Source organism: Helianthus annuus, chromosome 15, assembly GCF_002127325.2.
Source record: "Helianthus annuus cultivar XRQ/B chromosome 15, HanXRQr2.0-SUNRISE, whole genome shotgun sequence".
In the NCBI taxonomy this organism is placed as follows: domain Eukaryota; kingdom Viridiplantae; phylum Streptophyta; class Magnoliopsida; order Asterales; family Asteraceae; genus Helianthus; species Helianthus annuus.
In genome coordinates, this window is record NC_035447.2 from 42,497,986 (window position 1) to 42,570,074 (window position 72,089).

Sequence of the window (72,089 nt, forward strand, 5' to 3'; positions counted from 1 at the left end):
TTGCATTCCCTCTTGAAATGACCTTTCTCCCTACATCGAAAACAAGTAACTTTAGATTTATCAAACCCAAAGTAGAAACATGTGCATCCAGAAAATCATTTCTTCCTATAATCATTTTGAACTTTTCAGCTCTTCTCAAGACACTAGCTAGACACCATTTGATGTCTATGAGCTCCATCTCTTCAGCATCTATCTGATCGTAATCCTCTTTTGTCAACATAGGATTTCCAATCCTCCCTGCGACCAAACCTTCATAGGATTGTAGCACAGTTGCAAGTAATGCCATGTTATCTTTTGCAATTTCTTCAGAAAAACTTTGACCATCTGGAAGATTCAATGCAATGTTGCACTGTATCACACAACCATTTCCACTTTTTGAACTTTGAGAATGAAAACTCGAAGTTGAACTCTTTGGATTGACACTTGGGTATGATGAAAAACCACTGCTGCTATTTGGACTTTGTTCAACAGTTCTAGATGACTTTCCAGCACTAAACGCAGTTTGAATCTTCGGACTCCTTTCAGCCTCTTGAACATTTCCTTTATAATACATTTTCACATCTTGTTGACCACTCAGATTATTCATCCTTGCAATCTTTTGTTGTTCAAGATCTTGACCTTCAATCTTTTCAATGAACTGGGAAATTGTCAACCCATCATATTCTCTGGTGTTCTTTAAGATCATCAAAAATGTACCCCATTCTTTTTGAGGTAAAGCATCAGCAAGTTTGTCGACCCATTCCTCTTGATCTTTGGTTATGCTTAACAATGACATAGAACGCACTAAATGGCAATATCTTTCAATCAATTTCTTTGTATCTTCCCCTGGCAAACTTGTGAAAAGATCAAATTCTTTCTTGAGCAGTGCCTTTTTACTCTTAATCATCTTCTCACTTCCCTCAAATTTGGTTTTAAGAGAATCCAAAATTGATTTTGAAGTTTTGTCATGTTGAAGCAGTACAAAGATGTCTTCTTTAATAGCTTGCTGGAGTAGACTAATCATCATCTTTTCAGCTTTGTACATGTCACGTTCTTTGTCATTGAATTCAAAGATTGTCTTTTCAACTCGCATTTCAGTACGTGGTAGTACATACTTTTTCAAAATACACTCCCAAGATCTCAAGTGATTAGCTTGAACCCAGTTTTCAAACCGATCTTTCCAACCGTAATACTCCTCAATACTCATTAGCTTTGGGGGTTTTTGTGTAGTTCCAGTCTCATTTTCCAAATTCATGTTTTGAGCAATGGTAGCCGGAGTAGTCGGGGATGTTGCAAATGCGTTGTAAAATTCTTCACTCATGATTCGGTAACACGTTTATCAAGACAGACAATTTCAAACGAAATTAATGCTTCAAACGGAAACACTCTTCAAGCGAGATTATCTGCACAAACAAACTTCAAACGGAATTAAGAATTCAAGCAATATTACTTAATTTCGTTTGAACGGTTCAAATGGAATTTAATTTCGAGCGGAATTAGGAATCAAGTTTAAGCGAAATTAAATTTTGGAATGAAATTATTAATTCCGTGCGGAATTAGTAATATTTTCAAACGATATTATCCAAAAGTGTTAATTCCGTGCGAAACTAAATTTTAATTCCACGCGGAATTAAGATGATGTCAGCATTTTAGTTTTGATGTTCAAATGGAATTACAGATTTTAGCAGTTTTAGATTGAATTATGGTCCAATTCTCTCAAGGCTTTGTTAAAACACTGTTTTGAATGATATATGTGAAATTCAGATCATTTTAACCGTTCAAACTTGTTCAATTGATAAAAGAAAGTGTAGAAGTAATAAAACAAGATGAAATCAAGCTAAAATCTGCAGAACTCCTCCTCCTGTGCTCTGATACCACTTGTAGGATCGTTGTCGGACCTGAACGAGTCGATAAGAGGCGTTCTACTCAGAATGAAAGGCGGAAACAAACATAATGAGTTGAATTCAGCTAGATATCACTAATAACTGTCTTTTATATTGATTCTGAAGCAATTACAGATCTGAAGACACTTCGACAGAGCTTCGCCGTCGGAAAACAATCACCTAATTTCGTACCAACTGACACGAGATCACAACTATATTTAGAGTCACTAATTCCGCACGAAACAAACTTCACGCGGAATCAGATACACACGAAATTACATTTCACACGATATTACAGACTAATTCCGTATGGAATTACTGAATGACTTCTTCATGCAAAATTAACCATTCATGCGAAATTAACTTTGGACTTCATATTTTGAACTCCGTGCCATGAGCTATGCAAGACTCGAAACAAGACGAAGTCGACAGATGTATGCACCAACACTGTAGGTCTTTTGTTTCAACTTCTTTGCTGCATTGAAACCATCAACGGCTTTTTAACTGAAAATATAATCTTTTTCATCAACCGTGTCTTACCAGCAACAAAAACCTCACACAACTTTTCTTTTGGCTTGACATTCTTCTTAGCCATTTTCTTTTCAAAACCAACCCCTTTGTTTTTGAAATTGTTACCTTTTCTTTTGTTATTACCACCATTGCCCACCCACTCTTTCTTTCCCAGAGTTGTTTGATTGTGGTTTCACAAAAGACTTTTTAGGTTTTGAAAGAAACTCGTTGTTGTTAACCTCAGAAATGTCAATCTCCACAAGCTTAAACACTTTTTCCACATTTTGTATGTTCGCGTTCTGGATTGGATACTCAAAATCAGAATAGAGTTTGTCAATTCCGGTCATGGTGTAAACCACAATGATCGAATCATCATTCGCAACTTTATCTGATTTTAGAGTTTTCAAAATGAGTTTTCACAGTATCAAACTCCGAGTTATCACTTTCTTCATCTAACACTTGGTCAACAACAGTTTTGATCACCTGTGACTCATTATTAGTGTCGGGTGGAGAAAATGTAACATCAATATTCTCAGGCAACTCATTCTCCATGGTTCTCAATTTGAGATTCAAAGCAGTTTCCACCCCATCTGGATACTTTTGAGTGTAATGATTCCACATTGGAGGTGGAACACTTTTGAAGACAGGTTTCGCATCAGGTTGTTTCGGAACAATTTGATCAATAACATATGATGAAGCAGTATAACTCATCAGTTTCTTATCAACTCTCTCAGTTTCAATTTTCATTAACTCAAGTTCTTTTTTCAAAGAAGCAATTGTGTCCAGATGGATGTTAATCTCCATTTGTTTATCCATGACAGTAGATTTTAGCAAATTCGTGGCTTTATCATTTTCAAGACTTTCTTGTTTAATCATTTTGATTGATCGTGCCAAAGTGTCATATGCTTCTTTTATCTCACTGAGATCGTATTTTACTTCATCAGTAAATTTCTTCAATTCTTGAAATTGGTTGTCTTTTTCAAGACAGACCATGCAGGGTTTTGAACAATTTTTGCATGGAATTTCATGAATTGAATCAACCTTCTCAGAAACCTTTTCTTTTTGGTCAATTTTAATATCAGTTTTACCAAACCCATCAGACTCTGACTCAGACTCTTCTCCTGATTTTATCTCCTCAATTTCTGATTTCTCGTCAGACTCCTTTTGAACTGCACTCTGTTTCGACAGACACATTTTCAACTGACTCGATGTCGACAGACTCCGTTTTGATAGATTCTGTTTCTACCTCTTTCAGCATTCCCATCAATGCTTTGTCAGCAATCTCTTTTAGAGTCTCTTCATTCATTTCTTTGGAGACGTCTATTATCTCTTCAACAGGAGCTTTCTCAATGTCGTATTGTGGGCAGAATCCGGTAGTTGGCTCGCTAAAGAAACCTGCAAAAGAATCAAACATATTAGGAGGCATTATTGATTTAAACGAACTAGCAATAATCGCCTGTTCAGATTGATAGTAGTAAACTTCTGCAGCTGCTTCTTCTAGTTTTGCCAAACTTTCTTCAGACATGACTTCACTGACTTCTTCTGTTTCAACAACGCATTCCGGTTCTTCCACAATTTCTGCCATCATGGCCATTCCCTCACTACCAGGGATATACTTATCCCAACTAAAACCTTCAGCAACCTTCACATCATCCTGATTGACTAAAAGAGCCTTTTCAGGCTTGTTTTTTATCTGAGGTCTTTGTGTGAATGGTTGTTGACTTGTCTTGTGATAAATTGCCTGTATGTAGTAGTTGTTCGTGAACGGGTTTTGATGATCGTTAACCTCCCTGTTTGGACATTCCCGCTTGAAATGTCCTTTCTCTTTACATTTGAAACACGTGACTTTTGATTTACCAAACCCAAGCTTTTGATCCGGTCCTGAAAGACTGTTTCGACCAGTTTTCTCCATAAATCTTTGAGCTCTCCTCACCAAGCTTACCAATCCCCATTTGATATCGATCAACTCCAGCTCCTCTGGATCAATCTGATCATAATCTTCCTTTGTCATATCAGGGTTCCCAATTCTACCTGCAACCAAACTCTCATAAGATTCAAGCACCGAAGCAAGTAGTCCTATGTGTTGTTTCGCGAATTATTCAGTAAAGTCTTGAGCATTCTTTATGTTCACCGCTATGTTGCACAGAATTCCTGGACCTTGACTTTGACTGTTTGAACCTGACGAACTTTGGGTATATGATTGATTTGGTGAGTTTTGAACCTTTGGAGTTGGTTCAAAACTTGCAAATGGTGAATTATTGCTGCTTGATGTGCCAGGTGAAACTCCGGATGTCGAATCAGCACTAAAAGTTGTCTGGATCTTTGGACTTAGATTCGATATTGCTAACGAGCCTCCTTTGTAATACAACGAAACATCTTGTTGCACATTTGAAGACTTCATTTTTCTAATCTTCATCAGCTCAAGTTCATGTGATTCAATCTTCTCAATGAATGAGCTAAGGTTGAATCCGACATATTCCAAATTGTTTTTCAACACCAACAGATAAGTACCCCATTCATCGTACGGTAATGCATCCGCTAGTTTATCAACCCATTCTTCATCAGTTTTCTCAATGCCCAACCGCTTCATCTCAACAACCAGGTGACAATATCTTTCAATCAACTGTTTTGTTGTCTCACCCTTTATACCCGTAAAGATATCAAACTCTTTCTTCAGCAAAGCAGTTTTGCTTTTAATCATAGACACGCTTCCAAGAAATTTTACTTTCAATGCATTCCAACAGATTGTGAATTATCCTGATGTTGCAGTAACACTAAGATATCCTCTTTGATTGCTTGTTGTAGAATACTCATCACCTTCTTTTCTGCCTTGAAATCATCTTGTTCAAGTGGAGTCAAACTACCAATTGATTTCTCAATTCCTGAACCATTCTTTGGAGGAACGTATTTCGACTTGATTTTCATCCAACACTCGAAATGGTTTGCTTGTACCCACGTCTTAAACCTTCCTGACCACCCAGCATACTCATCAATGTTCATCAACTTCGGCGGTTTCTGCATCGTACCGAGTTCATTTTCCATGTTCACATTTTGCACGATACTGGCTGGGTTTTGAACTGCCGTCATTCCCCCACCGGCAAACAAGTTGTAAAACTCTTGGTTATCCATTTTACGAAAACAGTTTCGGAAAAAATTTTCAAGTTTTTGAAAACAGTCACTTTCAAGCGAAATCAACTTCTACACACGAAATGGACTTTCATACTAAATCACAGAAACGAAATGGACTCTCACACGAAATCAGATTTCGTGCGAAATTAGATTCTCAAACGAAAACAACTTTTTTAAACGAAATCAATCTTTTCAAACAAAATCAACTTTTCATGCGAAATGAAAAGTCATTTCGTACGAAATCAACCTAAAACTTGTTTTCGTGCGAAATAGCCAAACGGAAAGACAGTTTCAAACGAAATTAGTCATTTCGTGCGAAATGACCTCAACTTTTCAAATGAAATACCGGCTCGTTCAAACGAAATCAAGTTTTTGGCCCATTTTTGTCACTTTTAGTCTGAATTTAGGTCTGATTCTTTCAAGGGTTTGTTAAAACTGTATTTTACACGTTATATCAAAAGATCAGTCCATTTTGTCCGTTAATTTGTCCAGAAGTCCAAGAATGAGTAGAAAAAAGCACTGATTCAAGTGAATTGACTCATCCTGAGCTCTGATACCACTTGTAGGATCGTTTTGCGACCTATATGAGTCGTTCAGAGTCAACACAAAGCTGTTTGAAAGGCGGAAACAGTCAAACAACCTAGAATCAGTGATAGAAAGGTGTAGAAACAGAGTATGATACTTAAAACAAGCTTCTCATTGATATTTGACTTGATTACACGGTGAAAATTGGGCAGCACTTCGTTACACCACAACTGATTTCGTACCAAATGAGAAACTACACATGCCTATATATAGGCAGTTGATTTCGCACGAAATGACCATGTGTCATTTCGTACGAAATAGCACACTTTGATTTCGTACGAAATAGCCACATGCTATTTCGTGCGAAATCACTTCAAAACACATAAAATTACATTTTTGACCCTGATAACCCTACTACAAGCTACCGACATGACCTAGACTGTAGACATAGGCTATAGACATTATGCACCAACATGCAAGTTGCTGAAATAAACTGAAATATAAATAAACTGATTTTATCAAACTTAAATGAGTTTTTCAACATTCAAACATAAATAATAGTTATACAATACTGAAATAATATTCATAAATAGACAATAATCGGTTTTTCAGGCACATCAGTGAACACGAATTCTTCTTCAGCCTAGTAAAGTAAAATACGGGTCATTTTCGACATTGTATGAGATCAAAAAGCATACAATTTCAAACACCTCTTGAATACAAAACCTTACCTTTGTAACCCTAAGAACGGTGGTGTTAATGGGCTGACTACCACACGCAGCGGACTCTAATTTCCCGTCATGATAAATCGATGATAATGGCATATCTTTGTCGTTTGAATCAAGAAGCCCGACAGCCACAAAAACCAATTTTGTCGGCGACGGTGGAGGTAGGGGATGTCGGCAACAGTGGAAGTAGGGGATGTCGGCGACGGTGGAGGTAGGAGGGTTGTCGGCGGCGGTGGAGGTAGGGGGTTGCCGGCGATGGCTGTGGGGTGGGGGAGTTGTTGGCTGCACTGTGGAGGTGAGGGAGAAGTGGAGGTGGCGGCTGGGAGGAGGAAGGGGTGGAGGAGAAGAAGGTGCTAGGGTTTGTGTGGAGGGTCTGTGTTTAGAAGAGAAGGAAAATAGGTTAGAAGACTTGAATCCACATATGTCCCAAAAAAGGGCGGGCAAACATTTTTTAGTGAAATCACTTCAAGAAAATAAATACACTGCAGATTCAAACGTCTGCGCGTGGTCTGCATGGGGCAGGCATAAGAGGTCAAGAAAAGCTTTTCACAAAAAAACGAACACCCCCTTAAAATCTACAAGCTATAAATTCAAAAGTGAAAACCTAAAATCTCATATCGTAGAGTTCGATGAGACGGTTCTAATACTGCTTGAATGAGATCTATCGGATTATCTTTGATACCCTTTTTACGACTACTTCTTGTTTCTAGGAGATTTTGTATTTGATATATCCCATTAATGAAATCTACTTTTGGTTCATCAACGACATACACGACACGAACCTACACGAAGTTAACAGGTATCGTGTATGGCCTTAACAGGTATCGTGTACCAAACAGGTAGACACGAGATTACCTGTTAATTTTCGTGTATTAACAGGTTAAATACCTGTTTACCTGTTAATACCCGTTAGTACACGATAAGAAATTAAATTAAATAAAACTCATCAGCCATGTGCGTGTGGGTTTCTTAATTCCTTTCTATTTCATTACTCATTCAATTAAAAAATAAATAAAACCCTAAACTCCCTCTGTAACTATCAGATAGCATGTCGTATTCGTGTTTTTGTTCGTCTTAACAGGTATTAACAGGTAATTTTCGTGTATAACAGTCGAATAGTCGTGTTAACAGGTATTAACAGGTAATTTTCGTGTAATCGTGTCGTGTTCGTGTTCGTGTTTGAAAAAAAGGACACGATAAGTTATCGTGTCGTGTTCGTGTATGTGATCTCGTGTATCGTGTCTTATCGTGTCGTGTCTTATCGTGTACGGGTATACACGATATGCCAGCCCTAGGTTAGAAGACTTGAGTCCACATATGTCCTGAAAAAGGGCGGGCAAACATTTTTTAATGAAATCACTTCAAGAAAATAAATACACTGCAGATTCTAACGTCTGCGCGTGGTCTGCATGGGGCAGGCATAAGAGGTCAAGAAAAGCTTTTCACAAAAAAACAAACACCCCCTTAAAATCTACAAGCTATAAATTCAAAAGTGAAAACCTAAAATCTCATATCGTAGAGTTCGATGAAACGCTTCTAATACTGCTTGAATGAGATCTATCGGATTATCTTTGATATCCTTTTTACGACTACTAGGAGATTTTGTATTTGATATATCCCATTAATGAAATCTACTTTTGGTTCATCAACGACAAATATATTAATTAGTATTACTGTATTAATGTATCACCGATTATTGTAATTTTATGATATGGCCATTTTAATAATCGCAAAGACAAACAAAGAAATTTGAATTCAAAGGTTTTTTGTCAAAGATTTGCCTTGTCGGTAATTTACACTTTTTTCTCTGTCGGCAGGGCGTATGACTATCGTCCGATTCCCATGTCCTCCCTTCAAAATTATGCCCATAACATTGTTTTAATGATTACTATTTTTTTTGGTTGTAAACGTAACTCGAAGTTGACTAGTTTAATTTAAAATATCGTGTGTGATTGAGCTCAACTTGTTTAAGATTTTAGTTCGTCCTATGCCCCATTCATTTATTATCAAATGGATGTTTAAGTGTTTTATTTTATACATATAAATTAATATATAATTGTAATGTAATCTTATACATAAAGAAAATATATATTTTTTAGTTACATTTGTGATAATTTATAAATAATAATAATATATATTATTTCATGGGCTAATTTAGGCTTATAAAGCTTAGTCGAGTTCGGTATATAAACTCGAGTTCAAGCTCGATTTAATACAATTTCTTAACAAGTCAATTTCAGATAACTAATAATCAATCTTTTACGCCCTTACTAATTCATCCCTCAATTTGGGTCACACTCTTATTGAGTATTCAGATAAAAAAAAAAATGAAAGAATGACATCATTTGGGTTATTGTTAGAACATAACTCTTTACCTAATTCGATCATTTTAATGTACTGTTATCTATTTAATATTATATATATCCATTGAAGATGATGTTGTATAAATTTTTATTTTTCTTTTGAACGGCAAATTTGGATCATTGGAGTATCATCATGTTATCAGTAAAATCATCCGATCATATACATCTTTACTAGGCCTAATGCCTATACACCAATTCAGGAAGAAACCTAATAAATATTAGGAACCTGGACCACAACGAGTAGTTTTACGTGCAATAATCCCACTTTGTTATTTAAAAGTTAAAAGGGAGTTACGTTGTTAATGTTATAAATGCTATCGAACTTTTCATTATGCATTGAAATAGCTAGAACGGTATCAATGGTTGTTAATATTACAAATACTATCAGACTTTTCATTAATAAATGCATGTATTGAAGCCAATAAGGTAGTGGTGGAGTGGTTGGAGAAAGATTTAGTGTTCATTGTGATAAAGGTTCGACTCCCACTCTTCTCATTATTTTCCACGGCATCCAGGTGAAGGTCGAATACGGGTGGCGACAGTTCGTCTTGGATGGGAGGATCGCAATATATAGGAGAAAGATCCGTTAGGAACCACCCTTTATTGCGAGAACCAATGTGAACACAACCAAAAATACCTAAAAAACACACAATATTTTTAATATATTTTAATTAAAAATTGTTGTATTTCATTATTAATTTTTTTTCCTACTAAAAGTAGCGATTTTTACATAAAAAATATATAAAAAAAAAAATTGTGTGTTTTTTAGATTTTTTTTTTTAGGTTTTTTTGGGGTTTAGTTTTTAGCATTTAGCTTGGGGGGGGGGGGGGGGTTAGGTTTTTTTTTTTATGTTTTTTAGGTTATTTTGTTGTGTTTACATTGGTTTTCGCGATTCTCGCAATAAAGTTGGTTCTCGCATGAACCCTACTCTATATATATAAAGACGTACATTTTGTTAACATATTCACGCATTTGCAAATAACGGTCTACTTATTTATGATGCCATCAAAGAATGCACTACTTATATCTACACCATTGTTCACAACGGGATTATATCCCCACTCACTTGGGAATGAAAATATTTACTATGGACAACAATTTTTTACATGACATGACCCAACCACGATACGAAAAAACAAGTTTTGGGTTGGCAAACACGACCTATTTTAAAGAACTAGTCGTGTTCCTGTTTTAAAAACAAGTTGGGTTCCGGTTGATCTATTTAACCCAATCCTATCCGACCCGCTACGGACCGAAAAAAATTATTATATAGCTAGGGACACCATCTAGTGTAGCAATGCTAGAGACGGTAATCCAACAACGTAGTGCAACAACAAAGAGTAACCGGAGTTGCATTGTAGGAGTGAGCTAGATCATAGAGAACATGAGCGATAAAAGTGGGGACTATGCTCACTACTCCTGTATAGAAATAGAAGGATGAATAGCCTGCACTGGTGCACTAAGTTGAGTACTCGGGGTATTTTATCTCAATTATGTTCACTTTTGTTGTTTTCTCATAAAAGAATCTAAATGATTGCACCATGTGAGATTGTCACATAAGCTTTTGAGAAACATAGATATGTTAATATTCGTATGTTTCCATTGGATAAAGAATTATTGGGGAAATGATTTTGATATATTGTGTGCATTTGTTGGTTGGTATATGTGTTATTCTATGAAAATCGAATCAAAATCAATGACATATATCCTGCAAAATAGATCATATTAATAAAATATTTATATTCATTCCACACGAAAAAGGGCAATTACAAAGCAACGACAGGTAGTCGAGCAACAAGTTGTTAATGCCATTTCATTTATAATTTCGTTGTAAATAAATCACGATATTTGTTAATGCTCATAACTAAGATTAAAGGGAGTTTTGGCCATAAAACATAGATTATCACCTTTTTTTCTCAAAATACAACAAAATAACTTTGTACAAAAAAATCCAATACAAAATTTCACAACACATAAAATCCAATGCCAAAGATCCATCACACACAAAAAAAATCTAGCATAAAAAAATAGTAAAATTCATCACAAAAATATTACATGACATAAAAATGCAACACAATTTTCGCATTTTTGAGTTCTATTTTTATATAGAATATGGTATTCAAATTAAATATTAAAAAATCTCGATTCTATGGTTCATTTTTTTGAAAATATTATTTCATATAAAAAGCTACAAACATTTAAAAATATAGAATTATTCACTCTATAAATAAGCAACATCTTTAAGCTTAGGGTAGTTGTACCCTAGGCTTTGGGTGGTTTTCAAAATAAAAATGAGAATTTTACTTTTCAACCCAATTCTTTCTATTTGTTGCAAATTTAACTTACAAAATTCATTTTGTTCACCTTAAAGCCATAACTTTTCTTCTTTTACAATTTAACCTCACATTTTTTTTCTACTTTTCATCTTTCGCAAATTTTTGATTTACGTTTCGTACTAAATTTTACGAGTAGCCACGGAGCAACGTGCTTGCGTGGTTCCACGTTTTTACGTTTTGTTCATAATTTTGCGAGTTAACACGGCACAACGTCCATGTGTAGTTCATGGTTTTTACGTATATTGTTTTTCATCTTACAGGTTCGTCACAACGTGTGGGTCATTGATCAACTTAGTTATTAAAACACTATAAAGAAACAAGATATTTATTCATATATGTGTTGTAATATTGGCTTTGGGGGGTTTTCAAAGAAAAATGGTTATGTATATGGTTGTTGTAACCTTTGGGGGTTTTACAAAAAAAATTGATTTTTTTACTTTTAACCCAAAACTTCATATCTTTGCAATCTATCCTCACAACATTTTTTACTTTCATGTTTGGTCCTTTATAGTTTTCATTTTCCGCCAATTTTTTCACTTTATGCTTCGTTCTAAATGTTGTGACTTAACACATCGCAACGTGCGCATTTGGTTTAACGTTTTTACGTTTCGTTCTAGATTTTACGAGTTAACACGACTCGGCGTGTGTGTGTGGGTGAACGTTTTTACATCGTCTATTTTTTCTCCGTTTGACAGGTTCAACATAAGGTGCGAGTTCTAAATCGACTTAGTTATAACTAAAGAATCCCTGCGGCATTGCGGCGGGTCGTAATTCTAGTTAAAAAAAAAAAAGTCAACAAAATAGTTATTCCGTTCATTCCTTCTTTTAATCTTAACTTTGATTAGAAATTTTGAAGGCAAATATCAGTTCTTAGATTACTTATCAAAATAAATTTTATATTATATTATATTATATATATGGACAAAAAATCAAACACAAATAAGCGTATCGTACAAAATGTACGAATAGGATGAAAAACTAAAAAAAAAAAAAATACGGTGGCATTTTTCGTAATTATTTATTCGTAGAGTAATTATGTTAATGAACTAGTAGAGTAATTATGATACACTTGAGTAATTTTGAATTTTATGTTATTTGATGAACTTGTAAAGTAAATATGTCTATAGGGTAATTGTGATACACTTGTAGAGTAATAATGATGAACTGGTAGACTAATTATGATACACTTGTAGAGTAATTTTGAATTGTATGTTGTTTGATGAACGTGCAAAGTAATTGTGTATGTTATGTTATTTTAATGAACTAGTAGAGTAATTATGATACACTCGTAGAGTAATTCTGAATTTTATGTTGTTTGATGCACTCGTAGAGTAATTTTGATAATTACAAAAACGTCATCGTATTTTTTTACCTTTCCACCGTATTCGTACGTTTTGTACGATTAGCTTATTTGTACAGGATCTTTACTCTATATATATATATATATATATATATATATATATATATATATATATATATATATATATATATATATATATATATATATAGGGCTGCTAGAATGAAAACCACCTCGAGTTGTAAGAACCGCGAGAACTACACCCCACGGGTGGGCGTTCACCACGATTTTTTTTTTACAACTAGATGTGTAAATTATAAACACAGCCGTAAAAAAAAAAAAAACTTTTAAACGCCGCGGCCGGGGGGTAGTTTTTTACACCACAAGTTTGGTGTTTTTAATTTTTTTTCTTTTTTCTTTTTTTTTCACCAAACTTGTGGTGTAAAAAACTACCCCCCGGCCGCGGCGTTTAAATTTTTTTTTACGGCTGTGTTTATAATTTACACATCTAGTTGTAAAAAAAAAAATCGTGGTGAACGCCCACCCGTGGGGTGTAGTTCTCGCGGTTCTTACAACTCGAGGTGGTTTTCATTCTAGCGGCTCCCTATATATATATATATATATATATATAGGGGACCGCTAGAATGAGAACCACCCCGAGTTGTAAGAACCACGAGAACCGCGACCCGCGGGTGCCCGTTGACCACGAAATTTTTTTACACCTAGATTCGTATATTTTAAGACCGGGTGTAAATTTTGGGTTCAAACGGCGCGCCCGAGGGGGTAGTTTTTTACGCCCAAAGTTTAGGTTTTTTTAATTTTTTTAATTTTTCTTTTTTTTTTAACCAAACTTTGGGCGTAAAAAACTACCCCCTCGGGTGCGCCGTTTGAACCCAAAATTTACACCCGGTCTTAAAATATACGGATCTAGGTGTAAAAAAAATTTCGTGGTCAACGGCCACCCGCGGGTCGCGGTTCTCGTGGTTCTTACAACTCGGGGTGGTTCTCATTCTAGCGGTCCCCTATATACGGATCTAGGTGTAAAAAAAATTTCGTGGTCAACGGCCACCCGCGGGTCGCGGTTCTCGTGGTTCTTACAACTCGGGGTGGTTCTCATTCTAGCGGTCCCCTATATATATATATATGGAGAGAATCATAAGAAAATTAGATATAAATTAGAAACTAAAAAACTACAAAAAAGCCTAAAAATACACCAATTTTTTTTTACAATTTTTAAACAAAAAATCGCTATTTATTATGTATAAAAAACATTTTTGTTTAAAAAAAAGAAAAACAATTAGTACTTCACATGTTTTTAGTGTTAGGTTTTTAAGGGATTTAGGTTTAGGATTAAGTTTTTGGGAGATGGGTGTCACACCCCCAAAATCCACCTGCGGATGACACCCGCTTCGAGGGCGTGACCGACCAGGATCCAGCCACCAATTATACTGAATACATAAGTTGATAACAAAAGTAATACTTACTATTCAAAAGTTTAGCGAACATTAAGTTCAGAGTTTAAAGTTTTAAGTTCAAAATAGTAACAAGTAGCGGAAGCATAAGTAAGGTAGTTAAAACAAAGTTCATGATTCAAAATAAGGTAACACCCAATACAAGGGTGAACAGACACTACACGTTCCCAAGCTGCAAGCTCCTTCGTCACTGGTTACCTGCAAAGCATGCAGTAAGGGGTCAACAATAATGCTGAGTGAGTTCACTAGTTGTCTAGTTTTAATTACCAAAAACTTTGTTTCACCGGTCAATTTATCCGTTTATACATGCCCTGGGGAGCTACCCCAAAAGTTAGCGACTAAACTGTTTTTCCAATACCGAACACTAGGTAACCGTTGCGTATCCGCAGGATGCCCCGATGTCAATGTTCTATCATCATTGACGGATTTCTGAGTACATTAGTTCACGCCCGTCCCAAACCAGGGCACGGTGTGAGGCTGGTAAACACCTAAATAGCGCTATCAACTAATAACCCGCTCGCCTAACCCGGCGACTAATCGGTATTTGTAGTAGGGACTTGAGTGATAGAGTTTCGTTTAGTGCCGTTAGTTGCAATCCGTATAAACAGTAATTAACCAAAAGGTTTCCCAATACCCGGGAAGGAAAAGTAAGTTTTGTTCCCAATAACTAGGGAAGGTATGTAAATGGTATCCCCTTTTACCAGGGGATAGGGTCGTTAGTCTCGTGTCCCAAACCACCGGGACGCATGCTTTTAAGTTGTGAACTCACCTTGGGTTGCTCGGTAGGTTTAGGTTACTTGTCAATCACGTTGGTCACCACGTCCTAACATGGTTACCGGTATAGGTCAGGTTCGGTGTACAAGCATTCACGTAAAACACATATAGGCACGTAACTAGCGTATAAGTAAACAGTGGGTTACTGGGCCGGCCTAAGTAATTAAGCAGTCAACAGCAACACATAATCCAGTCAACAGATAGTCCAAGTTAAACACATATGGGCCCAGTAACCAAAATGAACAGCCCACTCGCAACCAGCTGGTCTCGAGTCGCAACCAGGTGGTTTCGGCTTGTCACGCTGTGGTTGCGAGTCGTAACCGTGGTCTCGAGTCATCATGCTGTGGTTGCGAGTCGCAACCGACGTAGTCTCGAGTCGCAATCACGTGGTTTCGACTTGTCATGCTTTGGTTGCGAGTCGCAACGGTGTGGTTTCGAGTCGGAATGCTGTGGTTGCGAGTCGTAATCTGTCACTTTCATGTACACGTGATGATGCAGATATGACAGTCCAAATTGTACCAAGAATTCAGGCCCATAATAGGAAACAACCAATAATATTTCACTAACACTTTGCCTAATCTGAATATTAGTAAAGATAGATCAAACTTTGCCATTTTTTGCATCTTCAAACCATATTCAAACAAGTTCTTCCTATGTTCATAGTTTTCTAGGGTTTTCATGCCAACATAAACACATATTCTTGGACCGAAAATCACCTATTTCTAACAAGATTAATATGCAAGAACAAGTAAAACATACACTTAGTGGCATTAACATAACTCGGTTGGCCCTAAACATCCTTAAACCATTATTCCATAACCATTTAAGCATGTTAGCAAGTATCATACATAAGGTTTAACACACATAGTCAAAACTTCACAATCTTCCTAAAAAATCATGCATAGTATTACTAACCAAGCATAATATTTCTAACCAAACATGCATAAAAATCTAGTTCATACAACAACATAAACCCTATGCACATAATAATCACTAACCGGTTGAAAAGGAGAAGAATGAGCCGAAATAAAGGAAGAAGCCGAGGAGATGAAGTGTCCGAGTTTAGTGGTGATGAACTTGTCCGAGTTTCTTGTCCGGGATCCAAGCTTGAACCGAAAAGAGAAGGAGAGAAGTGGTGTTTGGAGAGGGTTTCTAGTGAGAGAGTTTGAGGGGTGTGTTGGTGTGTAAAATGAAAGAAGTGGGGGAAAGGTGGGATATATATACTAGGAGGTCCAACATAAGCCAAGGGTTTCGGCCCAAACCGGTTACGGCCCAAGGCCCACTCGAGACCAAGCGGCCCACTCGCAACCGCCCGGTTGCGAGTCATGGTCTCGGGTCGTGGTTTCGGCTCTCATATAAATATATACATAATACATACATATCACACATATCATGCAAAAATCACGTTTCCATTTAATAATATATATACACACAAAATATTACAAGGTGATCGTTCGGAAAAACCTCGAGTGTCACATTATCCCCAAGTTTTAAGAACTTTCGTCCCGAAAGTTGAAGCAGCCACTGCCAAGCTAGCGTGTTTTAACGGGGTGTCACATCATCCCCCCGTTGGTTTGGAATTTCGTCCCGAAATTCGGTTGTAGCTTCAGTGCTGGGGTTTTCGTTTGGGAATAACTGGGGATACTTGGACTTCATCTGGTCCTCCCGCTCCCAGGTAAACTCTGGGCCGCGCCGTGAGTTCCAACGAACTCGCACAAGGGGTATCTGGCTACGTTTGAGGGTTTTGATCTCTCGATCCATGATCTCAATCGGTTCCTCAGTAAAGTGTAGCTGTTCGTCAATCGTCAGTTCCTTAAAAGGAATCACAAGTGTTTCATCCGACAAACACTTCTTCAGGTTAGATACGTGAAAGACGTTGTGCACTGCACTCAGCTCTGCAGGCAGGTTCAGTCTATAAGCTACCTTACCGATTTTCTCGGTAATTTCGAATGGTCCAACATACCGTGGATTCAGCTTGCCCCGTTTACCGAAACGGACCACACCCTTCCAGGGTGAGACTTTAAGTAGAACCCGGTCCCCGACCTGGAATTCTAGTGGTTTCCTACGCTTATCAGCGTAGCTTTTCTGACGGTCACGAGCTGCCGCCATGCGTTGCCTGATCTGGGAAATCTTTTCCGTTGTATCTACTACCAGTTCTGGGCCTGTGAGTTGACTATCACCGACTTCCGCCCAGCAGAGAGGTGATCGGCATTTACGACCGTACAATGCCTCAAAAGGTGCCGCCTGAATACTAGTGTGATAGCTGTTGTTGTAGGAGAATTCCACCAGCGGCAGATGCTTCTCCCAGTTCTTGCCAAAATCGATCACACATGCTCTAAGCATGTCTTCCAGGGTTTGGATGGTGCGTTCAGACTGCCCATCCGTTTGCGGGTGATAAGCGGTGCTCATGTCCAAACGTGAGCCAAAGGATTTGTGCATAGCTTGCCACAACTCGGAAGTAAAACGAGCGTCTCGGTCGGAAATAATAGAGGTTGGCACCCCGTGCCTGGAGACTACTTCCTTTAAATAGATTTCTGCTAAGGTAGAAAACTTGTTTGTTTCCTTAATGGCCAGAAAGTGTGCAGACTTAGTCAATCGATCTACTATTACCCAAATAGTATCATTCCCGCGTTGAGATCTAGGTAATCCTGTGACAAAATCCATGGAAATTTGTTCCCATTTCCACTTCGGGATTTCCGGTTGCTGTAGTAAGCCTGCTGGTTTCTGATACTCGATCTTGACTCTTGCGCAGGTCAAGCATTTGCCAACGTAGGCTGCTATGTGGGCTTTCATGCCAGGCCACCAGTAAGTGGTTTTTAAGTCGTGGTACATCTTATCCGCACCAGGATGCACTGAGTAACGGGACTTATGGGCTTCGTCCATCACAAGTTCTCGTAGATCTCCGTAAAGTGGGACCCAAATGCGCCCTGCCACATAGTAGGCGCCGTCTTCTTTCTGTTCTAGTTGCTGCCTCGATCCTCGCAGGGACTCAGCCCTGATGTTTTCCGGTTTCAGAGCTTCAATCTGAGCATTTCGGATCTGGGTAGGGAGACTAGACTGGATGGTAAGTTGTAATGCTCGCACGCGCTTTGGTATAGTGTCTTTTCGACTGAGGGCGTCCGCCACAACATTGGCCTTGCCCGGATGATACTTGATGGCGCATTCGTAATCATTCAGAAGTTCAACCCATCGACGTTGTCGCATGTTTAACTCCTTCTGCTTAAAGATATGCTCGAGACTCCTGTGATCGGTGTAAATGGTGCACTTGGTACCGTACAGGTAATGCCTCCATATCTTAAGCGCAAATATCACTGCTCCCAGTTCCAAGTCATGTGTTGTGTAGTTCCTTTCATGTGTCTTAAGTTGTCGAGAGGCGTAAGCAATAACTTTCTCGCGTTGCATCAACACGCAACCGAGCCCATGAATAGATGCATCGCAGTAGACCACAAAGTCGTCAGTTCCTTCAGGTAACGAGAGAATAGGAGCACTGCAGAGGTTATCCTTAAGCCTCTGAAAAGCAGATTCCTGTGCTTCATTCCACTTGTAGGTGACGCCTTTCTGAGTGAGCGTAGTGAGGGGTTGCGCAATCTTTGAGAATCCCTGAATGAATCTGCGGTAGTAACCTGCCAATCCCAAGAATTGGCGAACTTCAGTCGGAGTCTTAGGGGTAGGCCAATTCTTTATAGAGTCGATCTTAGCTGGGTCGACGTGGATTCCATCCTTGTTAACCACGTGCCCAAGGAAATGGACTTCTCGAAGCCAGAAGTCGCATTTCGAGAACTTGGCATACAGTTGCTCGTTGCGAAGGAGTTCGAGGATAAGGCGTAGGTGCTGTTCATGCTCTTCCTGACTTTTCGAGTAGATCAAGATGTCGTCTATAAACACAATCACGAACTTGTCGAGGTAGGGTTTGCATACTCGGTTCATAAGATCCATGAACACTGCAGGGGCGTTGGTCATTCCGAAGGGCATAACGAGGAATTCATAATGACCATAACGAGTTCTGAACGCAGTCTTGGAAATGTCTTCGTCACGTACTCTCAACTGATGGTAGCCTGATCGCAGGTCAATCTTAGAATAGTAGCTCGATCCTTGCAATTGATCGAATAGGTCGTCGATTCGCGGGAGAGGGTAACGATTCTTGATGGTAACCTTGTTCAGCTCACGATAGTCTATGCACATTCGGAACGTGCCATCCTTCTTCTTAACAAAGAGTACCGGTGCTCCCCAGGGTGATGAACTAGGACGGATAAATCCTTTATCCAAAAGTTCCTGTAGTTGAGTAGAGAGTTCCTTCAATTCTGCGGGGGCTAGTCGATAGGGCGCACGAGCTATAGGCGCTGCTCCGGGAGCTAGCTCGATTTGGAATTCGACCTGACGATGGGGAGGGAGTCCAGGTAATTCCTCAGGAAATACCTCGGGATAGTCACGCACTACTGGAAAGTCTTCAATCCTCTTCTCCTTTTCCTGCGTGTTGGTAACAAGTGCTAAGATAGCGGTGTGCCCTTTTCGTAAACACTTCTGGGCTTTCAAGAACGAGATAACGCCGGAGACTTCTCCACCTTTGCCACCTTGTACAATGAGGGGTTTGCCAGAACGGCGAGGAATACGAACTGCTTTCTCTTGACAGAGGATCTCTGCGCGATGCTTGGATAACCAATCCATACCAATAACGACGTCGAAGCTTCCGAGAGTAACAGGGAAAAGATCGATACTAAATGTCTGACCAGACAACTCTAGTTTGCAACCCTTGACAACGTGTGAGGCCTCGATGTTTCTACCATTAGCTAACTCGACGATGTGAGGAGAACTTAGTAACGAAAGCGGACGCTTAAGCTTCTTACTAATACGTAGAGATACATAACTAGCATCGGCACCGGAATCAAATAACACAGAAACATAACGACCATCGAGTAGGAACTTACCCGTCACGACATTGGGGTCATTCCTTGCTTCACCAGCTCCAATCACGAAAGCTCTTCCTCTAGCACCATTCCCAGCATTGTTGTTCTGATTGTTGTTCCCAGCTCCCTGATTGTTGCTGCGGTTCTGATTCAGTTCAGGGCAATCCTTCTTAAAGTGCCCCTCAGCTCCACACTTAAAACATGCCCTGTTGTTTCCCTGCTGCTGTTGCTGTTGGGGTTGTTGCTGATTCTGTCTAGCTGGGAACTGACTTCGACAATCCTTGGCGTCGTGCCCCATCTTGTGGCATCGCTGACACTGGCCCTTGTTACATGCCCCATTATGGTGCTTGTTACACTTGTTGCACTTAGGGTAGCTTCCTCGGTAGCCACCCTGTTGCTGAGTGCCTTTGTTGCTTTCAGTTTTCCTTTGCTGCGCTGGGGCCTGAGTGGGGTTAGCATCCTTGCTTTGACTTCCTTCCCACTTACGCTTGCTGTCACTAGAAGTTCCGACGGTAGCACTGATCCTTTTGGGCAACCGGCCCTCTTCCACGGCCTGATCAGTGAGTTTGTGAGCAAGTCGAACAATCGGCTGAATGGTAGTGTGGTTGGCTGAAGTGACATGGCTTCGAATCTCTGGAGCCAAACCTTTGATATACAGTTCGATCCTTCGGTACATTGGTCGTGACATGTTTGGGCAAAGAGCGGCATAGTCATTTGACAGCTTGGTGTAGGTCTCAATCTCTGACCCAACCATCTTGAGCTCATAGTACTCGTTCTCAAGCTTGTGGATGTCATCCCGGTGACAGTATTCATCCTTAATCATATCCTTGAAATCCTCCCACGCAGTAGCATTTGCAGTCTCCAACCCAAACATCTGAATCTGCGCCTTCCACCAAGAAAGCGCGCTTCCTTCAAGCGTAGCAGTAGCAAATTTCACCCAATTTGCAGGGGGACACTCGCAAACAGCAAAAACAGCCTCAATTTTCTCAATCCAATGCAGAAGACCTATGGCACCCTCAGTGCCGTTGAAAGGGAGAGGCTTGCAATCCATGAAAGTTTTGAAAGTACACACTGGTGGTTGCGCAGGTGCATGCTGACCTGTTCGTGAGAAGCGAAGCGTATAGGTTTAGAGGCGAAAAGTCGATGTGGCGGTAGGATCTAAACATCCTAAAACAACGAGCTTACCTATAGGGTGAGCTGCAAAAGCCGCAGCCACTGTGTTGAGCAGGTTAGTGAACTGAGCCTGCGTCATGTTAATGTTTCCTCTTCCTCGTCCACTCATTGTCTTCATAACCAGAAAACACAGTATGAGTGTGATGTCGTAGTGTAGCGAGAATGAGATAGAAGAGAGAGGTGTATCTATCTAGTTTAGGCACACTAGTACATATATCATAACAGGAAACATAAAGCAAACAAGTAAACACTGGTCCGAGCTATGAGGTCAAATGTGTCGAGCCTTGCACTTGGAGTGTAGTGTCGTCGCGAGTCACGGGTTATAGTCTGGTTTTCTCCAAAAAGATTTTCCCCCTTTTTAAAACCAAGTTCACTATAACCAATGGCTCTGATACCAATCTGTCACACCCCCAAAATCCACCTGCGGATGACACCCGCTTCGAGGGCGTGACCGACCAGGATCCAGCCACCAATTATACTGAATACATAAGTTGATAACAAAAGTAATACTTACTATTCAAAAGTTTAGCGAACATTAAGTTCAGAGTTTAAAGTTTTAAGTTCAAAATAGTAACAAGTAGCGGAAGCATAAGTAAGGTAGTTAAAACAAAGTTCATGATTCAAAATAAGGTAACACCCAATACAAGGGTGAACAAACACTACACGTTCCCAAGCTGCAAGCTCCTTCGTCACTGGTTACCTGCAAAGCATGCAGTAAGGGGTCAACAATAATGCTGAGTGAGTTCACTAGTTGTCTAGTTTTAATTACCAAAAACTTTGTTTCACCGGTCAATTTATCCGTTTATACATGCCCTGGGGAGCTACCCCAAAAGTTAGCGACTAAACTGTTTTTCCAATACCGAACACTAGGTAACCGTTGCGTATCCGCAGGATGCCCCGATGTCAATGTTCTATCATCATTGACGGATTTCTGAGTACATTAGTTCACGCCCGTCCCAAACCAGGGCACGGTGTGAGGCTGGTAAACACCTAAATAGCGCTATCAACTAATAACCCGCTCGCCTAACCCGGCGACTAATCGGTATTTGTAGTAGGGACTTGAGTGATAGAGTTTCGTTTAGTGCCGTTAGTTGCAATCCGTATAAACAGTAATTAACCAAAAGGTTTCCCAATACCCGGGAAGGAAAAGTAAGTTTTGTTCCCAATAACTAGGGAAGGTATGTAAATGGTATCCCCTTTTACCAGGGGATAGGGTCGTTAGTCTCGTGTCCCAAACCACCGGGACGCATGCTTTTAAGTTGTGAACTCACCTTGGGTTGCTCGGTAGGTTTAGGTTACTTGTCAATCACGTTGGTCACCACGTCCTAACATGGTTACCGGTATAGGTCAGGTTCGGTGTACAAGCATTCACGTAAAACACATATAGGCACGTAACTAGCGTATAAGTAAACAGTGGGTTACTGGGCCGGCCTAAGTAATTAAGCAGTCAACAGCAACACATAATCCAGTCAACAGATAGTCCAAGTTAAACACATATGGGCCCAGTAACCAAAATGAACAGCCCACTCGCAACCAGCTGGTCTCGAGTCGCAACCAGGTGGTTTCGGCTTGTCACGCTGTGGTTGCGAGTCGTAACCGTGGTCTCGAGTCATCATGCTGTGGTTGCGAGTCGCAACCGACGTAGTCTCGAGTCGCAATCACGTGGTTTCGACTTGTCATGCTTTGGTTGCGAGTCGCAACGGTGTGGTTTCGAGTCGGAATGCTGTGGTTGCGAGTCGTAATCTGTCACTTTCATGTACACGTGATGATGCAGATATGACAGTCCAAATTGTACCAAGAATTCAGGCCCATAATAGGAAACAACCAATAATATTTCACTAACACTTTGCCTAATCTGAATATTAGTAAAGATAGATCAAACTTTGCCATTTTTTGCATCTTCAAACCATATTCAAACAAGTTCTTCCTATGTTCATAGTTTTCTAGGGTTTTCATGCCAACATAAACACATATTCTTGGACCGAAAATCACCTATTTCTAACAAGATTAATATGCAAGAACAAGTAAAACATACACTTAGTGGCATTAACATAACTCGGTTGGCCCTAAACATCCTTAAACCATTATTCCATAACCATTTAAGCATGTTAGCAAGTATCATACATAAGGTTTAACACACATAGTCAAAACTTCACAATCTTCCTAAAAAATCATGCATAGTATTACTAACCAAGCATAATATTTCTAACCAAACATGCATAAAAATCTAGTTCATACAACAACATAAACCCTATGCACATAATAATCACTAACCGGTTGAAAAGGAGAAGAATGAGCCGAAATAAAGGAAGAAGCCGAGGAGATGAAGTGTCCGAGTTTAGTGGTGATGAACTTGTCCGAGTTTCTTGTCCGGGATCCAAGCTTGAACCGAAAAGAGAAGGAGAGAAGTGGTGTTTGGAGAGGGTTTCTAGTGAGAGAGTTTGAGGGGTGTGTTGGTGTGTAAAATGAAAGAAGTGGGGGAAAGGTGGGATATATATACTAGGAGGTCCAACATAAGCCAAGGGTTTCGGCCCAAACCGGTTACGGCCCAAGGCCCACTCGAGACCAAGCGGCCCACTCGCAACCGCCCGGTTGCGAGTCATGGTCTCGGGTCGTGGTTTCGGCTCTCATATAAATATATACATAATACATACATATCACACATATCATGCAAAAATCACGTTTCCATTTAATAATATATATACACACAAAATATTACAAGGTGATCGTTCGGAAAAACCTCGAGTGTCACAATGGGGGTGGAGGGTTAGATTGGGTTGGGGGGGGGGTGTTACATTTAGGGTTTATTAATACTTTCTTATAGCCCTGGGGCTGTGTCTCGATCTCTTATGTGCGAAATTTAAGGGACTTGTTATTAATACTAAATAAAGATGAAAAACTTACAAATAAGACACCAAACAAATATGATGTACAAGAAAATCTTTATAGACTTATAATTTTGCTTATTTATTAGTGAATTAATTGTAATTTAAATTTTTGTACATTTAATATTTCAAAAACTTATTTACAGACTTATAAATTATATATGTTACATATTGTGTAACCAATGTAGCACCCCGATACCTAAAATAGTTTATATGTAAAAAAAATCATACACAATCCTTTTATTTTCCTTTCATGCCTACTAGTGTACTTCTCTAATTTCATTTTTTTTATTACAAACATAATTAAATACATATGTAATGTTCAAATGCAATTTATATGTTTCTAGAAATTTCAAAATTTCTCTTTCCATGTTATTGGAGAAATTTATAATATTTTATTCATATAGTAAAATTTATGAAACGCATGTTCTTATTGAATTCACATTTCCTCTATCATTTTCTATTTTATAATTTAATTAATATCACATTATTATTAATAGACTATAAAAAAGCAACATAACTATGCATATATGTATTGTAATGGCCCATTCTATACACACCCCCCCTCCTTCCTGATTACACCCCCGTTGTGAGAGGAAAACTGTCGGTCCCACGCAGGCCCCACCTGTAAGTATGTGAGAGGAGGGGGTGAAAAAAGTAAATAGGTGGGGTGTAGAAAGTAGCACCCATTGTAATATTAGCTATGGGAGTTTTTCAAAAAAAAAAATGAAAATTTTCATTTTTAACCCTAAACTTTTAATGTTTGACAATTTAAGTATATACTTTTAATCTTTGTTTCTTTTTTAACCATAAAGTTTTAATCTTTGACAATTACCCTAAAGTTTTATTCTTTGACAATTTAAGTTTAAAATTTTTAATCTTTGTTTCCTTTTTAACCCTAAAGATTTAATCTTTGACAATTTAAGTTTAAAGTTTTAATATATGGTAATTTAACCCCTTTGATTAATTTGATTTTTTACTTCTAATTCAAAAGTTTTCATCTTTTGCGATTTAACCACTTTGATTTTTTTACTTATGTGTTGTAATCTTGGCTTTGGGGGTTTTTCAAAGAAAAAATGATTATGCATATGGTTGTTGTAACCTTGGCTTTAAGGGTTTTTCAAAAAAAAATTGATTTTTTTACTTTTCACCCAAAAGTGTTTCATAAATTACTTTAAACCCAAAACTATTTGTTTTTTTTTTTACTTTTAACACAAAACTTTTTATCTTTTGCAATCTATCTTCACAATTTTTTTACTTTCAACTTTGGTCCTTTATAGTTTTCATTTTCTGCAAATTTTTCGCTTTATGCTTCGTTCAAAATTTTGTGACTTAACACATCGTAACGTGCGTCTTTGGTTTAGCGTTTTTACGTTTCATTCTAAATTTTGCGAGTTAACACGACGCAACGTGCGTGTGTGGGTGAACGTTTTTACATCGTCTATTTTTTTCCCGTTTGACGGGTTCAACATAACGTGCGCGTCCTAAATCGACTTAGTTATAACTAAAGAATCTCCGCCGCATTGCGGCGGGTCGTAATACTAGTTTTTTTTAATTTGCATCTTATTTTTCAAAATATTATAATCTCATCCATTATTTTTATCTTTATCTTACTCAAAAACACTTGTCTTTGTTTTATTTCTTCTTTTAATACACTCACAATAGTTTGATAGGAGATGAATAGTACATTTTCATATATAAAAGGCTAGTGTAGCAATTCTTCAAAACATAGAGGTGGGACAAAGAAATAGTGAATAGAATGTAGTAAGTTTTTAGTGGATTTTTTTTTTAAATTTTTCGACTAAACTTTATAAATGGCACAAATGGTTTTTATAACGTATGACTCAATTGGTTTGACATATATACAAGTTTTACAACTTATATGAATTGATATTAGCATGTCTAACTTGTCCAATTCAGTTTAGAGTTTCATTCTATGTCAAAAGTCAAGTTGTTTGACTTTTGCTTTGACTTTTTATTCAGACCCATTTGGTCGACGTTTAGATCTGTTTTAAACTTGTTTTAGGACCATAATATTGTTTAGTATAACTCTCTGAACTTATACCACTTGGTCATTGCGTTTGATGAGTTATATGACAAGTCTTGAAAATATTATTAAAAATGACCACAATGCCCTTATGTGGTCAAATGGGCTAATTAAATCGTTTTGAATTAATTGCCAAAATTGTCCCTGAGGTTTGGGCACGTTTGTCATTTTCGTCCAAAATGACACTTTTGTACCAAATTACCCCCAACGTTTGTAACTTTTTTGACATTTTCATCAAAACCATTAACTTAGTTTATTTTTCTGTTAAGTTGAGAATATTTGGATGAAACTGGCAAATATAAAACCACAGGGACGATTTTGGCAATTTACTCAAACCCTTTTTAATTTCTTTTATTTAATTATTTTTTACATATATAATAAAAAGAATATACATGGAGTTTTTAGTAAAAAAAATTAATAGTTTTGTAACGTAATTTTTTTATATTTTCATCCAAATCACTAACTCGATTTATTTTTTCTGTTAAGGTGAAGGATGTTTTAAATTTTATAAATTAAGACATAAATTAATTTACAGCTTCTTTATATAAATCAGTTGTATAAAGAGAAAACGTCATTCGTGTGCAAAACATAACAATCGATTACAACTTTTAGTATTTATCAGTTGTAGAGATAGAAAAAAATTGTAAAACGTTACATGTTTTTTTAAATGTGTTGAGCACCTAGGAAATATGTTGGTAGAAATAAAATATTTATTTAATTTAGATTGTGAGGGTAACTAACTAATACTTATTCTGAGTGGCTTGAGTAAAGAAACTTTTGGTTCATAACATTATAATTACAATTTGGTGGGTAATTTTAAGGTTTGGTAACGATACGTTGTTTGATAGGGGGGGGGGGGGCTCTGGCTTCTGTCTTTCCTTAGGAGCGAATTTAAAAGAGTAGAAGATGAATTACAAACTTGTTACATATGACAAGATTTTTTTATTTGACCTTTTTCAAAAAGGTCACCAGCATTTTAGTTTTATAAAATTTAGAGGTTTAAGTATATTTTATTTTTATAAAACTGATCTATGTAAAAAGTTAGAAATTAAATTTGTCTTAGTTTATAAACATCCTTCGCCTTAATAGAAAAATTAACTTAGTTAGTGGTTGGATGAAAATTTATAAAAATTATGTGACAAAGCTATTATTTTTTTCATATAAAAATTGCATGTATATTATTTTTTATTATATATGTAACAAAATTAATTAAATAAAAGAAATTTAAAAGAGTTTGAGTAAATTGCCAAAATCGTCCCTATGGTTTTATATTTGCCAGTTTCATCCAAATATCCTCAACTTAACAGAAAAAATAAACTAAGTTAGTGGTTTGGATAAAAATGGCAAAAAGTTACAAACATTGGGGGCAATTTAGTACAAAAGTGTCATTTTGAACGAAAATGGCAAACCTGCCCAAACCTCAGGGACGATTTGGCAATTAACTCAATGGTTTTAATCTAAACCAAGTTATAAAATGACTTTATAACAGAATATATATCAATTAAAGATATATTTTTAATACTTAGAAGTCATAAGCTCATCCGACCTTCTGAACCTGTCTTTACGTGCATAACTAGTTATGCGAACCTAATTCGCATACACTAAGCGTAACGAGTCAAAACTTTACAAAACCTTTCAAAATCAGAATGTTGGTTACTTAACCTTTATCCAACGAGTCTTACACTCGGATAGGTATAAACCACCTTCTAATTAATCTACGCTTAATCTAGCGAATCGATATTATTCTTATGTAACGGATCGTGTCTAAGGAACTAACCTATGACTCGTATACATTCTAACAAATAACTGAATCTATTCACTCCGGACTAAAGAACCCCCCAGATATTTGGACTTGAGTTTTTATACTTTGACTTTATGGCTTTTACTATATTAAAACCGTTATCGGTTGGAAGCTAGCAAAAAGGTAAATACTCATAACTTATTTTATTTTTAAACTTGTGGTATGGCGAATACGTCACTTGAAGCGAGTATTACATAAATGAGTCGCCTATGATAACTCATAAATCTAACAACTCGGTTTAATCCGTTTTATTTGATAACTGAAACAATTGGGGGTTATTGGTACCGTGTCCAGGCATCCCGACTCATGAACTATTATGGCCATACAGAATAACGTCCGGGGTAGGCATACTGACTGTAAGACACGTTATTCAACTTTGGTGTGTATCTTAATCATTATAGCACTGAAAATGACCGACTTTGATATTTGGTTTCCATTGTATGACAAATATGTAAATCTAATGACAAGATAAAATCCCAAGAAATATTAAATGATTACCTACGGGTTTTCTCTATGTATAAAAACATTTTTGAAAAACTATTTTCAAAATGAGTCAGTTAATTGTATTTATCAGTGAAAGTTGACGTATCAAAAGATTGAACTGGAGGTACCAAACCTTGATATTAGGATGGGAATCTGGGTCGGCTATGATAAAGGCTATGGAATTTGCAACTCCTAGCTTAAGGCCTATGATGTCTAAGCTTGTTTTATCTCGATCCTGCCTGTGGGCTTTAACTTTAACAACTTTTATTTGTATATTCAGACACTTTTAATGTTATGAATATTTTTGCTCTAATACTTCTGTTGCATATTATTAAATTGTGATACTGTTATCCAATCGTTACGACCCTTCCGGGCCCACCGGAAATCGGATTCAGGGTGTGACAGGTTAGTATCAGAGCTACAATTTGAGTGAATTGGACACTAGGCTTTTGTGTCTAAACTCAAATATCACAAACGCAGATTCCATAAGACTATTATGAGTCTAGACCCGAACATAAGACTACTCTTATTTGTATATATTTAGTTACTGATTTTATAAATGTTTTACAATGCCGCTGAGATGCCGTAGATGAGGCAAATAATCTATGATGGCTCACGGATTGGGTAGCTTGAACTGCTATATGGCGAACACATTATTTTGGAGATGAAGACTCCGATACGAGGTTGCTGAACCTCGTCACCAGATACTATTTCTCTTGATATTCCTTTGATATAACTTTATACCCATACTATTCATTATCGTGGGAATCCGCTAATTCCTCCTCTATAATAAATCCACACCTAGAAAACTTTAACGAATCACTAAACCCTCCAACATTAAGCAGGGAGAAACAAGAAGAGGACTAGCGAATATGACGAAAAGGGGATGGATGAAGACTATTTTCTTTATTATGTTTTGTTTTTTTTTTTCCAAAAGGTCCACTTATGGACAATGTTGTATTTCATTTCCAAAAGTCCTTATGGGACAAAGTATAGTAATCCATTGATTTAATGAAATCCAATGTTAAGTTTCTTTCCTATTATTTAATTGATCTGCTAGTAATATCCCAAATTCTTACTGATGGTGATATAGCTCCCGACTGAACAAATGGCAAGCATGAATATTGGCAATATATCTAAGAAAAACGGTAGTGACGACTACGATCACCGAGACCGTTTGGACAAAGAAAATAAACTTCAATCCTTAATCGCCGAAGAAGTCGGTAAAGCTATGGTCGAATTCACAGCTAAGTTTAAAGGGCCGGAACCATCAGTACCAAAGGAGAAATCTGTTTCCAAACCCACTCTAAAACTGAAAAGACTCACTACTCCTCAACTAAGAGTGAGCAAAGTGTAAAGAATGTTGTCAAAACTGAGCACCGCAGCTCTAAGGATGGGTGCACTTATAAATATTTCGTCTCATGTAAACCACGTGACTTTACGGGTGAGAAAGGAGCCATTGATGCTTTAAAATGGCTCGACGAGATGGAGACCGTAATTGACATAAGCGGTTATGCTATCAAGAACACTATTAAATACGTGTCCCAATCCTTCAAGGAGGATGCTTTAACCTGGTGGAAGGAACTGATCCAATCCACAGGCAAGGTTGCACTGTACAACCTAAGTTGGACCAAATTCGTGGAGCCGATCTGAGTGTCGAACCCATGAGACTCTCTGGAAAGTGTATCGATCAATGCAGTATAGCTAAAATAAGTCCAAGTATCGAACCCACGAGACTCTCTAATTACATTTACTAGAATTGACTACTAATTACTAGACTGACACGAATAAATTTGTTTTGTTGATTAGGGGGTTTTCTAAGAAACTACCAAATTAAACTAAATACACTAAAAATGACTAAACACATGAACTAAGACTGAGGTTTGATAAGATGATGGAAAAACACTACCTAAGTTTGAATCCTACACTTGCAATACATGTTCTAACGGTTTTGGAACTAATGTGGAAACTTGGATCTTCATATACTAAACCTAGAGGATAACCGAACAGGATCCTCAACCCTTCTCGAGAAGACACCTTGGCAACCTACTAGGTTGTTTAACTACCGGTTTAAAGGACTCCTTCACAGGCTCTCCTGGTGTTATAATAAAGCACCCTTAGACACTCTACCTCACGACACAGGAATCTAGAGAAACTATGATTTATAATCTAACTCAGCTAGCAGATAGAGATCGTGAACTAAGGGAATCTGTCCTAGAAACCTAATCACTCGAGACTAGCCAACACCCTCTCACCTCACGGCTATTGAAATTGGTAGAACACTTAATCCTAACTAATTCCTAATCATAGTTTCTACGGGAAAAGTATACTATTAACCGTAAACTAGCCGCTAATACACAGTCCACGACCTAACAAGCATTCATACTTAGAAGACATCCACAAGAACGCAAGTGAAACATATGATAAAGATTCAAATAAGATTAAGCATGCATAAACACTAGAACATTGAAACCAAAGTTTAATACTTTACTAATCAATTCAACAATTCATGTCCATACCGAATAGAAACATAATTAAACAAATGTATTTATCTTTTAACCTAGGTAGTGATAAATAAACTGGCATAACATTGTCATGAAATAAAGAACAATAGTCACAACAAGTTCAATAATCATGATTAACAAAGAACAAAGACGTGAGATGGTAAAACCTGAAAGTTCTTCGATCTTGTGCTTCAAAGTCTTCAACTTTTTTATTCTTATCTTCAAAATCACTTCCTAATAGCTGCAAATTCGTCCTCTCAATGCTCTAGTTCGTCTATGTTACATTTAGGGTTGTTTATGGGCTTAAATAGGGTGAAATATGGGCTTCCACACGCTGAACATGCATCTGTTCGCGTCGCGCGGGCTTCTTAATGCTTCGTGGTCGCGCGACGCGACCACCATCCGTACACCAAAACCCGTTTTCGGCATAACTTCTTTGTTTCAACTCCGTTTTCTTCACTGTTTTCGCCTACGACTTCTTAATTCAATTGTTTATCATCTAATCTTCTCAAATATCCATTTCCATTCCATGAGAATCCTTTACTAAGCCCAAACCTTCTCCTGTGTGCTCGTTTCTTTAACGTCTTAGCTCGTTTTTACTTCCAGAATCCTGCAAAACACACAAGACACAATAATATACAAAACCAATGGTAAAACAACAGAAAACGACTCGAATTATTATACAAACTATACATGGAAAAGATGTAATTTACATTACATCACCTATCTTAGCTTTGCTATTGGTGGGATATACCGAGCATGATGATGATAATGATTTTGACAGCATTCTATCACCTTATACTTTGCATGCCCCAATGTTTGAATTTTTTTACGACTTTTTACATGAGTACCAAATATCTTTTACTCTTAGGCCAAGTGTAATGGTGTCACGCTCCATCTCATACGGTCGTGAACCCCGAGTGAAACACTTTCTCTAGGGGCGTGATCAACGGCGTCGAGACACCAAGAAGGAGAAGGGGTGATGCAGGTTAGGGATGAGCATGGTATCGAACCAATACTGAAAATGGGAAAAGTGGGTAACACTACCGAAAATAATCGGTACGGTACTGATACCGGTATTTTCCGGTAAATCAACAAAATACAAGTAATGTACCGAAACCGGTGCCGGTCCAGAAAAGTGGGGAAAATGGGTTTTGGTGCCCGTACCTGATACCAATTGCTCATTCCTAATGCATGTAATGGGCGTTGTGAAGGAGAAGGGGTGGCGGGCCTCATGGAACCAACCAGTCAGATTCATTCTTCTTTTTTATGTTTTTCGTTTAAATGTTATTTAATGAGTGGTGTGTAGGGAAAATTATGAAATCATTAAATATTAAAAGTTAAAAAAGTGAGTGAGAGCTCATATCTATATGACATTAATATGACACTTTATGATATAACATTGAAAACAAGTAAACCCTATTTTTTTTTTGAACGACAAATCACTTTATATATAAATATAAAGAGCCAGCAAGAAGCTGGGAAAATCCAAAACAAAACAAAACAATAGAAAACAGAAAACAGGACAATTACATCAACTCAACTACATCGAACATCATCCAGTTCTCCCACTTGGGCTTCTTCCACTTTGAACGATTGCATATCCAAAGATAGGAGTCCTCTTTTACAAGGTCCACCGTCTTCATAATCGGGATAAAACAGTCATCAAAAACCTTCGCATTTCTCGCACTCCAAATTCTCAAAACCGTAGAAATACAAACCATGTTAACAATTCGTTTCCATACTCTACTTCCCGGACTCTCTTTGACATAATTAAGCAGATCCGCGAGTGAAGAGCAATCCGCCGGGAACCTGATACGAACCCAAGCCAACACGTTCCACCAAATACTTCTAGCCCAAAGACAAGATAGAAAAATGTGGTTGGAAGTTTCCACATGTAAACCACATCGTGGACAGTTCACATCGACCAATGGCACACCCCTTTTTGCCAGCCCCTCCCTCGACGCTACCCGATCAATAACCGCTCTCCATAAAAGGAAGTTTCCTTTTGGAGGAGCCCAGCTATTCCAATTCAGTTTCGGCTCGATGCCCGACAAATTAAGCCGAGCCTTTTCGAGGTCCTCCCGAACTTGCTTGACCGAGAATAAAGAATCTGAAGCATTTCGCCACTTACAAACTCCATTCTCCACAATTAAATTCTGATTCAAAGCTAAGTTTTCCTTCTCGAAAATCTTATCCATCTTCCCTATATCATTCCACACTCCTGGAACCGACTTCTTTAAGGGAATGATGAGATTCGAAGAATTAGATTTGTGAACCGAAGAGATCACCTTAGCGAAAAGTTGGTTCGGGTTCGGCTTATATCTCTACCACCATTTGACTAACATGGCATAATTGAAATCCTTAATGCTTCCAATACCAGTCCCGCCTATCTTTTTTGACTTTTGAAGCCTTTCCCAGCGCACCCACCTGAGTTTCTTATTAGAATCAGAAATCCCCCAAACAAAATCCCTGCGAATCTTCTCTAATCTGTTGAGGACACACTTTGGGGCAACATAAAGGGAAAGAAAGTACGAAGGAATACTTCCTAGAACCGATTTAGCCAAAGTAATCCTGCCCGAAAAAGATAAATACTTGGCCTTCCATTTTGATAATTTCGACTTAAACTTGTTAACCACGGGATCCTAAAACTTTGCCCTCTTCATGTTGACCCCGATAGGAATACCCAAATAAGAGAAAGGGGTTTGGCCGACGCCGTAATTCAGAATAGAAGCAATTCTCGACTTCTCGGAATCGCTAACCCCAAAACCGAAAATATTGCTTTTCTGAAGGTTAACTTTGAGCTCAGAGACTAAGTATAACCATCGAAGAAGACGGTTAAGCGTAACCGCATTCTTATCCGTCCACTTACCTATAAAAAGCACGTCGTCCGCATAGCAAAGATGGGAAAGGATTGGACCCCATTGGGAAGTTGGAACCCCTCGAACAAACCGGCTTCCATGACCCTTTTCATAAACAAACTAATTATTTCCATGGCAATAATAAAAAGAAAGGGGGATATACACGTCCTTATTGATTCTAAGAGCATTCACAATGGTTCTCAATCTCTATCAATATTATTTAACCAAAATAAGTCTTTTTCCTGAACTTTGTTTATTTTTTTACAACCTCTCACGTTAGGTTCTCTATCTCCATGTCTATATTACTCACAAATACATATTTTATTGTTTTCTCTCGGTTTTATACGCTTACAAAATTATATGTAGAGATGAATACTAAGTGTGAATACTTAAAACTTATGTAGATTTTCTAAACCTTATCTTTATTTTAAGGATGTTTACGGAAAATGCCTAAAAGAAAACCATATATATAATTTGAAGAAAGCGATTTAAAGAGAAGAATGTGATGTGAATGCAAGTAAATCTTGTTAAATATCAAAATCTGAAAAAATAGGCAAGAAAGTCTTATTAAATATCAAAATCAGAAAAAAACACACTATATATCTCATCATGCTTGTTAACCACAACCAATGAACCAAACCCACGCCCACCCCTCTCCCATATAGTGTGAGAAAATCATAAAAACCCACACCTTCCCCATTCTTCAGGAAATCAAAAAAAAAAAAAAAAAAAAAAAAAAATCCATACGATTTTCTACTTATAAAAATCAAAATCACACCCACAAAAACCATAAAATGGAAGCCGACGACCAAAACTACTTCAGCCGGCCAAACCACCCATTACAACCCCTTGAACAACAATCCAGGTCCAGTGTTAACGGTGACGACGATTCAACTGCGGAGCCGCAACAACCGGACAAACCAAAGCCACAACAAAAAAGAGGAACAACAAAGGACAGGCATACGAAAGTTGACGGCCGGGGCCGTCGAATCCGTATGCCTGCTTTGTGCGCCGCTAGAGTGTTCCAGCTCACTCGTGAGCTGGGACACAGGTCTGACGGCGAGACCATCGAGTGGCTGCTACAACAGGCGGAACCTTCCGTCATAGCAGCCACTGGAACTGGAACAATTCCAGCCAACTTTACTTCTCTCAACATCTCACTCCGCGGATCCAGCTCCACGGTCTCGGCTGGACCTATGTCATACAAAAACGGTTTTATGTTCGTCGCAAACCAACCGACGTCGTATTTAATGGATTTTGCGCCCCCCTTGGATCCGAGGGCTGTTCAAATGAACCCGTCTGGTGTCCCGGAGGGTAACGAACAAATTCCAAGTAGTGCAGGGTTTTCCTATGATCCCAAGTGGAATTTTTCGTCTACTAGTAATAGTAGTAGTAATAATAATAATAGTAACAGTACGGATAATCCTTATGAGTTTAGGAATTTAATGAGTTTTGGTGCGCAAACGGGTCACTTTCACGGACAACAGTTTAGTGATGGAGCCATGGCGACAACAGGCGGGATGATGGCGGCGTTAAGCTCGAGTAGACCGTTTTCCGGCGGTGGTTCTGATCACCAGAAAGTCATGATTTACGGAGATCATCAACATGAACCAAGTAGCAGCCACAACTCTTAAGATCAGATACATATTTATGCAAGGTATTATTATTGTGAGAAGACCAAAGAGGCAAAATTTTACATGTTTTTTTTTATAGGATTTAGTAAATGTAATTCATGTATTTAATTATATGATTAAGAGGTATGTTTGTTTGATTTGAAGTTTTATCTGAGTGAAGCTTTAACAAAGATACTCGAGCTTGTTTGATTCGAATTTTTATCGAGTCAATCTAGTTTTAGCATAAATAAACAAAGTTTATAGAATTTCATGATGTTATGTATTTAAAATTGGTTATGTAATTAACGAATTCATATATATAATGTTTAGGTTATTAAAAAATATATATATTGTTATGAAAAATACTTTATGTATAAACATTGAGTTTTTGCACTTCTGTGTGGTCGGTTAATATATTTATTTTGGCCGTAAAAAGAAATCACATGAAAATATACATATGTCGACAAGTATGAATGTATTAATTGAAAACGCTAATTTTTCAATCACAAAGAGACCTCATTACAATATTTTTAAATACACCAAAGGGTGCATTGGATATTTGGATTGAGAGGCTTCTTTGAGCTCCATTAAAATATTCCAAGCTTAAGTTTTAAAGACAGAAATCAGTGTTGGAATGAGTTGATGTAAATTTGGTCCAAAAGTTTGCTAGAGATCGTGCACGAGATGAGGTGTTTTGTGTGTAGGTTTGTGATTGTGTGTAGGTCTTCATCACACGACTAAGTGCAAATCGATTCCATGAATGATGTCCAAATATAATCTTGTTGCCAACGTCTCCCGGACACTTTGAGCAAATCCTACACAGGTTATAATCAAAACAAATATTGGATTCATAAGAGATGTTTGGCCTAAATTACAGCTAACGAGCTTGTGTGTTTTGGTTGTACATGAAAGGAGAACTCCATATTTAATGACTCTTCGGTGGTGGAAATTTTAGGATTAACGGCCTATTAGAAATTCTCCATTTGGGTATCGGCAGGGACAAACCTCATCAAGTATGATCATCCGTACGGGCAGTGGCGGAACTAGCCCAAAAAGTTAGGGGTATCCTATTTTTTTTTAGGATCAGGGGTATCCTTTATATAACGGAAACGGAGTTGAGGGGTATTTTTACACTATGGAAATGGAGTTAAGGGGTATTTTTACACTACGGAGACGAGGTTGAGGGGTAGCCCGTGCTACCCCTACTCACACTATAAGTCCGCCACTGCGTATGGGGGTGATTGTCACGCCTAGGACTATCTATAAATTAAGAACCCTCTCAGTTGAAAACAAACAGTCCAATTTAGCCTTTTTAACCCGTTTAGTCCATTTGACCTTTTATGCTTTATTGCTAGCCCTTAAAAGTTGGCCTTTTTCTATAGTAGTTATATTTAATATTTTTTTGTGGGTTGGCTCGCCGAGCCTTGAGTTGACTCAATGACTCAAGCTTAATGCTTTCAGCTAGTTAAGATTTTTTGAGTCGATTTGAGCTAGCTTGTTTAACTTCAAGCCTGTGCTCTAGCTTAGGTTGGCTCGGCTTGCCTCACTCGATAAGATAACCTACCTCATTCCTCCGGATCACGTTGCTCTTCCAAGCCCATGACTTGATGCTTGTTTGAAGCCTTTGTGAATGACAATTTTGGTTCGTTTTGAAGCTTAAAGCCTTTTGAAATATGCATCACCTCAATATCTCCCCAAACCAAACATCATTCCAAAGGGAAACATTGGACCTACTTATGAATTTCCTTGTAAGCAATGATGAAACATGCATGCTAGTTTCTTTAAAAGCTTCTTCTCAGCATGAAGCCATGAACAATATTTAATTATTTATCTAAGTGCTTAATAATCCATAGATTTCATTCAACTTTACTTGATCACGAATTGCTTTAAATCATAACTGTAAGATTAAATATTATTATGTTTAATATTTAATATATAGCCATCTTAATCATTTACATTATAGAGATCAAAATATATTAGAACCTATTATTAAATTAGTTGGTAATTGTTGATGGACCATATTACCCTTAGTAACTAATTAGGTTTCCTCCTGTGTGCTTATATAAGGAGAATAAGGTGGAGGTTTAAGGGTTACTCAGTTTCACAATTCACACCCCATAAGCCATAACATCATCACGAAACCTCCTCTCCTAAACCGATACCCTTTTCGGTTTTCTTAGCACCATCATCAGTCAGCACCCTAAGGAGGAACCAGATCAAGATGACAGGCATGTCGAACTCTCTCACTGGATTCTCCTCTGCACTATCTGCGGTGACAGGTATGATTCATATGTTTTCCTTCATGAACAAACAGAACTGAACCAACATGTGGTATCAGAGCATATGTTGATTAGTCAGTTCTGTTTTCGTATCCATAATTCTGGGATTGAAACTTGGAAAACGAAATTTTGAAACCTTTAAAACCGGTGACAGCCGATTTCGAGTTCATCAGTTTGCGACTCGAGATCTCTGTTTTTCGATGAAAAGGTTAATTGTTTGATCACCGAATTAACTGGATTATAATTTTAGCCGAAATCTGTTTAGTAAAATTATCAAAATTCAGGTTTCGGGTTCCAGAATATTATTTTTTATGATTAGGGTTCATCATGTTCATGTGAAAATTCGAATATTCTATTATGATTTGGAATATGATTTGGATTATTAAGTGTTTTTCCTGTTTTTGATCTAATTTTGTCCTCTAAATTTTTTAGAAAACTGTTAAAAGATAAAGAGATTGAAATTTCGAAATCTGTTGACAAAATTAGATCAGCTTAAACAGGAAAGGATATCTTTTAATCCCTTAGATTTCGAATTTTCGGTTATGATATCACAATTAACAGCTGTTAGCGAGGTTGCTACTCGAGACCACGAGGTTGCTACTCGCAACCATAACGTCATTAGTCGAGACCATGAGGTTGCTACTCGCAACCATAACGTCATGACTCGCAACCATGAGGTTGCTACTCGCAATCATGAGGTTGCTACTCGCAACCATAACGTCATTACTCGCGATCATGAGGTTGCTACTCGCAACCATAACGTCATTACTCGCAATCATGAGGTTGCTACTCGCAACCATAACGTCATCACTCGCAACCATGAGGTTGCGACTCGCAACCATAACGTGATTAGTCGAAACCGTAGTTGCGACTCGCAACCATAACGTGACTAGTCGAAACCGTAGTTGCGACTCGCAACCATAACGTCATTAGTCGAAATCGTGGTTGCGACTCGCAATCTCATTATTTTAAGCTGTTTAAATGTGAACTAAAGAAAATGGTTTTGTAATTTACTTAGTTAATTAATCAGAATCAGATAATGTAATGTTTTACAAAACCAGAAATAGCTTAACTTGAATGAGCTTTTGATATATCATTTCTGGCCAAAGCTGACTTGATACATCTACTTATCATTCAAGTATTACGAAAGCTATGCTAAGTGTGCATCATAAGCATGAATGTTTTAATATCTGGCCAAAGCTGATTTAATTCTTTCATAGATGGCATACTTAGCAAGTGCATAACTAAAGTGATTGTTTCAATTTCTGGCCAAAGCTGATTTGTTACAACCACTTTGCACATATGCTTAAATGATTACACTTCTGGCCAAAGCTGTTTTGTTTTCGTTTAAGTAGAATTTTTAGTTAAGTCTATTATTTTGATGTTAGTAATAGACATTATCACAGCTTCATTATGTAAAATGGTCATTATTTTGCCTGCCTTAGTTTAACGTGCCCATAGATCACATTAGTTTTTTCTTCCTTAGTATCATAACTTGCTCATCTTATTTCCACTATCAGCACCCAACTGAGGGATTCCACCTTTGACTGGTGATAACTTTGCTGCATGGAAGGATGCTCTCATGCTTACTCTCGGATTGCTTGATTTTGATTATGCTCTAAGAGAGAAAAAGCCAGCGGACCTTACCACTCAAAGTACTGCTGCTGAGCAGTTAACTCATGAAAAGTGGACTAGGTGTAACCGCATGTCTCTTATGTTTATGAAGCAATCCATAAGCAATGCAATCAGGGGAGCTATTCCTGATTCTGAAGATGCTAAGACCTACTTGGAACATGTGGAGGCTCAGTTCAAAGGGACGTCTAAGGCGCACGCTAGTACTCTTATTCTCAAGCTGGTGACAACTAAGTATGATGGGAGGAGCGGCATTCGCGAGCACATCATGATGATGAATGACATGGCCAATAAGCTGAAGGGGCTGGAAATGGAAATCAGTGATGGTTTCCTTGTTCATTTCATCATTACTTCGCTTCCTTCTTCTTTTGAAGCATTCAAGATCAACTACAACACTCAGAAGGAAAAATGGACGATGAGTGAGCTGGTCGCTATGTGCGTACAGGAGGAGGAGCGTATGAGGATGGATCGCCATACTGATGTTGCCAATTTCACTACCTCCAATCCTAAGAAAAGGAAGCACAATTATCAGAGGAATGATGCTTCTAAAGTCCATAAGTCTAATCCTAACCCTAATACAAGTGCACCTTCCAGCTCTAAGAACTCCTTAGGCAGTATCCGCTGCAAGTTCTGTAAAAAGACAGGACACATGCAGAAGGAATGCCCTGACTTTAAGGAGTGGCTGGCTAAGAAAGGTAACGATTATTTTATGATACTTGAGTCCTATAATTTAAGTGTTCCTGCTAATTCTTGGTGGTTTGATTCTGGTTCTATGGTTCATGTTACCAATTCTACTCAGGGATTCCTTTCAATCCGGAAGCTGGAAAGAAACCAAAGAACGCTTAAGGTTGGGGATGATCGAGAATTAGAAGTGAAGGCCATTGGAACATTACAATTAGTTATGAAAACTGGTTTATGTATTAAACTTTATGATACCTTATATGTTCCTGAGGTAACTCGGAACCTTGTATCAGGACCAAAGTTAGACATGGACGGTTTTATTGTTTCACATGGTCATCGCAAACTCTCTATCCATTATGATTCTGTTCTTTATGGTACTGGTGTTCTGGATGGAGGTCTCTATAGATTAGAACTAGATGATGGCTTTTCCAAATCTTTGTTGTCATATAACATTAATGAATCACTCACAAAGATGGAAGAGAAACGAGACTTAGAGACTTCATCCATGTTGTGGCATCAGCGTTTAGGCCACATTTCAAAAGAGCGATTAAATCGTCTCGTAAAGGATGAAGTCTTACCCCCTCTCGATTTCTCTGACTTTGGAACATGTGTCAAATGTCTTAAAGGTAAAATGACATTAGGGAATAAGAAAGGTGCCACTAGGAGTTCTAATTTATTAGAACTCATTCACACTGACATTAGTGGTCCCTACCAAATCGCTGGCATAACAGGACATACTTCATTTATCACTTTTATTGACGATTATTCTCGTTACATGTACTTGTATCTTATTAAGGAGAAATCTGAATCTCTAACAACTTTTAAAGATTATAAGGCTGAAGTTGAAAAGCAATTAGATCGTCAGATTAAAGTTGTGAGATCAGATAGAGGCGGTGAGTATTATGGAAGACATACTGATGTGGGTCAAGCTCCTGGTCCATTTTATGAGTTTTGTAAGGGCCAGGGGATTGTGAACCAATATACCATGCCTGGTACACCTCAGCAGAATGGTGTCGCTGAAAGAAGAAACCGTACCCTTATGAACATGGTGCGCAGTATGTTAGCCAACACTAACTTACCATTATTCCTCTGGACTGAAGCGTTAAAAGCAGCTGTTCATATACTCAATAGAGTTCCTTCTAAGTCTGTCCCTAAAACTCCTTATGAACTTTGGACAGGAAGGAAACCGAGTCTTAAATATATGAAAGTATGGGGCTGCATTGCTGAAGCAAAACTTTACAATCCTTTCCTAAGGAAACTTGACCCTAAGACAGTTACCTGTTTCTTTATCGGGTATCCTGAGAACTCTAAGGGTTATCGTTTCTATTGTCCTTCCCATGTCACCCGTATCGTTGAAACCAAGCGTGCTGCGTTCCTGGAGGATTTCAAGGTCAGTGGGAGCAGTACCAACCCTTACGAAGAATTGCAAGAAGTACAAGACGCGGGGGGGAGAGACTCGTCGCTTACCATTACTCCGATTACTCCTCTTGTACCCAATGCAATTATTACACCTGAAGTTACTGCACCAACTCCAAATTCACCTCTACAATCAGAACCCATTATACCTCATGACGAAGGCACATCAAACGCTCAAAACCAAGACAACGCTGAACCCGATAATCTACTCAGGAGGTCATCCAGGCAAAGAAGGCCTCCTAATTGGGATGATTATGTTACCTACCTGACTGAAATGGATCCCGGAAAGCTCAATGATCCTATCTCTTACAATGAAGCCATTAGCAGTGATCAGTCTTCTGAATGGAATAAAGCAATGATTGATGAGCTTGATTCCATGAAGAAAAATGACGTTTGGGATTTGGTAGAATTACCCAACGGAGTCAAACCCGTAGGATGCAAATGGGTGTTCAAAACAAAACTGGATCCGAATGGTAACGTTGAACGCTACAAAGCGAGATTGGTTGCAAAGGGCTACACTCAGAAAGAGGGAATTGATTATCAAGAGACGTTTTCACCTGTCTCTCGTAAAGATTCATTAAGGATCGTCATGGCCCTAGTAGCTCATTTCGATTTAGAGCTGCATCAGATGGACGTTAAAACCGCTTTCCTTAACGGAGATTTGGACGAAGATGTTTACATGAAGCAACCTGAAGGCTTTGAGCCTGAAGGTCAGGAGCATCTAGTCTGTAAGCTGAAGAAATCCATTTACGGGTTAAAACAAGCATCACGTCAGTGGTACCTCAAGTTTGATGAAGTCATGAAGAAGCAAGTTTTTATGAAGAATCAAGTGGATCAATGCACCTACCTCAAGATGAGTGGGAGCAACTTTACTATACTTGTCCTTTACGTTGACGACATTCTATTGGCAAGTAATAGTTTAGACATGTTGCATGAGTCGAAGCGGTTACTCTCGCATAACTTCGACATGAAGGATCTCGGAGATGCATCTTACGTTATTGGCATCGAAATTCACCGAGATAGAAACAAAGGGATCTTAGGATTGTCCCAAAGGGCCTACATAGATCGTGTCCTTACACGGTATAACATGCAACAGTGCAAACCCTCCGTCGCTCCAGTAGTTAAGGGAGATGTTTTCGGTTCGTTTCAGTGTCCGACAACAGAGGTTGAGAAGGAGCAAATGAGCCAGATACCTTATGCATCAGTAGTCGGGAGCTTGATGTATGCTCAAGTCTGTACTCGTCCAGATATCGCTTATATTGCTGGAATGCTAGGCCGTTATCAGACTAATCCTGGCCTAGATCACTGGAAAGCAGCTAAGAAGGTACTTCGATATCTGCAAGGGACGAAAGACTATAAGCTGACTTATAGAAGAAGTGATCATTTAGAAGTGATGGGCTATTCTGATTCTGACTTTGCCAAATGCAAAGATGACAAGAAATCCACTTCGGGCTATATCTTTATGTTAGCAGGCGGCCCTATCTCTTGGAAGAGTCATAAACAACAGTTGACCACAACTTCCACAATGATGGCAGAGTACATTGCTGTCTATAACGCAACCTGTCATGGAATGTTGATTAGAAATCTGGTCACTGGACTCAAAATCGTTAATTCCATTTCTAGACCATTGAAGCTTTACTGTGATAATTCAGCTGCCGTTAGTTTCTCGAACAGTAACAGTTCGACTGGAGCTGGTTTATATCTCGATACGAAATATCTATTTGTACGTGAACGTGTTGAGGAAAATAATCTTTGTATCGAGTATATTAGTACTAAGGATATGCTTGCGGATCCGATGACTAAAGGTCTCCCTCCTAAGGTTTATGAAGAACATGTTCGGAATATGGGATTATGTAAAGACCTTATTTGAGCATATTGTACTAGCTTATGTTTTATGTTTAATGAAATTTCCTCAAGTTTGATTTTGTATGTCTGTTAGAATATGTTCAACCGGTATAATGGCATATAGACAAATAAAAAGTTACAAATCAAACAAAGGGCTTACGCGTATTTTGATCATAACGACTATGTTTTAAATTAAGGCTATAGTATGATTAATGGGGGTCCTGAGTCGCATAATGATTCAACGGCTGTATTTTTCTGCTATAGTACTTGTTTAAGGCTAAAATGAGTGTTAACTCCTGATCAGGCTTATCTAATACTCATAGTAAATGATTACTCGGCTAAGTGGGAGAATGTAAGATTAAATATTATTATGTTTAATATTTAATATATAGCCATCTTAATCATTTACATTATAGAGATCAAAATATATTAGAACCTATTATTAAATTAGTTGGTAATTGTTGATGGACCATATTACCCTTAGTAACTAATTAGGTTTCCTCCTGGGTGCTTATATAAGGAGAATAAGGTGGAGGTTTAAGGGTTACTCAGTTTCACAATTCACACCCCATAAGCCATAACATCATCACGAAACCTCCTCTCCTAAACCGATACCCTTTTCGGTTTTCTTAGCACCATCATCAGTCAGCACCCTAAGGAGGAACCAGATCAAGATGACAGGCATGTCGAACTCTCTCACTGGATTCTCCTCTGCACTATCTGCGGTGACAGGTATGATTCATATGTTTTCCTTCATGAACAAACAGAACTGAACCAACAATAACAAAAAAGGTTCATTGTGAAACCTTTACCATATTATCGATACGCAAGGTTGTATGACGACAATCTATAGCTAGATTAAACCATGGTTGAGATTCAACCCAAAAAATTTAACTCATATACCACCTCAACCTTATAACCAAATACCAAATGAAAACATCCCACAAACAAATGTCCATGGACAATTTCAAGACTGATAAAAAACAAGAATAAGAAAGTACACATAAATATAAAGTGGTCACTAGATTAATGTGATCGGGCAACGTTACAACTGAAGTAAAAGATTAAAGATCAAATTATATCGGTAATTTATTAACTTAAGAATATGAAGATATTAGATATGAGTCAGAAGTTTGTCTTAAAAATAACTAAAGAATATAAAGTATGATGCTATAATATTGGAAGTAGCCATTTATATATACTCTAATTTGCAACATTTTTATGCAATAGAACTTATATCATGTGTTTCATTTGTTGTACCACTTTAGAGGAGTTTCATGCTTTTTAGGAATGGCAACGGGCCACTTGTACCATGTGTTTCATTTGTTGTACCACTTTAGAAGGGCTTCATGCTTTTTAGGAATGGCAATGGGCGGGGCTTGGGCCGGGTATTGGTAATCCCAAGTCCGTACCCAGTTGTAATTCTCTGTCCCATACCCGGCCCGTTACCCATGGGGTATTTGTCGGTTAATTACCCGTCGGTTATCGGGCATACCCACGGATATCGGGTATACTCGTTAATTTCTTAAAAATACCCGTTGGGACAAATGTGCAACTTTTACTTTGACGTTTATATAATTTACTATTTTAATGACTATAACAAGATTATGACAGAAGATTTTTTTTGGGTAAAGGGTATAACAGAAGATTATGGTATTGTCCCTGACCTCAAACATTATGCTTGTGTAGTTGATTTACTTTTGCGTGCATGGGAAGAAGCTTACATGTTTATTAGAGAAATGCCTATAAAATCAGATTGATCAATATGAATGGATAAATGTCGGGTATTATACACTTTTGTGTAATTTTTATGCTGATAATGGTAAATGGGATGAAGTTGCAAAGTTGAAAATGACAATGAGAGAAAAAGGGGTTATAGTTGATCTTGGGTGTGGTTGGGTGGAAGTGAAGGGGAGCATTCATGCATTTCTTACTGCTGATAAGAACCATCCTTAAGGAAAAGAAATAAATTCAATTTTGAATGGCTTTTATGAAAAGATGGAAGAAATCACGTAATTTGATCATTCAAAAGCAGATGCTTTGTGTGGCCGTAGTCAAAGACTGGCCGTTGGATTTGGGCTTTTAAATACGGCTCTAGGTGTGCCTATACGAGTAATAAAAATCTTTATATATGGTTGGTGGTGGTTTTATTTTTTACGGTTGTGGTGTTGACGAATGCGATGTTATGGTGGCTATTGTTAAGATGATTTTGGTGGTTGTGGTCTACCATCGAAAAAACATTTAACATAGTTACATATATCTAAAATTTGTGAAGTTGCATGGGAGCCGACAACCACATACATATGTTTAGAAACAAAACGTATACAAACCTTGATTCTCGAACGTATAGATATGGTCAAGGGTAAATGGACAATGATGGTTTATGGTGCAATAATCTGTACTCAAAGCGGATTTACTATCTTAATGATTGTGCTTAGTAAATATACTTTATAAACCACCCTAATCTAACTTGCCGGAAAAAAGGATCTGTTAATATATTTTAACACCGCTACATTGACTCGGTTTCGCAACACATCTTCAAACCTCCGTCACATCGCGGCGGGGTGCGCTTCTAGTTTTTAGTCTATAAACCACGATTGAAGCCCAGCCCACAAACTAAGCATGGCCCAACAAAATAATTCACTTGACATTTTTGCACACATTCCTAGTGTTAAACATCATTCCAAAGCAGGTGTGTGACTCTCATGACACGATACGAACCTAGCACAAAATTCACGGGTTGAGTTTACTCTAAATGGGTCTGGGTTAGTTTCAGGTTGAATCTGCGAACCTGTTTAGCTAAAGGGGTCGGGCTCGGGTCAACTTGGTCGGGTTGGCAGGTTGATTCGTTTAACCCATTTATATTATATTATACTTTTTACAATATATTTTATGTCATAAATTAAATTGGGTGTATATATTTGTGTCATAATTATAACTTAAAAATAGAAATTCACATCACTTGACATTTTTGCACACATTCCTAATGTTAAACATCATTCCAAAGCAGGTGTGTGACTCTCTGACACGATACGAACCTGCACAAAATTCGCGGGTTGAGTTTACTCTAAATGGGTCTGGGTTAGTTTCAGGTTGAATCCGCGAACCTGTTTAGCTAAAGGGGTCGGGCTCGGGTCAACTTGGTCGGGTTGGCAGGTTGATTCGTTTAACCCATTTATATTATATTATACTTTTTACAATATATTTTATGTCATAAATTAAATAGGGTGTATATATTTGTGTCATAATTATAACTTAAAAATAGAAATTCACATTATCTTAGCATGGATAATATTTACCTAAGTGCTTAAATGATGTAAGCACAAAAAGAAGGCGCACTAAGAAATCCTCACCAAAAATTTATTTACCTAGTATGATTTGAAACATGTAAGCTTCAAATAACATGAACCTTCAAAGGCAAAAGGACCATTATACTTTTTTTTCTATGCCTATATACAATGGACTTTAATAAGCTGAGTTGACTACCAAAATATTAAAGAGATATCCTTCTAAGCCAACAAATTACTTCGATACTTAGCATAAAAAAACCCCAGGTAAATGCAAGGGAGGTTGGATGACGACATTCTATACAACGTTTCTACTTCAAGTTGATTAAAACTCGATTTAAAAACTTATATTCGTCATAATATTTACCTGATAACCAGATGTCAAATGAAAACATCTTAGAATAATGTTGGTAACGTGTGAGAGAGAAAAACACCCACAAAGAGTTTAAAGATTGACTAAAGGCAATAAGTAAAGATTCTTGTACATTGTCCTCATAAACAAGGTACATGAATAAAGAGAAACGCAAATGTGACGGGCTTAACCCTACAAGTTACAATATTTGTTAAGAATAATAAACACATATAACTTGCTCCACTAGATTAATGCAATTAGGCCATGTTCATAAACGAGTACATACAATAGTTCTTGTTTCTTATATTTAGGGATGATAATGGAATATGGGTTTGAGACAAGTATTGATAAACCCAGACGAGATCGGATGCAAAGATTATCATGAAAATCAGTCTTCTTTCAACAATTTCAAACGAAATAACTTGATAAAAGATTAATTTAACAATGTTCAAGACATAAATTTGCCTCCAGTATAATTAAAGAATATAAATTAGAGGTGTACAAAAAAAGGTTTGGATTTGAAACTTTACCCGACCTGGAACCACATGAAAAACCGGTTTGACCTAAACCAGTATCAACCCAACTCAACCCCCAGGTTTGTATACTAGTTCGAATTTTCATCAGCGATACCAATTCGGCCCAGACTGTTTTGGGCCCAAATCAGTATCAATCCGACCCCAAACGATTTGGATAGAGTTCAATTATTTTCCTATAAAACCAGTTTATGACCCGAACCAGGCCTCAAACCATTCACAGCAACCCGAACCAGTTTGGGGAAAAAAAAACCCAAATGTACACCCTCGAATACAAACAATCGTTTGCAACAAAAACGAAAGTAACAAAGTTTAGTCCATGAAGAACAAATGAAGCCCAGCCCACAAACAACAACCGGCCCAACAAAATAATCCACATGACATATTCGCTTCATATCCCTAATGCTATATATTGAATTAGGGTTCCATTAACATTTCAGAAGCAGCGCAGGCCGCCGGGAGCCAGAAGAAGAGATCATTCAACTAGCCGCCGTCGTCGTAACGACGTCGTACAACAATGGTTCACGTCTCCTTCTACCGCAACTGTAATCTCATCTCTCTCTTTCTTTATAGTTACATACTTTTGTAGCTGTATATGATCTGTTTGTGTAGAGGTTAACATCATCTGTACAACCTGTTTGTATCGATACTTGTTTTGATTCACATTGTTATAGTTAATTTATGTTGTTTTGAATTGGTGACCGAATTAGGGTTTTATTGATGCTTATGTTGATTTCGTCATCCGTACAAGTTGTTTATGTTGATACTTGTGTTAATTCACATTGTTATAGTTAGTTTGTGTTATCCTTGAGCCAAACGGGTTTTACCGGTAATTTTACTGTCGTTGCCTACGGGCGGGTGTGTTACCGAGTTTTCCCCGGAATTGGTGGTGGGCGACTCGGGTTACTCTCGGAGTACTCCGTTTGTCCAGTGGGTGCCCCGAGAGTGCTCGGGATTGATTTGTTGGCCGTTCAAAAAAAGTTTGTGATATTGTTTCGAAATTATATAGATTGATTAAACTTAATCTAGTTACAAATTTAGCACAATTTCATTTAATTAACTTAATTTTATGAAAACGATGGTATACAAAAATAAAAAAAAATTAACAGTTTATAGTGTTTATTTGGTCTGTAATAGAATTGAATTCAAGTTCTGTTTTTTCTTTTGGTTTTGAACTTTTATGATGTGTAGGGCTGTAAACGAACCGAACGAACACGAACAAGACCTTGTTTGTGTTCGTTTGTTAAGAAATATATGCGTTCGCTAACCGTTCACGAACACATATCGAATGAGATTTTATGTTTGTGTTCGTTTGTTAATGAAAATGAACTTGTTCGTGTTCGTTTGTGTTTGTTTGTTAATTTTAGGCAACAAACAAAAACGAACGTTGACGAAGACAAATGAACACAAATGGAAACACACGAACACAAACAATCGTTCATGAAAAAAATATATAATACACTGGCACTTATTAGATATTTAATTTGTCGGAATTTTGAAGTATTTAAATAAATATAAAAGCTAAGAACACTAATGAACTATCAAACACAAACGAACACGTTACCGAACGTTCACGAACATAAACAAACGAACACGACATTTGTTCATGTTTGTTCATTTAACTAAACAAACGAAATTTCTTGTTCGTGTTCGTTTGTTTAATAAACGAACGAACACAAACGAACTTCTCGCCGAACGGTTCACGAACTGTTCGCCAAACGTTTGGTTCGTTTGCAGCCTTAATTATGTGGTTTGGTTTCTGTTTTTTCTAAGAAAAACTTCAAACCGAATAAACTGAAAAATGGACTGATGAAAAACCCTATTGTTTTGCTTTATTTTCATTGTAAGATTACAAGGTTGAGTGTAACTGACTGTCTCAATGTGTTTTAGATGGTAAGACATTCAAGAAGCCACGACGTCCTTACGAGAAGGAACGTTTGGACGCTGAGTTGAAGCTTGTCGGTGAATACGGTCTTAGATGCAAACGTGAGCTCTGGAGGGTGCAGTATGCCTTGAGCCGTATCCGTAACGCTGCAAGAATGCTTCTGACCCTTGAGGAGAAAGACCCACGTAGGATCTTTGAGGGTGAAGCCCTTATGAGGAGAATGAACCGATATGGTCTGCTTGATGAGAGCCAGAACAAGCTCGATTACGTGTTGGCACTTACTGTCGAGAACTTTCTTGAACGTCGTCTTCAGACCCTTGTGTTCAAAACTGGTATGGCTAAGTCGATTCATCATGCTAGAGTTCTCATTAAACAGAGACACATCAGGTATAACGAAGGTTATGAACTCAACAAATTTTTTTTGTGCGTCACTTTGTATTGTTTTAACTTTTAACATTGATTTAATTGTTGTTTTGTAGGGTTGGAAGGCAGGTGGTGAATGTGCCTTCGTTTATGGTGAGAGTTGACTCACAGAAGCACATTGACTTCTCGCTCACTAGTCCCTTCGGAGGTGGCCGACCAGGAAGAGTGAAGCGAAAGAATCAGAAGGCGGCTGCGAAGAAGGCTGCTGGTGGGGATGCTGACGAGGATGACGAAGAATGAGCTTACGTGCCTGGTTCTTAGTTTTATTGTTGGTTTTTATGTTTTTTCTTGGATTTAGTTAATGATAAGTTTATGCTTTGGAGTTGCTATTTTGAAACTTATTATCATATCATTATGCTTTTATAGAACATTGCTGTGTTTGCTGATCTCTTTTTACCGGGTTTCTTTGCGGTGTTTATTTTTATAGTAAAAATCTCAGACCACTAAGACCTAAAGCTGATTTCTACGTGATGATCTGAACGCTGATTTCTACGTGTTTTCAGACATTGTTTTGTTTGTGAGTTCCAGTATTAAACCAGGTAATACGGGTGGTGGTGTTAACCTTTTTGCCCGTTTTACGTTACCAGTCGGTGACCCATTTTGACCTGGTGTTCATGCCGAAACTACCAAATTAGGCCGTTTGTCTAATTCTTTAAACGAGACAAGACTGCCACTCTTAGTCGGTACATTTAGTCAGCATCAAAGCAACCTGGAAGTCAATACCTAGTCGACAGGTTGTAATCAATAGCGTTAACAGAATCGATCGTGACTTCCTGTAACTAGTTAGGGTTTTCTCCATTACCATGTGTAAATTTGAACAATCCATCGACAAAGAGTGCGGCGACACTCACCACAGATGTTCAATTGTAGGTTTGTATTTAGCCGAATATGCTTGTTGGAACTTGAGTATCTGGTTCTCAGATGAGAATCTAACTGGGCATTGCCAATCTGAATACAATACTAATTGATACAGAAATGAACATCACACATTTAGGAATGCAGCATGCTGTTCCTGCCACTTTTGCACCTGGTGGATCCTATATATTTCTTTTCCACCGGATTTGGATTGTTTCGCTACATGAACATCTCCTACAAGACGTCCAAATTTTAAGTATGATAACTTGCTTTAGTCACCTGTAAAACTAAGAGCAACAGGAAGGTTTTTGAGGTAATTATGGCCACATAAAAGGTAATGCGCTGTTTAATAACAATTTTAAAAAGAACAACTGAAGTAATTAATTAATTAATTTTGATACCAATTATTTTGTCTTTTCACTTTGTTTTTCAAATGCAACATGCACAAATTGATCTCATCTTAGTATGTGTTGTTTAGTTCTGTCAACTTTCTCATCAATCTGGCTCTGTGGTCATGTTAAGGGATAGTCGTAAGACTACAAGGTATGGTGATGGACCATCCTTGGAGGATGATCCGCCACGTCATAGTCTTCCCAAGGATGGATCATCCTCCAAAACTAGGGGGCATGGGAGGATGGTCCTAGTCATTGTCTTCCACCACTTTTATGGTTTATTTTTTAATCTTCTAATTTTTTTTTAACATTTAACAAATAAAGTAACAAAATATTTTCATTAATATTAAAAAACATTACATAAACTTAAAAAAAAATTAAACTTAAAAAAAATAAATTAAAAAAAAAAACATAAACTTAAAAAAATAAAGTTAAAAAAAAACTTAAAAATATCCTAATATATTAAAATAATCTACTAGTCTTCGTCTTCCATGTCGTGGCCGAGTTCGTTGGGAGCGTTGTTCCAAATGTACTCCACCAAGTCCGCTTGTAGGTTGTGATGTGTGTACTCGTTACGTAGAGCGAAGGCGTTCAAATCTTGTTGTTCCTCACTAACTGGAACAAAATTTCCAATAGACGCGTTTTCGTCGTACTCGCATATCGCTCTCCCTTCGTCTTCAATGATCATGTTATGAAGGATGATACAAGCGTACATAATGTGTCGTAACCTCCTTGGTGTTTGCGAACGTGCTGGATGTGAAATGATGTGCCATTTTTTTTGTAGAACATCAAAAGCCCGTTCAATATCTTTTCTTGCGCCCTCTTGAAACTTTGCAAACTTTTTTCTTTTGTCGTCGGTCGGGTGCGGGATAGTTTTAACGATTGTCGAGTACGTTGGGTATATCCCATCGGCTAGGTAGTAACCTCGCCTGTACTTCACCCCTGAAACCGTAAAGCTTGTGTCTGGACCTGTATCCGCCACTACATCATCAAAAATCTGTGACTGGTATATGATGTTAAGGTCATTGAGCGAACCAGGTAGACCAAAAAAAGCATGCCATATCCAGAGATCCTGTGACGCAACAACCTCTAGAATGATAGTCGGATGTCCCTGATCTCCCCTAGTATACTGACCTTGCCATGCAACTGGGCAGTTCTGCCACTGCCAGTGCATGCAATCAATGCTCCCGAGCATTCCTGGGAAACCATGTCTCTGTTCATGTGTTTGATATAATTTTTGAACGTCGTTTGCGTTCGGTTTCCGCAGGTATCGCTTGCTATACAATTTGACAACCCATTGGCAAAACTTGTGCAAACATCGACGTGCGGTTCTTTCAGACATCCTAATGTACTCGTCCAATGCATCGGGTGCGAAACCGTACGCAAGTTGGCGAATGGCCGACGTACATTTTTGTAAATTACTGAAACCCCTTTGCCCCCTAGCGTCGTTTCGCAATGTAAAAAACGGATCAGACTGGGCCATGTCGCCTGCAATACGTAAAAATAGTGGACGACTCATGCGGAAACGACGTCGAAAAATCTCGGCTGGGTACACGGGTTCGTCGGCAAAATAATCGGCTACTAGTTTATCGTGGCCGGCTATAAATTTAGAACAAAACATAAATGAAATTAATTATAAAATACATTTTAAAATCTATATAAAACATAAGGAAAAAAAGTAAAATACCTTCTTGGTCTCGGTTATATTTTGCTCGTCTAGTTAGCCGTTGGGACGACCCTTCATCGGCCGCCATGAACACCTGAGCCGCGTTCATAATCATGTTGTGCATAATAGCATCCTCTTCCGAAGATGATGAATACCACGCGGACGAAGACGATGAAGACATAGAAGAAATTGAAGAAATGGAAGAAACGGGTGAAGCCATGATAATTTTTTAGCGAGAGATGGGGTGGTAGCGGGTAAAAAATGGTACAAAATATGAAGAGTTTTTATAAAAAGGGAAGAGTGGTAATAAAATGTGAGAGAGAATGGGTTGGTAGAGAGTGAAAAGTTATGAAAAAAGGGGTTAAATAGGTGAGTATTTATAAAAATGGAAGTGAAATGGGGTGTTTTCTGAATTATAGCGGTTAGTTTTTAAATAATTAAAATTCTGAATTTAATTTTTTTTTTTCAAACGGTCAAAAGTCTTCGGTCCCCACACCTTTTTTGTCTTTTAGCGACCGTCTTAAACGTCGCAACTCGGACGTTGGCGACGTGACCGGGGGGGGGGGGGGGTGGGGCACGGTGTGCCCAGCGGCGCCGGACCGCGACGACCCGGGGACGGGTGCCATACCGAGTAGCCTAAGTTACAACTTAAGTCATATCGTTTCACATGTTTTTGGTCATATGTAGTTTATGTTGACATGGTTGGTGTGCGAGTAACCACGTTTTCTTGTTGTGCTTATGCTGTATCTATAACTTTTTTTGACAGGTGAACTTCACAACAGACGGTTAATTCACACCCGCAAGACGCAGGCCCGCCACCACTCATTACCAGGACCATGTTGTCTTAACCGGGCCCACGCCTGGTCGAGAGGGGCGTTACGCTGTCCCCGAGAAAATTTCCAGCCTCCTGCCACATGACAGGAGTTGCACCCTCCACAAGAGCCGACCCTCTGGAGTAAATGCATTGTAGTAGAAAACTCGGGTGGGATCAAGGGTCGAATCTGAGTCCTCCCCCATCATTTCCAATGCATCAACCAGCTGGGCTGGAATCATTTGCTGTTGTATCTATAACTAGTTTACAATTCTTTCGTCTGTGACACCTTTTATCATCTCATGGTTCTAAACTATCATTTAAGTTATAGGTATAGCTCTTCCTCATATAGTAACATCACCTATACACAGGGGCGCAAGATGAGTGTGGCGGGGGTTTGGGTATATACGTTTTTTAGGTATATGTGACCATCTGAGAAGTCTCTACTCACCAAAAACAAATTTGAGGGGTCTGGATGTTACATGACCTCTATCTTTTGTAACTATTTACAGTCAAATCCGATATCATGATATCACACGCTGTGCGCATTACATCACATAATTCATGCTTCTAGTTTTCTCAATCACTGTGTTTTAGTTGATAACAAGGAATATCAAGTTTTAGCAACAGTCCCAGAGCCGTCCTGGTCAACTCGCTATTGACCAACTTCTGGCATTTAGTCATTTACCATACCAATTCCTACAAACCAATAGGTTTTTCATATTACACTAGCAACACAAAACACCCAATATCACTTGTACCTGAATGAGTATAACTGGAAACCAAATACCCATCTAAAATAAATCCATGCCCCATAAATTAGTGGCTTTTTGTAGATGTTTTTAATAAAACTAAAACCAAAGACCCCCTTTCACCATTTATCATGGAAATCAAAACACCCAATATCACTTGCTCTTGCCTTTCTCATTCTGAACTGCCATTCCTAGCATTAATTTGTTTTCATTTTTACCTTTTGACATGTGGAGTTCTCCTTTACTATATTATTAGGGCATTCATGTGGTTGAAACTAATTTTGTTTAGACAAAATTGCAGAAATCAACTTTTATGTTATTACGAATACCGATTGAATGACAAACCTTTCACATGTGATCACTCCAAATCACATCAAACAAAACGAAATCCTAATCGTAACGTTCAGAACATACAATCAGAATTCGTCTTTTCTATCAGAATACAAATTCAGAATCAGATCCAATAATCATCATTTTCATCTCATTTTTCGCTGTTTATGAATTTTTGATATGAAATAGTTACTGTATTAGATGTATTGTGATATCATTATAAACTATTCAGATTAGCAATTCAAATACTATTCAACTCAGATCTGATATATTTCACCAAAAATGATAACTTTGCAAATGACATCTGCTCATTGCATTGATTATGAACAATATACTGATCAAGTTCTTTACCTAGTTCAACTGTTAAAAAAAATTTCCGAATCAAACTTTAGTTCGTTCGAAATGTTCAAACAATGCAACAAAACTTGATTATTAACAGATTTATGAATAACATCAGTTTTGATTCAGATTTGTCCGATAAATCAGTCCGAAATAGATTTGCTTGAAAAGTTGGAATTTTTCACTGAAAATCACTGACTTGAACTAAAAATTGATTGAAACAATTTGAAAGTCACAGGGTTTGATAAAATTGTGTATATGGTGATTTGTAGAGTTTGTTAATGGTGAATTTGGGAATAAGGAAAGTTAATGAAAGGAAACAGGAAGACCCCCTGGACTTTGGGAAATCTCCATTTCGCCCCTTGATTGTGTATTAAAAAAACTAATACTAAAAGAATAAGTAAAATGACTAAAAGGCCCTCACATGCTTTGCATGTGAGGTGACTTAACCAAAAATGTTAACAGAGTTTGTGTTAAAGGTTGAATCTGTAGCAAAACATAAACATAAAAGTTGGTTTTTGCTGATTTTATAGTGAAAGGTATGAAGTGCAGTTTGGGTATAACATAAAGGTTGATTTCTGCAATTTTGTCTTTTGTTTATTTTTCAAAATCATAATTTGCATTATACAAAATTTCAAAATAACAAATATGGGTTATGAATACATATTGATGTTCCAGAAATGGAAAATATAGGATGTTAGTCAGATCGATTTTCGGGTTATTCGAATTTGAAAATTTAGAAACTGAATTCAAATTCAAAATCTTATTCGAATTTAAAAAATTCAAATTTGGGCATAAACCGATTTATGAGAAAAAAATAACTTAAAAAAAGGAAATTAAAAAAATTAAATTTGAATATTCAGGTCGAATCGGTTCGAAAATCACATCTTCAACTTCAAAACGTAAACTGAATTCGGAAATCAATTCGAATGCTAATCCGATTCAACAATTCAAAAATCAAATTCTTAATTCGAATTCGGGTTGATTCGAATTTCTTTTTTCAAGTTTAATATTGAACAATTAATATCCCAAATATGTTTATATCCAAAAGGTTAAACGGCAGACTTGATACGTTTTGAACCATTTAATTGGTTTAATCGGTTTATAAACACCCCTAGCTTTTAATGTTACTGAATTGCAAGTTTGTTAAGTTGGAAGTATAATCACATCAGATCAAATCGGTGTGTATAAAAACGGAAAAAGAAATGAATGCAATGAAACCAAATCGAAATCGAAATTGAATTTGAAATTGAAATTCAGATCTAAGGAATTGAAGTGATAGAGAGATGAGAAAGCAAGTAGCATAAAGGTTCCAAAATAGACAGAGTTAGTGACGGGCCTACCGTTTAAAAAGAAAACAAGACTTGAACTATTTAAAATTACACGTCGCAGATATCATGTGGTTCGTTCACTAGTCACCAACACTGACGTCAACCAACCATGCCCACAAGGGAATCATTTTTCCATCCATATCTTTTATTTTATTTTTATTTTTTTTATAAACCAAAAATTTTATAACATCATTTACGTCGACCCTTTTTTAAAAAAAAATTGGTGGGATTTCCTTACGTTATGTAACGGAGATTAAGTTGTGTTTGGTTCATTACGATACTAGCACTAGGTGTAGTAACTAAAAGAGAAAGCATAAAACTTAAAGTCGCGACTTAAAAGAATATCGATACGTGTTTTACATCGATTGAAAAACCATAAAATAACAAGTACTTATACCGGTTCCGATGATATTGAGACCGGCACCGATGTTGTTCGGACGGTATCGATTCGTTTCATCACGGTACCAGTACCGTACCAACACTTGCTATAACTTACGATACAGATAATAATCTATCGTGATTGTGGATAGAACTTTATTTTCAAAGAAACTTAACCGGAATGTCAAGAAAAACAAATAAACATGGCCACGTCTTCAGTCTTTTTTTTAAAGTTAATACACACAACTTATTAAAGAAAAAATAAATCAAAAGAAATGATATTTTTAAAAAACTGCTACAGTTAATATATGGAGAAAATTACGATTTTGGCTCATGTGGTTGTTTTATTTTAACCCTATCAACCCTAAAAAGAATCTTTTGATATCTGAGCCCTCAACGTCATGTTTTCTAACTCTTTTGCCCCCATCACTAACTCTATCCAGCCCCCACCACTAACTCTATCCATTTACTTGGTTAAAAATTGTAACATCAAACTTAGTCCCAATAATCTCATCAAGAGCCGATCTAACCTGGATCTAACCGAATTCTTGCCGGAATTAACCAGAACTTCACCAGAGTTCCATAAGGCCTAGCGGAACCGTTGATCTTCATCGTCGCCAAGCCGCTCACCTTCTCAAATCTAATTTGTCAATCATGTTCTTGTTGGAAGTTTGGTGTGAATGGAAAGTCTCAAGTGGTAAAACCACCTTGTCCCACATTGATGTGGGAACAAGAGAAAGACTATTTATTATAAGGCAAAATCTTGACCAAGCAATTGTAGTCTTATGACATGTTTTACCACAAGTCCTACCCGCGCGCGTGCAAGGGGGTGCAAAAAATGGATCCGGAATTAGTTGAACTCGCGTGTGCCCGCACGTCCTGCGGACACGAATACAGTTCCGAAAACCCGGGTCCGCGTGGAGCGGTTTTTGCACTCTTGACTGCTGTTCTGTTTTTGAAACTGAAATAAATGAATGATCATTATTTCGTTTTTAAATTCTAACAGTTTTGGTCATGGTTATCAGTTTCGTAACCGATATACTAATGACCATTATTTGGTCTTTAATTCGCTGCAATCAAAAGAAGGATTTTGGTTATGGTTCTGGCACTATAAAATGAAGGCTAGGCTGATCAGTTGAGACACGCCGAAAACCATCTCTTCTCTCTCGATCTCTCTGCAGCATTCTCCTATTTTCTTTCATGCAAGTGTTCAAGTCCGGCAGTGCGCTGTTGCTGCTTCGGACCGGTGTACCCTGGGAACAGACGACGAATCTGTTTAAGGGAATTGTGTCAAACACAAGCCCGGTTCACTCGTTTACTATTTCTCCATTTTATTACTTTCTGTCCAGATTCTATTCAGTTCTTTTATACAGTTTTCTAACAAACTTAAACAGATTATCTTACTGCTTGTTCCTGCATTATGTTTTCTTTTAGAATGGAATCCCAGCCGATGACTGCTGCTGTTTCTACTGTCATGACCAGTGCTGTTTCTGCGGTCATGACTTCCGCTATTACCGTCACTACCGGTCTAGTGACACCACTGCCTAATGCAGTGTCGCATGCTGAGAAACCAGAGAAATTCAATGGTGTGAATTTCAAACAGTGGCAACAAAAGATGTTCTTTTATCTGACCACGTTGAACCTGGCAAGGTTCTTGACTGAACCTAAACCCCATGTTGATGAAGGGGATATGGATGCTTAATCTGTGAGCGCGGTGCATGCTTGGAATCATTCGGATTTCCTGTGCCGCAACTTTATTTTGAATGGTTTGGTGGACACATTGTATAATGTGTATTGCAAAGCCAAGACTGCCAAAGAATTGTGGGAGTCTTTGGATCGCAAATACAAAACAGAAGATGCAGGCACCAAGAAATTCATGGTGGCTAAGTTCATGGACTTTAAAATGATAGATTCTAAAACTGGTATGACCCAAGTCAAAGAATTGCAGGTTATCCTCCATGATATTCATGCGAAAGGAATGATGCTCAGCGAGACATTCCAAGTTGCTGCAATGATCGAAAAACTGCCACCAAGTTGGGTTGATTTCAAGAACTATCTCAAGCATAAGCGAAAGGAGATGGCCATTGAAGATCTTGTTGTTCGTCTTCGGATTGAAGAAGATAACAAAGTGGCCCTAAAAAAGATTAATGGCCCTGAAACTGTGAAGGCCAATCTTGTTGAACATGGCCAATCTTCAAAGGGAAAAAACAGTGGAAAGGGTGGAAAGAAAAGTCATGGGAAACGCTCCAACCTTGTTCCTAAGGGAGGAGTTGGGAAAAAGAAGTTCCAAGGAACATGTTATAATTGTCAAAAGCAAGGCCACAAAGCCAGCGAATGCAAGCTTCCCAAGAAGGAAAATGCTCTACAAGTGAACATGGTTCTTGAAGTCGACAACCTTGTTGCCATGGTCACGGATCTCTCGATTTTGGTGACCGAAGTTAATTTGGTTGCGCAAAATAACAAGGATTGGTGGGTTGATACAGGGGCTACCCGTCATGTGTGTTCCGACAAAAGCCTTTTCAACACCTTCAAGGAGGTGACTAATGGCGAAAAGGTTTTCATGGGAAACTTTGCCACGCCAGAAGTTAAAGGCGAGGGTAACGTGGTTTTGAAGATGACTTCTGGAAAAGAGCTCACATTGTCCAAGGTGTTGTATGTTCAAGAAATTCGTAAGAACCTTGTGTCGGGATGGTAATTGAACAAGTTTGGGTTCAAAATGGTGATTGAGTCGGATAAGGTCGTGTTGACAAAAAATGGTATGTATGTTGGTAAGGGCTATGCCCTCAATGGAATGCTTAAACTCAATGTAATGGTTGTGAATGCAATGAAAGAAACCGCTACTAGTTCTACTTATTTGATTGAGTCTTCTAATATTTGGCATGGTAGACTAGGTCATGTTAATTATAATTCCATTCGTCGTTTAATTAAACTTGATTGCATACCAACATAAGATATCGATTCAATTAATAAATGTGAAACTTGCGTAGAAGCAAAACAAACGAAATCGTCATTTAAAAAGGTTGAACGAATCACCGACCCCCTCGAGATGATCTACATTGATGTGTGTGATTTAAAAGCAATTCCTACTCGCGGTGGGAACAAGTACTTCATCACGTTCATTGATGATTGTACAAGGTATTGCTATGTGTACTTACTTAAGAGTAAGGACGAGGCTATTGACAAGTTTATCTTGTTCAAAGCCGAAGTTGAGAATCAACTAAATCGGAAAATCAAAATCGTAAGGAGCGACCGAGGAGGTGAATATGTTTCACCTTTTATTGACGTATGTGCAAAAAGTGGAATCATCCACGAACTCACGGCTCCTTACTCCCCTCAATCAAATGGCATAGCGGAACGGAAAAATCGCACTTTGAAAGAAATGATGAATGCCATGATGATAAGTTCTGGTGTAAACCAAAACATGTGGGGGGAAGCAATCTTATCGACAAATTATGTGTTGAACATAATACCCAATAAGAAAAAGGATGTAACACCTTACGAATTATGGACGGGATAGAAACCACCAAATAAATCCTTGAAAGTGTGGGGGTGTCTAGCTAAGGTGGTGGTCACACCGCCTAAGCGCCTACTAATAGGACCCAAAATAGTGGATTGTATATTTATAGGATACACTCGTCCTTATGGTCCATATCGCTTTCTTGTGCATGATTCTAAGAATCCTGGAATATGGAATGGCACCATAATAGAATCTAAGGACTAATCATGGTTTGAACATATGTTCCCATGCTTAGATAAAAGTGAACCGAGTTCTTCTAGACCGGTTAAGGAAATTGTTCCCGAGGGTGAAGTTAAAAACGATGAAACTCGAGAACAATCTAAGATTGAGGAAGTTGAAATTAGGAAAAGTAAACGGCAAAGGACTGAAAAATCCTTTGGCCCTAAGTTTCTTACCTATATGGTAGAATATGAACCTCAAAACGTACCAACAAGCGGTGCATTCCTCAGAAGGACCTCAGTGGAGGGAGGCAATCAAAAGTGAGATAGACTGTATCTTACAAAACCATACTTGGGAATTAGTGGATCTTCCTCAAGAATGTAAACCACTAGGATATCGATGGATCTTCAAGAAGAAGATGAAACCAGATGGAACCATCGATAAGTACAAAGCAAGGTTGGTGATCAAAGGATATAAATAACGAGAAGGTTTAAATTACTTTGATACATATTCGCCAGTTACGCGAATAACATCCATCAGGTTGGTGCTTGCCATTGCCGCCATTAGAAATTTGGAAGTTCACCAAATGGATGTGAAAACAGCTTTCTTGAATGGAATTCTAGAGGAAGAAATCTACATAGAGCAACCCGAAGGCTTCACAGCTATTGGGCAAGAAAAGAAAGTGTGTAAACTTGTAAAATCCTTGTATGGATTGAAACAAGCTCTAAAACAATGGCACCAAAAGTTTGATCATGTCAAGCTTGATGCTGGGTTCAAAATCAATGAATGTGACAAGTGTGTGTATGTGAAGGACACATCTGATGGATATGTCATTTTGTGTCTATATGTAGATGATATGCTCATTGCTGGAAGTGATGACAAAATCATAAAATCTACAAAGAACATGCTAAAAGCAAGATTTGACATGAAAGACAAGGGTTTTGCGGATGTGATTTTGGGGGTCAAAATCACGCGAACCCAAAGTGGACTTGTTTTAAGTCAATCCCACTATGTGGACAAAATTCTTGAGAAGTTCAATGCAAATGACTTTAATGAAGCTAGAACTCCACTTGACAATAGTCAACATCTAGCCAAGAATAGAGGTGAACCCGTAAACCAGTTGGACTACTCAAGAATTATTGGTAGCTTGATGTATCTTATGAGTTGTACTAGACCAGACATAGCATATGCTGTGAGCAAGCTAAGTAGATACACGAGCAACCCAAGTTCAATGCATTGGAACTGTATCACTCGGTTGCTTCGCTACTTAAGATACACTCGGGAATACGGGTTGCATTATAACAGATATCCAGCAGTTAAAGAAGGACAATGCGATGCAAATTGGATATCTGATATGAATGATTCCAGAGCAACAAGTGGGTATGTATTCACACTTGGAGGTGCTGCTATATCGTGGAAATCGTCAAAACAAACGGTTATCGCTAGATCCATGATGGAATCAGAGTTCATCGATTTAGATAAACCAGGTGAAGAGGCAGAATGGCTATGTCAATTTGTTGAGGATATACCAAGATGGCCTAAGCCGACATTGGCCATTTGTATAAATTGTGATAGCCAATCGGCACTTGGCAGAGCTCGTAGCACAATGTATAATGGTAGGAACAGACATATCAGACGTAGACATAATACGATACCACAACTAATCTCTACAGGATTTATCACTGTTGACTACGTGAGGTCAAAGGATAATATTGCAGATCCGCTAACAAAAGGCCTAAGTAGAGAGTTAGTACAGAAGTCGTCCATAAGAATGGGACTGAAGCCCTTGAAAATATAAGTTCATATAATGGAAACCTAACTCAGTAAACTGGAGATCCCAAAAGCTAAGTTCAATAGGAAAACCAAATTGTATGAATTAGTAAGGTCACTGTGGGGGATAACCGTACGTATATATATAAAAGAGTTTATTGCTAAGCTTAGTAAACTTCCTAGTCCATTCCTAAAAGTGACAAGTGTGAGGCTAAGCCTATGGCTTTTAGTGATTCGACTAAGGTAACCATACATAGTGAATCATCTATGTGAGAGAGAAGTGGGGTCGCTTCGAAGGGTGTTGTTGGGGCGCAATACCTAATGGCTCTCGCAGAACCAGGCTCATGTTCATGACCATAACGAACATAACTATGAGGACTTGACTTTGTCAGGGAGAGTCTTGTGTGAAGTGCATTTTCGTCTACACAAACGACAATCGAGTTCAAAGACATCAAGTTCTACTCAGAGCTAGTGGGCTAAGTGCATTTTATGAGCGAAGGTTCAAAGGGTAACACCTACCTATCGTATGCAAAACTCAACTGCTGAAATCAAATTGGAATAATGATGTTTCTGAGATCGACCTCCATTCATGTGGGGGATTGTTGGAAGTTTGGTGTGAATGGAAATTCTCAAGTGGTAAAACCACCTTATCCCACATTGGTGTGGGAACAAAAGAAAAGGCTATTTATAAGGCAAAAGCTTGACCAAGAAATTGTAGTCTCATGATATGTTTTACCACAAGTCCTACCCGCAAGCGCGCCGGGGGGGGGGTGCAAAAATGGAACCGGAATTAGTTGAACTCGCGTGTGCCCGCACGTCCTGCGGACACGAATGCAGTTCCAAAAACCCGGGTCCGCATGGAGCGGTTTTTGCACTCGAATCTCTTGACTATTGTTCTGTTTTTGAAACTGAAATAAATGAATGATCATTATTTCGTTTTTAAATTCTAACAGTTTTGGTCATGATTATCAGTTTCGTAACAGATATACTAATGGCCATTATTTGGTCTTTAATTCGCTGCAATCAAAAGAAGGATTTCGGTTATGGTTCTGGCACTATAAAATGAAGGCTAGGCTGATTAGTTGAGACACGCCGAAAACCATCTCTTCTCTCTCGATCTCTCTGCAGCATTCTCATGTTTTCTTTCAGGCAAGTGTTCAAGTCCGGTAGTGCGCTGTTGCTGCTTCGGACCGGCGTACCCTGGGAACAGACGACGAATCTGTTTAAGGGAATTGTGTCAAACACAAGCCCGGTTCACTCGTTTACTATTTCTCCATTTTATTACTTTCTGTCCAAATTCTATTCAGTTCTTTCATACAGTTTTCTAAAAGTTCTCTCTCTTCCTGATTCTGTTAAGAACCATAAACGAGAAAGCAAGATTGTGTTGTTTGATTAGATGTGGGTTTAAATAGGGTTAGATATGGTTGTATTAGGTGAATTGACATAAATGTCACTCATGTGATGGGCGAAATTAGTTTTTAACCAAGTAAGCGGATGGGTTAGTGACGGGGGCCAAAAGGATTAGAATACATGAAGTTAGAGGCTTAGATGTTAAAAGATTCTTTTTTGGACCGATAGGGTTAAAATGAAACAACTACAAGGGCCAAAATCGTAATTTACTCTAATATATATATATATATATATATATATATATATATATATAGGGTCGGGATTTGGAGAAAACGGTAAAAAGTGTGAGAACGGTGAGAACGCTTATGGATCGTCCGATTAAAACAATCTATGGACTAAATTGGCGCGGTGGCATTTTCGTAAATAACATCAATTTTATTACGTGGACGCGCCTCATTAAAGGTAAAAGCGTCTTTACACCTCTATACCAAAACGCCATATTGGTGAATAAAACGCCATTACGGACCAAATCACATCGCTATATAAACAAAAAACATCCAAGACATAAAAACACATCCCCCAGAACCTGAAACGCTATATTTTCTACTATATACCATTCAACTTACAAACGCCAAATCCCCAAAACATCAAACACAACTACTCAAAAACGCCATATTTTCTACTATATACCATTCATCTTAGAAAACACCAAAACACTCAAAAATCAAAAGATTCCAAAAGATCGACAGTTCTTTCAGATACACTATTTCCTCAGTAAAATGCCAAAAATGCCAAATATCGTTTCTTGTATATTCAAAATATTGTTCTACGCCAAAGTATCGGATAATGCATTCTTCCATGAGGTGCTGTGACTAAAATAACATTTTGCTGCATGAGATGGACAAATCATAAACAAAAAGATGCTGGGGTCAGACTTATGTCATTTTCTGTGTTTTATTCTTGATGAATATTTTAATGGCATGAAAAGACGAATGACACTACTGAGTTGTTTGAAGATACATATTCAAAAAAAAAAAAAAAAAAAACTCATGTCATTTTGTCTTTCCAAACGGCCACAAAAACACAAGCATGGCTAAGACAAACCACCAGCGAACATGATTCAAAGAAGAAAGAGACTGATGACAGTGAAGATTTGGAAGATGAATTATATTTATTTTTATTTTTTTAATTTTCTTTTTCTGTTGTTTGCTATGTATTTTTCAACTTAGAATAAAAAAATACATTATCTTAATTAAACGCCAAACAGTCATAATGCATATGAAAACGCCATAAATGGAGTAAAAACGCCACAAACTCCCAAACTATAATGAAAGTAATTTCCAGAAGTATTAATTAAAAAAAGCTAAAAATGAAAAAAAGAAAAACGCCAAAAACTACTTAAACCCATTCAAAAACGCCAAACCTGAAAAGCTGAACAAAAAAACAGTAAAAATACACGGTAAACTGACAAGACGACTACTTTATTAATATCATTTATTATAAATAAAATCACGCCTAAACTATGCGCCAAAAACATCCTATAAAGAGAGACTTCTCTGCACAAACAACTTATCACAAAACCAGAAACAAACGCCATATTCCCTAGAAACCATTCACTTTAAAAACGCCAAAAAAATACTCAAAAAAGCCACAGATGCAGAACCTCGATTCTGCTATATTGAGTATTGATCTGAATGAAATTTCACTGGATGGATTCTTCTCTGAGTTGGGTATCTCTATAATCTTTTGCTGAATAAGATGGACAAATATTCAAGACAAAGAGACTGATGACACTGATATGACATCATGTCACTTTGTTATTGATGGATATATGGATGACATGAAGGGATCAATACAATAGAGCAGGCGTGTGTCTTCAACATGTCATCAAACAAGTATATATCCACCCATCATAAAGGATGCCACAAAAAATAAGCATCTTCTAAAGACGGCCGTTATGTAGGAAAATAAGGATCTATATAAGGCATTCAAAAACAGGTTCAAAACGCCAAAAAGGTTAAAGTAGAAGAGGCTGATGACAGTGAAGATTTGAATGAGAAATTCGATTATAATTTTTAATTTTTTTTCATTTTCTATTGTTTGTTATGTAATTCTTTATTGTTTATCATCTAATTCTCTGCTATTTAAAAAAATTGAGTATAAAACGTCAAAAACTACAAACAACAAAACTGATAGTTTGAAAACTGTGAGAACGAATGCTAGCAAAGTACGAGGTTGCTATATAAAACGCCAAAAACGCAAACAAAGTATTACTGGAAAAATCAACACTAATTGACAGATGAAAATTGAAAGAAACTGTAAAATAAAGAGACGGTATCATTTATTGCCAAAAACATTATAGTTATATTAATGCCACTACATGGAAAATTGAAAATTATTTATCTTTTCAAAACGCCATAATTGCTTGTCACATTATAGGCCTGTATCCTAAATGGCAAAACACTTGATATAATAAAATCAAGAAAATTACTGATGTTTTTTTACATTAAAAGCCTGCATCCTGATCTAAAAAACAATAAAAACGCCAAAACAATACTTAAAACGCCAAAATATTTACTATAATTCTGATCTAAAAACAATAAAACGCCGCGTATTTAATAAACGCCAAAAAAATGGAAAGATGAAGGGACACGCGTTAATAAAAAAGAAATATGAAAGGACAAAAAAGCCCCTCCGCCCTTCTCTAAGCGGCGTGACACGTGTTATGCCAAGAAGCGTTCTCACCGTTTTCACACTTTTGAGCGTTTTCTCCTGATCCCGTTTCCATATATATATATATATATATATACATATATATAGGGTGGGGTTCTAGAGTGAAAGCTAGTGTATTTGCGAACTGAGTGAACAAATTCTGGCCATTGATTTACACACGTGTATGGCTAGGATTTCATCAACAAATTGTAAAATACACTAGTGTATTTCATCATCAAATCTTGACCATTGATTTACAAAATAGACTAGTGTTCAGTCTTGAATCTAATCCTATATATATGGTTGGTTAACATACAATATTCCTTAACGTATGATGCGTATGAGATAAAATTACGTACGTTATAAAACTCAAAAACCCTAATCGCGCATGTTATAAAACTAATTACGCATGTTATAATTTCATCTCGTACATATTGTACATTAATGGATATTGTATTTTACACTTTCACAATATATATATATATATATATATATATATATATATATATATATATATATATATATATATATATATATATATATATATATATAGGGCAAGGATAAATTGAAAACCCACTTGAGTTGAATAAACCCTGAAAACCCAATAATAGCCATTGATTAAGCAGATTGATGGATGAGATCATTTTGGAATTGCCTTCTTTTTACCTTTTAATATAATACTAATGAGAGGTACAAAAAGGGTATATTTGGAAATGTTACAATTTCTCTCTCCTGACAGAAAGTGTAACATCTGTCAACTTTCCTCTCTCTCCTGACAGAAAATGTAAATCTGTCTACTTTCCTCTCTCCAATCTCTCTATAATTTTGAACTTTTTTGTTTACTTTTGTATACGTACACTACAAAAAAAATGTAAAAATGTGTTACAAATATCATCTATTTATGTTTTTTTAGAATTTTTAAATATGTAACTGACAAAACATATTAGAATTGTTACATTACTAAAACCCAGCTATGTTGTTACATAAAGATGTTACACAAAAAAAGTGTAACATAATCAAAGAACAATTTTTTTTTGTTACATTATTATCATCCAGTTGTTACACTCACAAGAATCACTAAAACCCAGCTATGTTGTTACATAGAGATGTTACACAAAAAAAGTGTAACATAACCAAAGAACAAATTATTTTTTGTTAAATTATTATCACCCAGTTGTTACACTCATATGAATCCCCCTGATTTTTGTCAACTAGCACATTTGTTTCATTTAACAATAAAAAACAGATTAGAACTGTTACATTACTAAAACCCAGTTATGTTGGGTTACATAAAGATGTTACGCAAAAAAAGTGTAACATAACCAAAGAACAATCTATTTTCTACTACATTATTATGACCCAGATCTGAAACAAATTTTTTCACAAAAAAATTGATAAAATCAATAATAAAAAGCAAAAAAGGTGTTACATATATCATCTGTTTATGTTTTTTTAGAATTTTTAAATATGTAACTAACAAAACATATTAGAATTTTTACATTAGTAAAACCCAGCTATGTTTGGTTACATAAAGATGTTACACAAAAAAAGTGTAACATAACCAAAGAACAATAATCTGGAAAAAAATATAACAACACACTTTATTTTTACAACAATCTAAAAAAGTGTAACAACATATCAAGAAAACAAGAACTTAATAACATTCATCTTCTTAAACAAAAAAAATAAAAAAAAGTTGCAGATCTACAAAACACAAACAATGAAGATCTACAAAACACAAAAAATTGCAAATCTGGAGGACCTTTTAGATCTGGAACACAAAAAAAAAAATTGCAAATCTGAAAATTACAAAAAGTTGGATATCTACAAAACACAAAAAATGAAGATCTACAAAAACACAAACATACTTAAGAATCTGGAGGATCTTTTAGATCTGGGACATCATGTTCAACATCAAACATCTTTGGGATCATCTTCAAATATCAAACCGTCACTGAAACATCATCTTCAATATCGGATTTGTTGACCACCGCCGGATCTTGAAACCACCATCGGATCTTGAAACCCTTGTCGAGGAACTACCCGAGCCCACCTTACAAATCTATTAAACCACTCAAAGCACTAAATCTGCCAAGAAAAATAGTGGTTTTGGTGATGATTTATGGTGGATCGATGAATATTTCGTTCGCCAAGAAACCGGATCTTGAACTACACCGTCACCAGGTTGTAACGCTTGTAGATCTAGAGTTTTGGTGGTTGATTATGAATGATTGTGATAAGAAGAAGAATTTTGATGGTTGATTTAGATCTGGAAGTGTGTGTGATGAGAGATATGAATATCTATAAAGAACAAAAGAGAAGTTATTAGAAAGTGTGTGTGATGTGAGAGAAGAAGGAAGGTTGTGAAAAGTCTAACAAGTACAACATGCATTAACTAAAAGAGATGACAAGAAGAAAGAAGGTATGAGAAAGTCTGCGTGTGCAGACATCACCAACCCATCACATAAAGTCAAAAATGTAAGATAGAAAAAGACGATCATGCCCTTACCCCTTTCAATATAAATTTAAACGTGGATCAATCCTAGCCACATGTTAGAGTTTTCAGGGTTTAGTCAACTGGATTGAGTTTTTGTCATTATAATTAGCCTATATATATATATATATATATATATATATATATATATATATATATATATATATATTGCTTTTACTTGTTTTATAAAGATTTTAGCAAGAACATTCACATCCTATTCTCTAAACCCAACTTTCTCTACAAAATAGAGAAAACCTTTTTTGAACGACCAACATAATCTATCCCGAGCATTCTCGGGATACCTACTGGACAAACGGAGTACTCCGAGAGTAATCCGAGTCCACCACCAATTCCAGGGAAAACCCGGTAACCACCCGCACGTAGGCACGACAGTGAATTACCGATAAAACCCGTTTGACTCAAGGATCCAACCCAGGTTTCCCTGGGTCTCCTATCATTGCCCACCAGTGCCTTACTCTGTATCAAGTAAGAGTTGAACCTGCATCTCTCAAGAGAAATACAAGCTTTCTCCCTGTTGGTGCATTACATCTGCTGATTACGTCTTGTATCGAGTCATAGTCTTAGGATGTTAGATCTGGGCACGAAATACGAGAAAGTGTGAGAATGTATAGAATTAGGCTTGTTGGATCGCTCATTAGGCCCTTTAGGGTTTGGTCCGCTCGAACGGACATATGTTAGGTCCGCTCGAACAACAACAATCTGGACCGCTCGAATGTCATTTAGCCTGGACCGCTCGAGTGTCACATGTATGGACCGCTTATTGGGCCTGTCCAATAAGCGATCCCAGTGGCCTATATATAGCCTTTGAGCGATCTCATTTGTAACGTTTGCTGAATCTCGTACCGAAGTGCTGCCGGATCGAGAACTGATTGTAATCGCTGTCAAATCAATACAGAAAGAGTTTAAAGTGAATCGCAAGCTATTCCTACGTTGATTACTTGTTTTCCGCACCTGTAATTGACGAAAACACCTCTGATCGACTTATTCGGGTCGCGATACGATCCTACAATTGGTATCAGAGCTTCAGGAGGAGGAGTTCTACAGAGAATAGCTGAGTTTCTTCATTATTTTTATCTTCTACACCTTCTTTTTCAGATTCAAACACTTCCAACGGTCAGAATTAGCTCAAAATCTCAGGGATTGTGCGCATCTACATAGAGTCTAACCCTTGAAAGTTTGGTGTCGAAATTCAAAGGAAAAGTGGGTCAAAATGATGTCCGAATTGTGTTCGCTTTTCTGAACATTTCTGGACCGCTTTTGTGTCAATTTAAACCATCCGGACCGCTCTTTCATACATCTTTGATCCGCTCGTATAACATTGTTTGGAACCGCTCGAACGGACATTGTTGTGAACCGCTCGAACGGACATTGTTTGGACCGCTCTTGTGTCCATTGTTGTGAACCATTCGTTTGGATCGCTTTTACATACAAGTTTGATTCGCTCGGTTGAACACTTATCTGATCCGCTTATTTGGACCCATCCGGTCCGCTCATCTGATTCTATTGGACCGCTCTTGTGACAATTTGAACATTTAGTCCGCTTTTGTGTCCAGTTGACATCCCCAGTTCGCTTTTTAGGCTGATTATTGAATTTTTCGAAAATTTGAAAATGGACGAGGACTTTTATAATGCATTCGCTACTCCAAGTACCCCAATCACCGCTATTCAAACCACAATGTTAGAAAACGAAACAGGGACGATGCAAAAACCTCCCAAACTAATGAACATCGAAGAATATAAGGGTTGGGAAGGTCGGTTCGAAAATTGGGTGCAAGCGAATTATCTTGATGCTTGGGAATGTGTTGAGACAAAATATGTTAGACCATTGAATGATGATGAAGAACCCGTTCCGATCAAAGATCTTACTGCTGATGCTCGGAAAAAGTATAAAGATGAGAAAATGATGCTTAGTCTTTTACAACAGGCAGTGAAGGAAGATATCATGGTTCTTCTACAGCATAATGGAACTTCGTACTCAATTTGGAAAGCGTTACGGTCGAAGTTTAGAGGAAGTGAAGAGATGGTCCAGAGTAAAAAGTCACTTCTAAAAAAAGAGTTCGATTTATTCCGAGGGTTGAAAAACGAGAGTACGAGAGAAATTATTGAACGATATTGTAATCTGCTTGCAAATATGAAAATATTGAGTATTGATAAGAGTAATGAGGAGTTAATTGAAAAACTTGCTGATGCGTTGCCATATGAGAGTTGGGGCACCTACTTGATGATGCTCAGAAACAAGAAAGGTTTTAGCAATCTGACGCTCACTAAGTTCATCGAAAAGATCGAAGCTCAAGAGATGGAACAACGGAAAGTGATTAGAATGAAAGATTTCGATGGTGAACAAGACATCGGGTTATATTATAAAGCTGGGGTAAATGAGAAATCATCAAATTTATCTCCAAAGATTGTGACTGGTATGAGTGCCAAAAGTTCATCTGAAAGTCCATCATCTGGATCAAGCAGCAAAACCAGTTTTACTTCATTTCCATCATTTGATCCAAACATTTCAGCAACTAAAAACGGGAGAAGATTACAGTGCAACATTGTATTGAATCTTGAAAATGATCAAGATTATTCTGAGGAAGTTGCCAAAAACCAAATGTCTTTATTAGGAATGGTTTTGGAATCTTACACTTGTTTTGTTGCAGGTCGTATCGGCAATCCAATGTTAACCAAAGAAGACTATGACCAGATAGATGCTGAAGAGATGGAGCTGATGGATATAAAGTGGTGTCTGGCTAGTGTTTTACGGAGAGCTGAGAAGTTCAAACAAATCACGGGGAGAGATGATCTTCGTGATGCGAATGTTTCTACTTTAGGTTTTGATAAATCTAAAGTCACATGTTTTCGGTGCAGGGAAAAAGGACACTTCAAGAGGGAGTGCACAAACCGAGAAGCAAGTGGAGCTCAAAATCCGTTTAACAACAACAACGATTACTATCGCAAAGCCATCTATCACCAAGTTGGTCAATCATCTCATCAACAAAAACATCAAGCTCAGACTGCACATGGAAGAGATGTGATTGAAGATACCAGAAAAAGAGCATGTGTAGTTAATCCAAATAAAAAACAGTCGTTTAACTGGGATAATTACATTCCAGAAAATGGAAAAGCTTGTTTGATTGATCAAGAAGATGAAAAGTTAGCAAAAGGTTTTAGCTGGGCAAATTTCACTTGGGATGATTACATTCCTGATCAAACCACAGCTTACACTGCATTTACAGCAAAGATTGTAGATGATAGTGATGATGATACAGAGTATTGGGCGAGAAAATACAGAGAAGATATGAAGTTGCTTGCTGAGAGTGACAGTGAAGATGAAAGAGCAAAGAAGAAAAAGAAAAAGATCAAAACGCCGGTGAGTAGTGATGATGAAGAAGTGCCGGTGGTGAAAAGGCAAATTGTGAAAGAAGTGCCTAAGTTCAAGGTTGAAGAAGGTGTTGATGCGAAAGAGGTTCCGGTAAAGTGTGAAAACTGTGAGATTGTGAAAAAGCAGAACAACACGTTGATTTACAACTTAAACAGTCTGAAGGAGTCATATGATGTATTGAACAAGACAATGAATCAGTACAATCAAACGAGTGAAGAACAAGCAGTTGCTATGAAGACAC

General features: G+C 37.6%; 3 protein-coding genes across 3 annotated transcripts; 2 read left to right on the forward strand and 1 right to left on the reverse strand.

Moving 5' to 3' along the window:
* Nucleotides 1-32,323: 32,323 nt before the first annotated feature.
* On the reverse strand, nucleotides 32,324-32,995 carry LOC110913625. The gene has a single exon (XM_022158447.1). It carries the CDS (start codon nucleotides 32,993-32,995, stop codon nucleotides 32,324-32,326), a length of 672 nt encoding a protein of 223 aa, XP_022014139.1.
* Nucleotides 32,996-34,297: 1,302 nt separating this feature from the next.
* On the forward strand, nucleotides 34,298-35,426 carry LOC110911452 (transcription factor PCF1). The gene has a single exon (XM_022156072.2). It carries the CDS (start codon nucleotides 34,450-34,452, stop codon nucleotides 35,287-35,289), a length of 840 nt encoding a protein of 279 aa, XP_022011764.1. The 5' UTR covers nucleotides 34,298-34,449; the 3' UTR covers nucleotides 35,290-35,426.
* Nucleotides 35,427-47,683: 12,257 nt separating this feature from the next.
* LOC110911451 (40S ribosomal protein S9-2) lies at nucleotides 47,684-49,997 on the forward strand. The gene is made up of 3 exons (XM_022156071.2): nucleotides 47,684-47,838; nucleotides 49,184-49,565; nucleotides 49,658-49,997. The coding sequence occupies exons 1-3, from the start codon at nucleotides 47,811-47,813 to the stop codon at nucleotides 49,839-49,841; spliced, it is 594 nt and encodes a 197-aa protein (XP_022011763.1). The 5' UTR covers nucleotides 47,684-47,810; the 3' UTR covers nucleotides 49,842-49,997.
* Nucleotides 49,998-72,089: the final 22,092 nt, after the last annotated feature.

What these genes read in the sequence shown, in the direction of transcription:
- LOC110911451 (XM_022156071.2), top strand. Translation starts at nt 47,811, where the DNA reads ATGGTTCACGTCTCCTTCTACCGCAACT. An exon ending in CGTCTCCTTCTACCGCAACT is followed by an intron (nt 47,839 to 49,183) that starts GTAATCTCATCT and finishes AATGTGTTTTAG; the next exon opens with ATGGTAAGACATTCAAGAAG. An exon ending in ATTAAACAGAGACACATCAG is followed by an intron (nt 49,566 to 49,657) that starts GTATAACGAAGG and finishes GTTGTTTTGTAG; the next exon opens with GGTTGGAAGGCAGGTGGTGA.
- LOC110911452 (XM_022156072.2), top strand. Translation starts at nt 34,450, where the DNA reads ATGGAAGCCGACGACCAAAACTACTTCAGCCGGCCAAACCACCCATTA.
- LOC110913625 (XM_022158447.1), bottom strand. Translation starts at nt 32,995, where the DNA reads ATGGATAAGATTTTCGAGAAGGAAAACTTAGCTTTGAATCAGAATTTA.